This window comes from Triticum aestivum, chromosome 3B (assembly GCF_018294505.1).
Source record: "Triticum aestivum cultivar Chinese Spring chromosome 3B, IWGSC CS RefSeq v2.1, whole genome shotgun sequence".
NCBI lineage: Eukaryota > Viridiplantae > Streptophyta > Magnoliopsida > Poales > Poaceae > Triticum > Triticum aestivum.
The window spans coordinates 805,200,075-805,272,163 of record NC_057801.1 but is presented as its reverse complement, the minus strand read 5'-3'; the positions used below and the strand labels follow the sequence as shown (position 1 = coordinate 805,272,163).

The following is a 72,089-nucleotide window of genomic DNA, read 5'->3' as shown; positions in this document are numbered from 1 at the left end:
TGCATCTACAACCTTCCTCCTTGGTTGTGCATGAAGCGGAAGTTCATTATGATGCCAGTGCTCATCCAAGGTCCGAAGCAACCCGGCAACGACATCGATGTGTACCTAAGGCCATTAGTTGATGAAATTTTACAGCTGTGGGGCAGACCTGGTGTCCGTGTGTGGGATGAGCACAAAAAAGAGGAATTTAACCTACGAGCGTTGCTTTTCGTAACCATCAACGATTGGCCTGCTCTTAGTAACCTTTCGGGACTGTCAAATAAGGGATACAATGCATGCACGCACTGCTTACATGAGACTGAAAGTGTACATTTGCCAAATTGTAAGAAGGACGTGTACCTTGGGCATCGTCGATTTCTTCCGAAAATTCATCCAGTAAGAAAGAAAGGCAAGCATTACAACGGCAAGGCAGATCACCGGCCGAAGCCTGCGGAACGCACTGGTGCTGAGGTATTTGATATGGTCAAGGATTTGAAAGTCATCTTTGGAAAGGGTCCTGGCGGACAATCAGTTCCGAAGGGAGCTGACGGGCACGCAGCCACGTGGAAGAAGAAATCTATATTCTGGGAGCTAGAATATTGGAAAGTCCTAGAAGTCCGCTCTGCAATCGACGTGATGCACGTTACGAAGAATATTTGCGTGAACCTCCTAAGCTTCTTGGGCGTGTATGGGAAGACAAATGATACAAAGGAAGCACGGCAGGACCAGCAACGTTTGAAAGACCCTGATGACCGGCATCCGGAATGGTTTCAAGGTCGTGCCAGCTACGCTCTGACCAAAGAAGAGAAGGTCATCTTTTTTGAATGCCTGAGCAGTATGAAGGTCCCGTCTGGATTCTCGTCCAATTTAAAGGGAATAATAAACATGGCGGAGAAAAAGTTCCAAAACCTGAAGTCTCACGACTGCCATGTGATTATGACGCAATTGCTTCCGATTGCTTTGAGGGGGCTCCTGCCGGAAAATGTTCGAGTAGCCATTGTGAAGCTATGTGCATTCCTCAATGCAATCTCTCAGAAGGTAATCAATCCAGAAGATCTACCACGGTTACAGAACGATGTGATCCAATGTCTTGTCAGTTTCGAGTTGGTGTTCCCGCCATCCTTCTTCAATATTATGACGCACCTCTTGGTTCACCTAGTCGAAGAGATTTTCATTCTCGGTCCTGTATTTCTACACAATATTTTCCCCTTCGAGAGGTTCATGGGAGTATTAAAGAAATATGTTCGTAACCGTGCTAGGCCAGAAGGAAGCATCGCCAAGGGCTATGGAAATGAGGAGGTAATTGAGTTTTGTGTTGACTTTGTTCCTGACCTTAAGCCGATTGGTCTTCCTCGATCGCGGCACGAGGGGAGACTAAGTGGAAAAGGCACGATCGGAAGGAAATCAACAACATGTATGGACGGCCATTCTCTGACTGAAGCACACCACACTGTACTGACCAATTCCAGCTTGGTGGCTCCGTACTTTGAGAAACACAAGAATATTTTACGCTCGGACAACCCGGGGAAGCCTGAATCCTGGATTAGGAAGGCCCACATGGAGACTTTCGGCAGTTGGTTGAGAAAACATTTAATGAATGACAATGATGTTGTAGATCAGCTGTACATGTTGGCCAAGACACCATCTTCGACTATAACGACTTTCCAAGGGTACGAGATAAATGGGAATACATTTTACACAATCGCCCAAGATAAAAAGAGCACCAACCAAAACAGTGGTGTCCGCTTTGATGCAGCAACCGAGAATGGGCAAAAGGTCACATATTATGGTTACATAGAGGAGATATGGGAACTTGACTATGGACCCTCCTTTAAGGTCCCTTTGTTCCGGTGCAAATGGTTCAAGCTAACAGGAGGTGGGGTAAAGGTGGACCAGCAATACGGAATGACAATGGTGGATTTCAACAATCTTGGTTACCTTGACGAACCATTCATCCTAGCGAAAGATGTCGCTCAGGTTTTCTATGTGAAGGACATGAGTAGCAAACCGAGGAAACGGAAAGATAAGAAAACGATCAGTACATCATGCGATGATCCAAAGCGCCACATTGTTCTTTCAGGGAAAAGAAACATCGTGGGAGTGGAGGACAAGACAGACATGTCAGAAGATTATAATATGTTTGCTGAAATTCCGCCCTTCAAAGTGAACACCGACCCAAGCATTAAGTTAAATGATGAGGATGCTCCATGGATACGGCACAATCGTAAGCAAGCAGGGACACAAGGGAAGAAATGATGTGTAATAATTTATTGTACCAAACTTTGTTGAATGGATCATGTGAATTATATTACCCGTGATGTGTTTGGTGTCCATTTTCGAATGATTCGAGATACCACTGATGATACATGAAATTTGGAGTGATTTAGTCATACTCCTGCCTAGGCGTATAAAATTTTGAATTGAATTAGTTTTATTTTTCTGAATTTTTTGATATATTATTTGTATTTTTAACATTTTGAATTGAACTAGTTTTATTTTTCTTAATTTTTTGATATATTATTTGTATTTTTAGAATTTTGAATTGAATTAGTTTTATTTTTCTGAATTTTTTGATATAATATTTGTGTTTTTAACATTTTGAATTGAATTAGTTTTATTTTTCTGAATTTTTTGATATATTATTTGTATTTTTAACATTTTGAATTGAACTAGTTTTATTTTTCTTAATTTTTTGATATATTATTTGTATTTTTAGAATTTTGAATTGAATTAGTTTTATTTTTCTGAATTTTTTGATATAATATTTGTGTTTTTAACATATTGAATTGAATTAGTTTTATTTTTCTGACTTTTTTGATATATTATTTGTGTTTTTAACATATTGAATTGAATTAGTTTTATTTTTTTGAATTTTTTGATATATTATTTGTATTTTTAACATTTTGAATTGAATTAGTTTTATTTTTCTGAATTTTTTGATATAATATTTGTGTTTTTAACATATTGAATTGAATTAGTTTTATTTTTCTGAATTTTTTGATATATTATTTGTGTTTTTAACATATTGAATTGAATTAGTTTTATTTTTCTGAATTTTTTGATATATTATTTGTATTTTTAACATTTTGAATTGAATTAGTTTTGTTTTTCTGAATTTTTTGATACATTTTTTGTGTTTTTAACATTTTGAATTGAATTAGTTTTATTTTTCTGAATTTTTTGATATATTATTTGTGTTTTTAACATATTGAAAAAGAAAAAGTATTTTAAGAATACCTTTAGTCGCGGTTGGCCTGCCCAACCGCGACTAAAGGTCGTTGCGCGCGGGAACAAAAACCCGCCGAAAAAGCCCTTTAGTCGCGGGTCGCCTCACCAACCGCGACTAAAGGTTACCCTTTAGTCGCGGGTCGCCTCTCCAACCGCGACTAAAGGTACCCTTTAGTCGCGGGTCGCCTCCCCAACCGCGACTAAAGGGGGGGGGCTATAAATACGAGGGCCCCGAACCCCTTCTCGTCTTCTCCGAATCAACACCGCCGCCGTCGCCCTCGCCCTCGACGCCGCCCGCCGTCGCCCGCCGCCCCCTCTCGCCCACGTATGGCGCCCGCCGCCCCCTCTCGCCCACGTACGGCGCCCGCCGGCCTCCCTCGCCCACCGCGCCGCCTCTCGCCCGCCCTCAACGCCGCCGGCCGGCCTCGCTGCCCTCAACGCCGCCGGCCGGCCTCGCCGCCCTCAACGCCACCCCCCAATCCACCTCGGGCCGCCGGCCTCGCCGCCCTCAACGCTGTACAGAGAGCGATGATCGAGAGAGAGAGAGAGAGAGAGAGAGAGAGAGAGAGAGAGAGAAAGAGAGAATTTTTTTTTTGTTCTTTTTAATTTTAACTAGTTAATTAGTTTAACAAAAACGGTAAAATAACTTAAAACTTGATAATTAACAAAAAAACCGTAAAATTTGATAATTAACAAAAAAACGTATATACAGAGAGGGGGCGGCGAGGGGGGCGGCGATGCGCGCGGTTATAAATGTGTGTTGTCCTCGCCTCCCTCTCCGTGACGCCGTCGTCTGCCGCCCCGTCTCGCGCTCTACCGCGACACCCTCTCCCACCCCTTCCTCGCCCCCTCCTTTTGCCACCGCCCTTTCGCCACCGCCACCGCCACCGCCCCCCTTCTTCACTTAATTAATTTGTTTTTACTACATGTTTTCAGGACTGACATAATGGCGGACGATAGAGCTGACCCGATTATGGACAACTATGATCCGGACGGTGAAGCACATATGTTCGGCATCATAAACGGCGATATTCTATATGTGCCGACCGGACAAGAAGAAGATGATATCTCTTCTTATCTGAACCTTGACGGTGAAGATGAAGGGCGCCGTCAGCAAGATGATGCCGAACAAACGTCGATAAACGACGATCTTCAAATGGAAGTAGCAACCACCTCCGGCGCCGAGGTATATATATATACATTGAGCCTCTGGTGATACAAACTAACTGATTTGAATAAATATGTGTGGACTAACGCGCGCGACTCTCTTTCTTATTTTAGCCCTCGGCCGGATCGTCGAAACAATCGAGTACGTCGTCAAAGCGTGGCGCAACCAAGACGATGAAACAAGGAGAAACATGCACCATCGAGGTTGTCGACAGTGCAACCGGCAGGCCGCTGGAGCCCCGCAAGAACGCCACCAAGTTTGTCAACCAATGCGGAGCCATTGTTAGAGACAACGTCTCGATCACCGTCCAGGAGTGGAATAAGCCAAAGAAGGCACGAATTGCTGGTTTCACTTTTGTCGATAAGAGAACAAAAAAAGATTGCTTCAAAAAGCTTATGGAACATTTCGTTCTACCTCCGGAATACAACAAATTCGATGAGGAGGGTAACAAGATTGAGGAAAACAAGGAGAGGAGGAGGCTAGTCAAACAGTTCGCTCTTCATAAGATGGCCGACGCATTCCGGAAATTCAAGCAAAATCTAGCCCATGACTTTGTCAAGCAGAACAAGACTCCGGATTTCAAAGGACAATATGAGAAACTGAAACATGATTGGCCAGAATTTGTGAAGCAAAAGAAATCGGAGCAGTTCATTCAAATATCGAAAAAAAATAAGGAAAATGCGGCTAAGAAGGAGTACAATCATATTATGGGGCCAGGAGGGTATCGCCTTTGGGAGCCTAGGTGGGAGCAGATGGAGAACGAGCTGAGGGCGCGAGGAATCCGTCCAGGTACGGAGGGATGGGACCCAAGGGCCAAAAGCTGGTGGTACGGGCATGGGGGAACGCTGAACCCGGAGACAGGGGACTGTGTTTACCGGGGCAAAATAATTAAACCCACCCAAGCCCTTATTGATGCAATGAGGGATGCTCAAGAGGGGAAGATCAAGTTCAACAGAGAGAACGACGCGCTGACAAAAGCCCTCGGGAATCCTGAACACGGAGGACGTGTACGAGGCATGGGGCACATTCCGTGGAAAATAGGGTTCCCCCAGAACGATGACCCGTACGGTTACAGAAGCCGGAAGAGAAAGATGGATCGGGAAGCAGATGTTGTGGCGCGGTTGGCATCGGAAATGGATGTGATGAAGAAAACCGTGAGTGTACTAGTAGCCGAATGAGATGCAGCTCGGGCGCAGCATGAAGATCATCCAGCGGATCTCAGAAGCCAGCAGCGGAGAAGCAGTGTGGCTTCCACGGAGGCCCCACCGGCTGGTGCAGATGCACCGACGATCGAAATTACTGCACCGGAGCCTCTGGTGGTCGAAATTACTGCACCGGAGCCTCTGGTGGTCGAAATTACTGCACCGGAGCCTCCTCGCTACCCCGTGGACGATATAAAGGATATGAAAGAATGTCATCTGTATTATCCTATCGGGAACATGTCCGTGAAGGTAGCCATCGGCAGTGCTTTACCATGTTTACCTGGAGCACTCCACCACAACACCCCCATTCAAGATGGCTATGCTCGTGTCACGATGGAGGACATAGTCCAAGGGTTTGAGGACCTGGAGATTGACATTGCTACACCTGAAGGGGAGAAAAGACTTGGAGATGTCAAGCGCCATTTCATTCTATGGCAAAAGAAGTTTATCAAGTTTCCAGGCGAGGCGCCAAGGACAACAAGTCCACCCCCCTACGGTGGTGGCGGTTCACCTACACCTCCGTCACGTCAGCCGACGCCCCCCAGTCCACAACGTCCGGTGGGTGATCAGACGCCGCCCCCCAGTCCTCGTCCGGCGGGTGATCAGACGCCGCCCCCCAATCCACCTCCGGCAAAGAAGCAGAAGCAGTCCTGGATTATTAACCCGGACCCTTATGTACCTAAGACCACAAAGGTACCAGGGCCATCATTGAAGCCTCTCCCCATAAGGCCTTGGGAACGTAGTGCCGAGGAAACTGCCGCGCCCGCGGCTGCTGATCATGAGAAATGGAAGGCGGACTGCAAGAAGAAAAGAGAGCCCGAGCCCAAGCCAGTATTTTCTGATGAGCAAAAGAAGTGGGCTAAGTCATTTTGAGCACACCGTCCCAAGCCGCGAAGAATCTGCCTGACGACTATGCACGTGAACTTCGTAGGCAGGCACTCATGTTGAAGGAGAAGAAAGAGCGGGCGGAGAACCAGGAGAACAAAGCCTTGGAGGAGGCCGAGAAAACGGAATTAGAAAGTAAAAAAAGCGGGAAACGAGTTGCCCAGCTCGGGGAACAAAGTAAACAATCGATTGCCCCGCTTATAGTGAAAGCCGCCGGTCCGGATGACCCCGATATCATAGCAGCTACGGCAGCACATGGATTGACTGTAACGAGTGCCAGAGAACAAGCGGCCAACTTAGGTATTACTCTTCGTGAACTGTTAGGCCTTGATGATTCGCCAGTGAAGGAGGTAGTAATTACATATGTGAAGAATGGGCCTCTCGTCGAGCCTGCGCAGGAACAGGATCTACCTCCACAAATGAAAGGTCTGCTGAAATGGTACAAGGGTTACATAAAAAATAAAAACGCCAAAGAATATATTTATGCGGAAGTTAGATATGAGCATCACTTCAAACATTACTATGTACAAATTCATCTGAGTGAATTGTTCCAGCTTTTCAATCTGGGCGAGCTCGACAAATCTATCATCAGTTGCTACGTTCTGTAAGTGATTTATTTCTACCCCATCTCGTTCATATTGCCTGCACTATATATATGTCCTAACTATATTGTTGTGTCCGCTATTATACATGCAGAATGAAGATTAAGGAATGCAGAGTAAGGAACATCCATAATGTTGGGTTCATTGACCCACACATCGTTAATGGATATGTGTTGGAGCATCACCCCGCCGACATGGAGGCAGACCCGTGGCAGTTTCTTACAAAGCAGGAACTCAAAAGTGATATTCTATTTCCTTACCATTTTGGGTGAGTGTTTCTGTCTTGAGCACATACTCTTTTGTTTACTCCATGCATGGTATGTGGCCGGCTAATCGATGAGTTATGCATGACGTACTGTGCATGTATCGTGTCCGCAGGTTCCACTGGATTCTGCTAGTAATTAAAGTTGACACCTCAGAATGTCTCGTCCACGACTCTCTGAATAAGGATCCAAAGCTTTGGGTCGACATGAGAAGAATGCTGCAGAAGTAATTATTTTCATTCATTTGCGCTCTATATCGATCGGCCTATTTCGTTCATTTCCTAATATCAAGTAACTAATAACTCTCTTGTTCATTTAATTTTCTTTGCCTCGTAGGGTTTGGAGACGGTTCGTAGATACAAAGGTCGGTGAATTCAAAAAAGAGCTAGAATTCAAAAGGGCAAAGGCTAAGAATGGTGAGGATATTCAGCCAGCGGGGACCAATCTATGTGCATACTATGTCTGTGAGATGATCCGGAGATACACCTCTGAGCGGGTTCCGAGTGATACCAATGCTCAGAGGAATAACCTCCGGATGATGCTTAGTCCAGAAGCTCGCTTCCGACCACTTCAAGAGGAACTAGCTGGATGGTTCAGGAGGGAAGTCCTCCATCCTAAAGGAGAACACCATTACGAGGACGTAGAACTTTATATGCATTAAATTATGTATGGAAACTTGTTCAAAATTGTATATGGTCATCCGATGATATTGAATATATATTGTATATTCCTCTTGAATTCTTTTTGGTTCTAATTTCAAATTTGTTTGAAATTGTACATTCATATGCATGTATGTAGTACCGTAGAATATGTGAAACTCCTTCAAAATTAAAATAAAGCACAAAAGAAATAAAACAATACAAATTAAACAGAAAACAGGTTTAAGGGGGGGGGGCTAAAACCCTAAACCTGCGGCGGCCTTTAGTCGCGGTTGGTCAGAAGAACCGCGACTAAAGGTCCTCCGCCCCGACGGCCACCTGGCGCCCACGTGGACGGGCCTTTAGTCGCGGTTCTTAAGCAACCGCGACTAAAGGGTGGGGCCTTTAGTCGCGCCCGTTCGGTCGCGGTTGCGCAACCGCGACTAATGGCAGTTGCGAACCGCGACCAAAGGCCCTTTTTCCACCAGTGGGTTTGCCCGGCTCCCATGTTTTGGTACCTTACGTTCCGTTGTATCGGCTAAGGTAGCACTGGGAGAACCACTGCGATTGCGCCCCGGTTGAGCTGGGCGAGCGCCTCAGTGGAGAAAGCTAAAACTGACCGTCATGATGTGGCGAGAGCCGGTCGCTGTTCGAGAGGTTTTTTGCGAGTCCCTAAAGACTTATGCCGCTTAGAGCGAGGAGCCGGCTTTGTCCGTCCCAGGCGTGGATAGCGCCCCAAATTCAGCCTTCCGAAGACTAGGGGCTTCACCGAAATTTAAAATTATAGAATTCTATGGCTAAGTGAGAGTGTTCAAGCATTATAAGTCCGGTTGCCTTGTTCGTTGTGTTGAGCGCCTCCCTAGATGGACCCAAAAATGGGAACAAGAGTGCTCATGTTTATCCTGAACACCCAAGCACTCGTGTCATGGGGGCTGAAGCCGACGACTTGCCATCTCTCACATTTGATAAACAGCCGCACAGAAGGTAATAATTTAAATTAACAAGCGTTGCTTAGCGCATATGAACTAAGTTTTCAGCGCACAGGATAACAAAATGCGAGTCTACTCAAATATTACATCTTTGGAGCACTCACCCGCAATAATGCGGGCACCCTTCAGGACACTCTTATAATACATCTTTGGCGTGCGGTGCTCCTTGCCCTGCGGTGGCGCGTCCGTCACAAGCTTCTGGGCATCCATCTTGCCCCAGTGCACCTTTGCGCGGGCAAGGGCCCGACGGGCACCTTCAATACAGGCGGAGTGCTTGACAACTTCTACCAACGGACACGCATCCACCAGCCGCCGCACCAGGACGAAGTAACTCCCAGGCATGGCCTCCTTAGGCCACAGCCGAACTATGAGGCCCTTCATGGCCTGTTCGGCCACCTTGTGGAGCTCGACCAGCTGCTTCAGCTGGTCGCTAAAGGGCACCGGATGTCCGGCCTCAGCATACTGAGATCAGAAGACCTTCTCCGTCGAGCTCCCCTCCTCGGCCCTGTAGAAAGCGGCAGCGTCGGACATGCTGCGGGGCAGATCTGCGAACGCTCCTGGAGAGCTCCGAATTCGGATAAGTGATATGTAATTCACACTCACATGCTTACTTTGCATGAAAAACGCCTTACCCGCCGCTATTTTCTTCACCGCCTCGAATTCCTGGAGGGCCTTATAGGCTTCGGCCTTAGCGGCTTTGGCACTCTCAAGAGCCGTCGCAAGCTCGGACTCTCGAGTCTTCGAGTCACGCTCCAAACTCTCATGTTTTTCTATGAGAGCCTAGAGCTCTTGATGTACCTCCGCCACCCGCGCCTCCTGCTTCTCTCGCTCGGTGCGTTCCGCGGCCGCATTACGTTCGTCCGTGGACACCGCCTCCTTCAGGGTCGCCACCTCGTTAGTGGCCCCTGCAATACCCACATTATCCTTGTCATTCTTCTTGCAACCAAAATCCTTTTCTGTAAGGTACAACTTTAATTAGGTGTTACTCACCTTCCTTGTCCTCGAGCTGCTTCTTGGCACGGCCGAGCTCGTTCTCGGACCGCTCGAGGCTTTGCTTCAAAGTATTGACCTCCGCAGTCAGTGCGGCAGAGGTCAGCAGCGCAGCCTGCAATCCCATATTGACATATTTTTTATGACTCCAGTGTATATCTTTTTAGATCCCCAGTCCGGCTTTTCTTTCCGAACACCGAACCGAGCATCAGGGGCTACTGTCTATGCGGTACTATTTTACATATATCAAAATTCTTACCTCAAAGCCTGTTAGAAGGCTGCTGCAGGCTTCGGTCAGCCCGCTCTTGGCGAGCTGAACCTTGTGAATCACCGCACTCATAACAGTGCGGTGTTCCTCTTTGATGGAGGCGCCATTGAGCGCCTCCAGCAAGCTGTCCGGCGCCTCCGGTTGTACGGAGGCTGCTGGCGTCACGGTCTTGCCCTTCTTACAAAGGGGTCGCCCGCCGGACTCCGGAGCCACTATGGGTTCCGGGGCCGAGTCCGGTGCAAAGTCCGGGAGGTTGTCCTGCGACACCTCCGGGGCCTCCTCCTCCTGGTGGGTCCCTTCCCGGGATCCCACCTCGGCATCGTCCGCATCATGGGGGGTGGAGGCGGTTGGAAGAGAATCCATATCCGACGCACCTAAGGACCCGCTCGACGAAGCAGAAAGATCATCCTTGGGCGGACTGCAGGGTTGTATGTGGCATTAGAAAGACATTATGTGGCGAAAAGAAAAACCATGAAGTTATTCGGGAGTCCGGATACTTACGATCTTGCCAGGGGCTTGGCCCTTGGAGGCCAGTCCTCGTCGTCTTCACTGGCATTGGCAGAGCAGTCCGGGGAAAGAGTTTTTCCCTTCTTGGACCCTTCCGCCTCCCTCGTTGGGGAGGCCTTCCTTTTCCTCCCTCCCCCCCGCTGGGTGAGAGGCTTTCTTCTTCTCCTCCTCACCTTTGTGAGAGGAGTCGGCCTCGGAGTCCTCACCCGATAACACCTGAAAACGGGAACTCTTCTGAGTGCCCGTGGCCTTCTTCTTGGCCTTCTTCTCCGGCACCACATGGGGTGCCGGAGCCAGCAGCCCCGTCAAGCGGGCGTCCGCTGGGTCCTCTGGCAATGGGGCCGGACAGATAGTCTGTTCGGCCTTCTTCAGCCAGTCCTGTCAAAGGAAAGGGAGTTTAGATCCCGCATAGAGTCAAACTATGGAAAACAAGCGTCCCGTAAAGGACAAAATCACTTACCTCGTCAGCTAGACGCTGCGAGCTGAATCCGCGATCTTCGGTAGCGGCGGCGCCCTTGAACAACACCTTCCAGACATCTTCATACGTAGTTTCGAAGAGCCCGCTCAAAGTCTGGTGTTGCGCCGGATCGAACTCCCACATGTTGAAGCCCCGTCGTTGGCACGGGAGAATCTGACGGATGAGCATGACCTGGACTACGTTGACAAGCTTGAGCTTCTTGTCCACTAGCTTTTGGGTGCGGGCTTGGAGTCCGGTCAGCTCCTCCGAATCACCCCATGTCCGACCGCTCTCTTTCCAGGAGGTGAGCCGTGTGGGGATGCCAGATCTGAATTCGGGGGCCGCTGCCCATTCGGGGTCACGCGGCTCGGTGATGTAGAACCACCCCGATTGCCACCCCTTAATGGTTTCCACGAAAGTGCCCTCAAGCCAAGTAACGTGGGACATCCTGCCCACCATGGCGCCTCCGCACTCCGCTTGGCTGCCCTTCACAACCTTCGGCTTGACACTGAAGGTCTTGAGCCACAAGCTGAAGTGGGGCTGGATGCAGAGGAAGGCCTCACACACGACGATAAACGCCGAGATATTGAGGATGAAATTCGGGGCCAGATCATGGAAATCCAGGCCGTAGTAGAACATGAGCCCCCGGACAAAGGGATGGAGTGGGAAGCCCAGTCCGCGGAGGAAATGGGGAAGGAATACTACCCGCTCATGGGGCCTGGGGGTGGGGATGAGCTCTCCCTCGTCGGGGAGCCGGTGCGCGATGTTGCTGGACAAATATCTAGTGCTGCGCAGCTTCTGGATCTGCCCCTCCGTGACGGAGGAGGCCATCCACTTGCCTCCCGCTCCGGACATATTTGGAGAAGGTTGAGGTGAGATGTGCGGACTTGGGCATTGGAGCTCGAGTTCGCAGAGATGGATAAGCCAAGGAGGAAGAACGCGCAGGTAAAAGGGTTGGATCTTTATCCCCTTATATGGGCGGACAAAAACATGTGTCCCCACCGGCCTGATAAAACTCGCTTATCTCCCAAGCGCCGCAATCAATGGCGCAGTTGGGTTACCCACGACCGTATTGATGGGAATCCCGGAATAAGGGGAACACGATCTTTGCTTCGACAAGATGTGCCAAGGAAACCGCTTCGCTAAATGCGCTGAGGTGGTACAATAAAAACGATTCAAGTAAAGGCTTGGTAGTGGTGTGATGTCACGCCACCAAATACGTCAGCAGATTGAACTTATGTAATATTATTCTCTCTACGGTGGTACGTGGAATTTATTTTGCAGAGCCAGACACTATCCTGGTGTTCACAATCTTCTATAAATTATTCGGAGGAGGAACCCGCCTTGCAATGCCGAAGACAATATGCGCGCCGGACTCATCGTCATTGAAGCCTGGTTCAGGGGCTACTGAGGGAGTCCTGGACTAGGGGGTGTCCGGATAGCCGAACTATCATCATCGGCCGGACTCCAAGACTATGAAGATACAAGATTGAAGACTTTGTCCCGTGTCCGGATGGGACTTTCCTTGGCGTGGAAGTCAAGCTTGGCGAAACGGATATGTAGATCTCCTACCATTGTAACCGACTCTGTGTAACCCAAGCCCTCTCCGGTGTCTATATAAACCGGATGGCTTTAGTCCGTAGGACGAACAACAATCATACCATAGGGTAGCTTCTAGGGTTTAGCCTCCTTGATCTCGTGGTAGATCTACTCTTGTAACACACATCATCAATATTAATCAAGCAGGACGTAGGGTTTTACCTCCATCAAGAGGGCCCGAACCTGGGTAAAACATTGTGTCCCTTGTCTCCTGTTACCATCCGCCTAGACGCACAATTAGGGACCCCCTACCCGAGATCCCCCGGTTTTGACACCGACACCCATGGTCAGCCACCACCATCTCTTGCCCTTGGTCAGCCACCACCAGCGCTAGGTCATCCTCAGCCTGATGCCCATCGTCATCATGCAGCTCCTCATCCCCACTCTGCTCCTCTTCTCCCGCACTCCAGTCCGGATCATCCTTCTTGTTATCTAGGCTGCTGCCGGAATCGTTGCTGCTTTCGCTATAGCCAGAATCGTTGCTGCTTTCGCTACAGCCATAGTGGCTGCTGCTTTGGCTGTAGCCAATGTCGCTACTGCTGCTCCCATTACCTGTCCAAATGCAACAATGATCGTTAACAATCGATGTGAGACAAAGCCAAATGTAGAGGAATAAGAAGAGGCAGAATGTACCGGTATCATCATCGTCAGCGTAGCGCATGTGACACATAGTCGCGTTGAACACCTTCACGATGAGCATGGTGGCGTCGTCGTCGTACCTGAAGAGAAGGAAGTACCCCAGCCGCAGGTCGTAGGCACGGTAGAACTTCTCCCACCCACGAGACAAGTACATGTGGCCCTCCTTGATCAACAACTCCACATCCCACTGCCTGCGAAACCCGCTGCCGGCCTATCGCAGCTTCACATTATTTGGCGGATCTTCAGCCATCAGCATGTTCATAAAACTGTCAGGCAGCCTCTGCAGTTTGGGACAATGAGTGATGTAGCAAACAAGAGATATCATAATGAGATGGGTGAAGGGGAGATCTCTCGTTTTATATACCTGCGCCATGGATGATACTGAAGTCTCAAGTATGATAGTGAAGAACTCGGAAGCATCCAACTCGTACTGCGGTGTCACAGAGCGGCGGTGGCTGCTTCCCACCATCTCTGATAAACAGCAGAAAAGACCAATTAGTACCCTTGCAACAGATCATAAAACATGCATGATAATAGGCATTAGTCGCAAGTACCCCATATGTCCTATCTTTAGCAAAGTCATGCTAAAATTCACGGAAAATTTCAGCATGACCTTTGCTGAAAATAGGACATATGGAGTACCCAAATTTGCCGGAACGGAAGTTAATCGACATTCCGGCAAACTCAAGGGCCTCTCAGGGTACCTGCAAAATCATTATCCCAGGTGGACAAGGCAATGTGCTACTTGCTTAAATCTCTGTCCAATATTTACAAGACAACCAACAGGTGGCAAAGCCCAGTGTTAAAAAAAAGCCTCCATCACAACATGGAAAATACGTTGGCCACTGAAGAGGTGAAACAATATATGCATCTCCAGGCAGTATCATTCAACATTTTGGACAAACCACTACAAGCAATACTGGATCAGATACAAGAAGAATGTGAGAAAATGCAGACAAATACTAATAGATTGAGGTGTTTAACTTGTGGTGCTCTCTGTGCTATACAGACATGTATTCTTGACAAACTAGTACAAGCAATGGTGGATTAGATATAGAAGAAATGTGATATAATATAAATAAATGCACCCAATAAAAAAAGTACCCATCAATGAGCCTTGTCAAAATGGATTGTTTGACGCATAAAACCCAACTCAGTGCATAAGCAACCAGTGTCCCTTGCCATCATAGAAAAAAGATAGAACCATACAAAGAATTGAACAGTTTATCATAACAGCGGAACATTGATGGTCTAGTATGGCAAGCATGCAAGCTGTAAAGTGACAACACTATAACTATGAAAAGAGCATAGTCCAGCCATACATATCACACAAATTCCATTGAAATATAACCTAAGCCACACAAAACAAGTAATGAAACCTCCACCAAGAACAGAGCCATACTATAGCAGCAAGACTGTAGTAAGAAAGAACCAATTCCCAAGTCCCAAAATTACTCATGGTACAAAGGCACATGCAAATCCTTATGCGAGAAGTGTAGATTACAAAAGCTAGACACTCGTCACTATAGTAGTCTACAGCAACTGCAGAATCACCAACACTGAAAGTCAAATCTATGGGTACCATGAAAAGAAGTTAACATGGACAGCAAGGAGCTGACACAAAACGAATATAGCCTAATTTAGCTAAGAAAACCCTCAGGTTGTAGTAGCAGATACTGCTCTAAAACATGTGATCCTTTTTGCACGCTCGGTTTAGTTAGTGTTACCTGCCAAGTGCACATGTGACAGTAGTTCTAGCAAGCAATGTTGCTGAAGAGTATAGCATGTAAATTGGATCTTGGGCTATAATTTTAGTGAACTATAGGCTACTGGGCTTCATGGCTATGAATATCTCACAGAGATTTTAATCTCTTCGCTAGCTCTAGAAAGCTGTTAGGTATTTGTCATTTATTTGTTGCATATCTTACATTTGGTAGGAGAGCTCAAGGCTAATGTGACAATTGCCACAACCAACCTCTGTTTCCCTGAAGCTTCTTACAGGGCTGATGCATCAATGTGCCCGGGCATACAAAGATTAGTATATAGTGAAGGACACTGTGCATGCTGGATCTCCCTTTTGTTAAAAAGTTTGGTAAACTAACTATGATCAAGTTAACTGCATATCGAATTAACCAACTTACGATGACAAACTGAAGCAAGCTATAATCTACTACAATTATCACAAGATAGCAGAAGAACTCATCTAGCAATGCTAGTTGCTAGTAACCAAAGAACCTTCAAACGTGACTAGCTCATGGTTTTTTCGTTGTTATTAGATCAAAGCATTTAAAAATTGATGATTTGTCCTAACTACAGGCCTGTACCACTTCTACACATTGCGTAGCTGCACATTCAGAACAAAAAACACAGAAATTGCAACAAAATGTCACCTGTCAGGCTGTCACTTGAATTACAAGAGGCAGGTATGTCCAGGGAAAAGATGTTGAGGATGCAGATCTGCTCGCTGGAGGGGAGGGCCGAGGGTTTGCTGCTTCAGGGGCGTGTGGAGGGGGCAGGCCCGCGACTTGGTGCTCGGTGACGTTTGCGGGGAGGCCTGCTTGAGGAGGAAGCGCGTGAGGATGGTGGCTGCCGGTGGAGTGGATCGGCGACGACGGTGGTGCTTCCTGTCAAACGGTGTGGTGGGCTCGCCAGAGATGGACGGGCCCTGCACAGCGGTCGAGACTCAGAGCAGAGGTTGAGGGCAAGAGGAAGAAGAAGAAGAAGGAAGTGGAGGGAGGAGCTCACCTGCAGTCGAGGGCGTACACGGCGCCGGACGGCCGCCTTGGACCCGGAGGAAGCCGCGGTTGTGCCGGATCCCTAGGGCTCGGGGCCGACACAAGACCACGGCGGATCCCTAGAGGCGGTCGTCGTCTCCTCCTCTTCCTCGTCCTCCTCCTGGTCCTCCTCCTCCAGCTCGGGGCGCGGGGGCGTGGGGGCGGCGGCGCGGGGGAGCTGCAGTGGTGGGGGGCGTGGGGGCGCGGGGGCGGCGACGCGGGGGAGCTGCAGTGGTGGGGGGCGCGGGGGCGCGGGGGCGGCGGGGGTGGATTCCGGCGGGGGTCGGGGCGGCGGCGGCAGGGGACAGAGGGGACGGATGGGGCGTGCAGGCGCGGCGGCGGCGTACGGCAAATTAGGTCGAGTTGGGAGGAAGGGAGGGAGGGGAATAGGTGGAGTGGGGGGAAGCTTACTAATGGCGCACCCCGCAGAGGTGCGCCATTAGAATGTTTTTTTTTATTACAGTTCAAGCACTCAGGTTATATTCCACCTAACCCAATCCACACCAGAACCCGCCCACTAGCCTGACTGGTCAGCACGCAGCACACACACTAGGAGGTCTTGGGTTTGATTCCCAGGCTCCCCAATATTTTTTATGCATTTTAAATGTTGTTTGATATTTATTTGTGTTTAAATATGTTCAAACTTGTTTAAATCATAACAGTAATATTTTTTTTAAAAAAATGTTCAAATTTGTTATTTGAAAATATTTATGAATATGAAAAAGGTGGAGTGCAGGGTGCGGTGTGTCATCGGCGACGGTGGAGTGGAGGAGGGTGCGGACCGGGGGTCGGTGGCGGCGGCCGGTGGAGCGGGGGAGGGTGCGGTTGATCGTCGGCGGCGGTGGAGTGGGGAAGGTGCGGGCTGGGGGTCGGCGACGGCGGCCGGTGGAGCGGGGGAGGGTGCGGTGGGTCATCGGCGACGGTGGAGTGGGGGACCGGATCATTTCTCGATCGTATAAAATGTTGTTTGTGTTTAAATATGTTCAAACTTGTTTAAATCATAACAGTAATATTTTTTATAAAAACAGTAATAATTTTTTTAAAAAATATGTTCAAATTTGTTATTTGAAAATATTTATGAATATGAAAAAGGTGGAGTGGAGGGTGCGGTGGGTCATCGGCGACGGTGGAGTGGGGGAGGGTGCGGGCCGGGGGTCGGCGGCGGCGGCCGGTGGAGCGGGGGAGGGTGCGGTTGATCGTCGGCGACGATGGAGCGGGGGAGGGTACGGTTGATCGTCGGCGGCGAGGGGGACGTCGATGTCCCATGAACACGGTTTTCGAAGACCCGGGATCTCTATCTAGCTGGCGATACGTTGTGTCATCCATGCACCTTACGCATCCAAAAAATCCGTGCACTACCTGCCCCGCGAGATATCCGTAACCGAGATAGTCGTGTAGTAGTGCAAAATATATATATACTAATGGTGCACCGCGTAGTAGTGCGCCATTACTAGTTTAAACTAGTAATGGCGCACTGTGACACGATGCGCCATTAGTAGTTTTGCAAAATAATAAAAAAAAATACAGTACTGGCGCACTCCTTGTCTGGTGCGCCATTACTAGTTAGAACTAGTAGTAATGGCGCACTTCGGTCGGATGCGCCATTAGTATGTATGTAAAAATAAAAAAAATATCACTAGTGGCGCACCTTTTGTCTGGTGCGCCATTAGTGTGTCTTCCACACTAATGGCGCATCACCAACTAGTGCGCCATTAGTATATAGTAGTGGCGCACTACATCCCTGGTGCACCATTAGTGTCAATCCTATCTATAGCCCTTTTCCTAGTAGTGTGACAGAAAAGTAGCATAAGTTAATCTTCTCCATAACAAATCAGAAAAATAATTACTAGATGTGTGAATTAATTTATGAACAACATGGTCTGGCGAAGAAACCTGTATACGGCCATTTATGGAAGCAGATGATACGGTTGAGCAAATTTCTACATCAGTAGAATCAGTTGCTTTCATTTTGAAATACCCCACCGGCTGCTTTGATAAGAAGAAGTTCATAAAACTGAAGGAGAAGGAAATATCGTTGAAGAAAGATTGATAGACAAGTTCTCTAACCTTTCTGATCTTTCCAGCTGAACCTATGGAGCCACCCATGGTCAAAGTGTCAGCTCAATGCAGCAGCAGATATATTTGATGTTTGGATGGAATGCTTCTGCGGATACAAAATTCCACTACCCCCACTGTCTGCTTATATAGGTAGAGAGTTTATCAACTCATCACACGCATTGCTCGAGAGCGTTTGAAATTATTTGAACGTCATAATATTGGCCAAGAGAAAAGGTAGACCAGACACAGTACACTATAAATGCACGCCCAGCCAGTGCATGCAAGAGTTGAAACCGCAAGCTGGCCCTCTGGTTGATCGTCCCGATTAATTTCTTGCCTAAGGTGACGATGGATAGTACGCCTCGCACCAGCTCGAGCTGTCAACTCCGCCGCAGGCCCGTTTTGTGCCAAAACACGCCGGCCACAGAAAAGTCGAGTGCCTGTGTCAGCTCGCATTGCATGAACCAAGAGAAATTTTAAACAAGTACACAGGCGAGCACGATGCATCGAATGCGCCGGAGACACTGACGAGATCTTTGGACGGCGAGTCCTGTCACTATTCATTCGGCACGCACGCCACCGTCTGCTGCAACTCCTCGCAGTGGCAGGCCATCTTCTCGCCCCCCCATCAACCGTAGCAAGTCCGCTCCAGCTTTCACGCGCACCTGTACGTGTGCATGCGCGTCCATTGTGCGGCGTACGAATTTTTTTTATAAAAAACATAAAAATGGTGTTACAAAATCGCTTCAGTGCAATTACAACACTCAATTAAGTTCCTATAGAAAACTCAATTATCTGATGTAGCTACTGAGATTTATTTGATAACAAAAGGTCGTACTTGTTTTTAAATAAAAAAATTGGGCAACTCTTTTTCAGTCAAACCATACAACAAAAAAACTGATAGCATTATTAAAAAAATTGAACGACAGAAGGATAATATTGTTGTCACAAATTACATTACATAATTTTCCAATTTGATTGGTGAACCAAACAAAATCAAACTATCATATGTGCCTTCACGCAGTTGTTCCGTCTGTGCCCCAACACACCACAATTAGAACATTTAGGTTCCTTCCTCGGAGACTTAGGCATATCACCACCATCTGGACAAGTTGTACTCTTGTGCCCCTCTCCTCGGCAAATCTTGCAAAAACGTGTGCGTTTCACTGCATGTTCGTACGGTGCTTTCTCTCTGCTGTTTGTTGGACGCCCTGCCGGACGCTTCCTCTCCGGTGCTTTGCTGAATGTCGACCCTTCATCATTGTTATCAAGCTGTGCCATCACGCTGTCGTTTTCCTCCACCAATGCCCTCGCAGTAGCTTCTTTGTCGGCCACCCCCATCCCATCTCTTGCTATGCAGAGCGGCTGTAGTTTTTCACCAGCTTGATGCAACAGTAACATCGCAGCATTGTATGACTCCACATTTGCATCTCCTAGATGCACAAAAGCCAAAGCAGCATGATACAACTTCGAGTGTCTATACGTGTCTGCTTTAGGACGGCCATTGTCATTTTGGTACCTAACCAATTCATCTGGCAGAATGTCTCTGGCCTCCCGAGTCCACCTTTTCAGTATATGCTTCTTCGGTATCTCCGAAACCCGCATGTCTAGCATCACCTGGTAAACTCAAATTTTTTTAATAACAAGTAATCGTAATTCAATATTTATTTAATACATTGGCAGGACCCTAAATTTAATCACGTTAGTGAAGTAATGCTGACCTTAATAGCGTGAGGGCATAACAATCCCGCATGTTCAAAAAAGCCGCACTCGCACACAAACTGCGTCATGTCGGCATCAACGGTAACTATGAAAACGACTTTGCACCAACCGTTCCTTCTCTCAGCTTCAACATGGCTCACAATATATTTCCTCCGATGCTCCACCTCCTCCGTGACAAAGGAACCAGCCTTGTACAAAGACTCACCAAATTGCTCAAACATGCTTCGTGTATACACCTTGCTTGCATGACGTTCCAACGGCCAATTCCCCTTCAGGACCACACCTGACTATTTATCCAGTAAACAAATTTTATTCAGTGAAAAACAGTTATATAGATAAACATGTGCTTTCTTTGCATGAAAAAAAAACATTATATATACAGAAGTTTCACTTACAATTGCAGTCTGTTTCTCTTGATAGCTTTCTTCCGAATCTCTATCAAACGATATCTTCTCGAATTGTTTAACAAAAAGATGCATAGGACATCCTGGCGGGACATACCCGTTCAACAAATGATTTGCACTTTCACTTCGCTGTGTGCTTGTCATCTTTGCACAAAACACACCCATGAAATAAGGTTTCGCCCACTTATGCCTGACCTCAAAAATTTGAGTTGGGAACGGATGTTTCTGCAAACCGTATTTTGCTAACATTTCTGCCCACCGGTTCTCAAATTCCTCTTTAGTTAAAACATGATGCACCAACATTTGAAAGTCTTTCTTGAACTCTGATTTCTTCCCATAAAGGACACCCAAGCTTTCTTTCGCTTTCTTTGTATTCGGTAGTTCATCAATTATAGCCAACTCCATTGCGCGAGCCTGGTCTGAATCATGTGTATGAAATAAATGATTAAAACTATAGATACTTCTATGAAATAGACCTCGCTTTAAAAAAAATGCTTTCAATAGGTTATACATACCAGTCAACATTGTAACGGGGGGTTTTTCGCCAACCATCTGCACAAACTCCTTGAACACCCATTTGAAACTTTCGACCGTCTCGTCCCTCATTAACACACCACCAAAAATAATGCTTTGAAAATGGTTGTTCACACCAACAAACAAACCAAAAGGCATGTCATACAAGTTAGTTCCATAGGTGGTGTCAAATGTAATTGCATCCCCAAAATATATATACTGGTCTATGCCTCACTACTAGGAAAAGGCCTACTAATGGCGCACCGGTTTTGCCTACTAATGGCGCGCTACCGGTGCACCATTAGTAGCACACCACTAGTATTTTTTACTAATGGCGCACCACTGGTGCGCCATTAGTATACGCCATTAGTATCTGGTATACTAATGGCGCACCACGCAGTGCGCCATTAGTATGTAAGAACATGCGCCATTAGTATGCCTCCCGGGGGGCCATACGTAACCATGTGCTTTGTCATACTAATCGCGCACTCTGAGGTGATGCGCCATTAGTATCCTTTGGCATACTAATGGCGCACCTGGAGGTGATGCGCCATTAGTATGAATATTTGTTATTTTTACTTTTCTGATTTTTGAACTGGTTACAAAATATATTATTGGACAAAATATAGACAGCAACACACAACAACAACAGATTCATCGAATACAATAGAAGATTAGTCTCCGAATACAATTCATCATATTAGTCTCCGAATTCAAAAGACCGAACAAAGATAAAACATTACAAGTCTCAAGACCACGAGTATCGAGTTTGTCTTCACATTACAAGTCGATATCGATCATCTAAACTACCATCACATAGAAGAGAGCTGCGGTCATCACGATGAGCATCATCGCGATCAAACTGGTCTTCATCCGGTTCCTCCAACGCTCCCTCCTCTCTCCCGCTAGATAGCGGGCGTATCTAGATTCGGCCTCCGCCCTAGTGGTGTACCCTTTGTAATTGTTACCGCTGAAACGGTGAACCTGTCTCCGACACTCCTCCAAGTCGTCGTAGACTCCGGGAACCTTACCCTTGTACACGACATACGACGGCATCTCTATGCACAAGCCAAACAACAGACAATACATAAGCAATATATAAGTATGCAACAAAAGGATCGAAAGAGAAAAACAAGACATTAATAGCACGATTCATGGTCCTAGTAATAAATAGCATCGATTACATCTAAGTTGAACGACTGTCCAAACCAAAGAGACATACGAATTCATTAAAGTTTAATTACAACATGAGCCAATCAATGTTTCAGAACTACACATCACTACTTTCGACTCGACTCATCGGACAAGAGCGTGGATGAAGCCGTCGTCTGTCGTGATGGTCATGAAATCGCGGTCGTTGTCACCCTGTATTTGTAGCGTTCCATCTATCTCACTGTTGGACAGTTGATATCTACGGAAGAACTACCCCGAGGTATGAATGACATCTTGATGGATGATGTCCGCAAACTCCGACTGGATGCGAAAGAATTCTTGTCTGAGGTCCGCCTCCTGGGTTGCCAACAACCTCGCGGCCTAATCTTTGAGACTATCTGGTAGCAGAAGGTGATTATGGTCCCTTACAATCGCCCGCATGTGATGGAGGGCGTAGTAGGCATCCTTCTGACCGCCAGGCGGCTGCTTGACGCAGCAGAACTTCGTATTGTGTGAGAAGGTGTGCTTGTCGTACTTACGAACTGCCCTGGTGAAGGTGCCTCCAGATTTGGCGTAGCCGGGGAGAACATCATCAAGAACTTTCTTGACATTTGTGTAGTCTATCTTGGAGTTACGGTTCGGGTCGAAATACGTGGCCATGGAATATTTCGGGCTTAGGAGGATGAGTGTGCAATGTGTGTCACTGCACAGAACACGGAATGTTACGGGGCCGTTAAGGGATGACTTACTCGGGAAAGTAAGCCACAAGGAAGTTATCCTTATCTGGGTTTGCCAGAATGACGCCTTCGAGGTGTGAACTTGCAACTTGGCGGTCCCCAGCGCTGCTCAAGTGCTTGGCACGCATGTAGAAGGGGTCGACTATCACGATGTCCGGGGTCTTGTCTCTAATGATCCGCATCTCCATACTCAGCGAAATCAGCCGAACGAAGGTGTAGTGCAGCGGATGAAGGTTAAACATAGCAAAGATGTCATCAAACCGCTGGACGATCGTACCCCCGATGTCGCCATCCACAAAGCCCTTGCCCTCTAGCACCTTGGCCACGAAAACCGGGTATGCCACATCATTCTCTCTGAGACACCGCTTCTCCAAAGAAAGAACACTGTCGTGCAGACTCCGCATAGCACCGGTTGCAACATTGAGAATATTTGGCGGTAGCATCGCCCTACCCGCCACATGCACCCTCCTCGAGATATCCTTAGGTGAAGGTGGCCCGTCCTGAGCACGGATTGAACTTTGTGCCGGCTGGCTCGCACCGGCGCCCTTGTTAGTCTTTCGTTTCCGTCCTTTCTTCTTGATCTCCTGTAATGGGACCGAGTTCTGCTCACAGACCGGCTTCTTGAGCGTGTTGGGGCTGATAATATTTCGCACCTCAGCTATCTGAGGCTCGGTGAAGGCGGGAGCTGGAGGCGTCTCCTGAGAACTGAACGCCAGACGATGCCTGTTGCAATTGGATTTCTCCGCCGTATCAGCTAGATTGCGGTCGTCTTGGTTGGGTTCTTGAGAAAGAGGCCCGCAGAACTCGTCAGCGTACCCATGTTCGGCAAAGTACTTATCGACATTGGTAAATGTACCGTCGTCGTTGTCGTCGTCGTCCGGATCCTGTGCCATATGGATGTCCGTATCCTGTGACATAGGGATGTCCGGCAGGTCCGGTAGCGTTGCGGCGTTCTTGCCATGGCTTGGCGCCGGCACGACTGGTGGTCTTGTCTGTGGGGTGGTGTCCCCCGCCCCGAAACGAATCTGGCTCTTCGGCCAAAGCAGGGGCCAGTTTACGCAGGCGCTGAGGGTCATCTCATCTTCTTCGTCGGCCCCAGCGGGTCGAATCGGAGGTAACAGCTCGTCGCAGCCTGGCAGCACCCGAACCACTTCAACCCTATACACAGTGGGTGCCATCGGATTACCATGGAACATGCGGTTGCCCAGTTGAACGATTCTGCCCTTGGCGACATCGACCAACTCGCCGCCCACGAAGTGCAGAAGAGTGCAAGGAACATCGACGGCGCCCTGCGAAAACATGTAGGGCGTCAGGGATGCCCAGTCAAAGGCAAGGAGATGAAGTCATCGGCTGAGAGTCTTAGTTACCATGATGCCGTCAAGCTCGGCTAATGTCGAGGCTCCGCCAACGGTGGGCGTGCAACTGATGGAGGGGGCGCTTGCTGGCAAGGTGTCGGCCGGCGTACACCCGGGTGCATTAAGCTCCAATGCTCGTGCCGGCATCGGCGACACGAATACCGCCTCCGCCGGAGACACCAATGGCGCCGCCTGCGTGCTGTGCGAGTTTCTGGCCGTGAAGCTGGGAACCGGGGGAGGCCCCTGTTGGCCACCCGCAATCCACGTCGTCAGCCCATGAATCAACGTAGGCACCATGGCGTTGAGCTTCGTTCCCAGTTGTTATTCCACTTGCTCTTGGACAAGCTCCGGAATCCGTGCCACTTGTGCCTTGAATGCTCCAACCTCACGCGTCTGGCTTTCCGAGCTGGTCTTTTTCTCCTTCCGCACACCAGTGGTATAGTATGACCCCCATTTTGTGGACAAGTATTTGCCGGACACACGACCACCTGACGTCGGCTTAGTGAGCTTATCCTTGTTTTTCATTATGTTCAACGCCCTATTTAAAGGGGTGTCGAAAGGGGAGTTCTGAGACGACCCCGCACTACTGCTTTCAGTTTCCTGTGGAAGGAACGTGAACCATTTAGAAATATTGGGGATTAATTAGAGTGCAACCAAATGGAGCTAATTACGCGGGGGTGTATTCCTTACCAGAACAAGCTCAAGTGCCCTGGTCTTCGGATCCGTGGTAAGCTACTTTGTTATCGGGTCCTCCTTGTACCGCGCCCTGACAAAGTTCATGGTCTGCTTGTCACCGCTGTATTTCTCGAAGCGGGGCGGTAGGCCTTGCTCGGCACGCTCCACGTACTCCTTGTCCCATATAGGCTCCGCCACTCTGTAACCACCGGGACCGAGTTTGTGTTCCCCTAAGTTCAACTCCCGCACTTCTTTCCCCCACTGACTTGATTCGGAGGTTGCACTGCTCTCGCACTTGATCTTGAACTCCTTGTAGTCATCTTCGCTGATCGAAGAATATTTCGCCTTGATCTTCTCATAACTATCACCTTTATCAATCATTCTCTTCACCGCGCTTCTCCAAGTAGACAGGGACGTGCTCATCCTCGTGAGGGCGGCACTGTTCACTTTATTCCCTGAGAGGCGTGTGTTTTCAAAATCGGTGGGGAACTTGTATCATTCGTGCAACTTCATGAAGAGGAGGTTGCGCAAATTCCCTCGGTCCTTATGCCTAAGGTTCTCGGCGTTGTTCGAGACGGTGCTCCGGAGAATGCACCCGAGCTGAAGCGAGTACCCCTTTACTATATGTTTGGGCTCCGTTGGATGCCCGTCGGAGTCCACTTGAGTAAATTCCTCCTTGAGGGTGCTAAGCGCATTCGGGCGCCGGTCCTTCCTTTGCTTCTTCGGTTGGCTACCATCTGTGTGTGAGCCACCATCATCAGTGGTGTCATCCCCGACGCCACTAGGGGTTGTGTAGTCAGGATCGGTGTCTTCCGTGGCATCCTCATAGCGGTGAGGTTGTTCCCCCATCTCCTGGGACAGCTTCCAGAATTGTTTGCTGCCCGAACCGCCAGCCTCATCGTTGTTGGCCATGTTTCGCTCTAAATAGGAAAACAATTTGGTCAAAAAGTTGGTTATTGTCAAGGAACAAGATCATGGTCTCATCATTTAGGGTTTGTCGACACCGAGGCATCCTAAAAGCCAAGCTTTTATCATTTAGTATTTGTCGACGCCGAGGCACCCTAAAAGCCTAAGCGTACATCATTTAGATTCTCATCGACACCGAGGCACCCTAAAAGCCAAGGTTCCATCATTTAGGGTTTGTCGACGCCGAGGCACCCTAAATGCTAAGTTAAGTTTTCATCATTTAGGGTTTATCGATGCCGAGGCACCCTAGGTTGGGCCTAATCACTTGGCACTAATCACTTGGCTCTATTGCCACATATGTTGGGTTTATCATCTAGGGTTTATCGATGCTGAGGAGAATTCTAAGTTGGGCCTAATCACTTGGCTCTATTGCCACCTATGGTTTAATGCAGCAAGAATAAAGGGGCAGTTGATCCTACTTAATTAAGTACTAAGATACCCCGGCCCATGCATTAGTAACAAGTACCCCATATGTCCGATTTTTAGCAAAGTCATGCTAAAATTCACGGAAAATTTCAGCATGACCTTTGCTGAAAATAGGACATATGGAGTACCCGAATTTGCCGGAACGGAAGTTAATCGACATTCCGGCAAACTCAAGGGCCTCTCGGGGTACCTGCAAAATCATCACGACACAATGGTCGGAGACAAAACCCAGCCACAGACCATATGGTCCTCTGCTTTCATATGGACAAAAATCAGCTCAACTTATGTGAGCTTCCATTCCAGATATAATAGGTCACCCAACAAAAAATCATCAATAGTTTAGCAAGTCTGTACAAAAACAGAAAGAATAGAAAGTTTGCTGCCTATTCAAACACAGAAACAAAACACTACTTGAAACTTCTGCTACATTTGGACCATGGCAATTTACTTTCATGGAGCATGACAAATGTATTTTACAGATCATGGCATTGTTTTTACTATATGCACCATGGCAAATTTCTTTTCTTTTTGCAACATGGCAAATTTCTTTTGCACCGGGCCATGGCAAATATAGTCTATGCATCATGAAAATTATAGTGTATGGATCATGGCATTTTTTATTCTACATTTTTATTCTATGGATCATGCCAGGAAATTATAGTCTATGCATTTTTTTTAATCTCTGGATCATGATCCAACAAAATTTCCATCTCCCATGGCAAATATAGCCTATGCATCATGGAATTTATACTGTATGGATCATGGCATTTTTTTAGTCTATAGATCATGATCTATAGAACATTTTAGTCCATGTCATTTTCTGAAACATATTTTTGCCATGGCAATTTTGAATCAATAGACATACTTCTCAAAAGAGGCATGATCAAATTCTGGTGCCCTTGACTTACTAGAATTTATCTCTTATGACTGATGAATGTGCATTGAGTCCAGAAGCAAAGACTCTACAGTGAAATGAAAAAAACCTTGGAAATATATTTATGATAACTCTAAATGGATCAGAAGGTGCATATGCACTTGTAAAAAAAAGGTATGCATTTGCAGCAGCTTTGTTCTGATTATGACACCATTCTGTTAAGAAGGCAAAATAACATTATCATCCCAATTCATAGTTGAAGTTGAAGACCCTAAGCTTTAAAATGCCAAGTCTCACTTACGCATGTTAACTTATTTACCAGTTCAGAACTATCACTAGAAAATAGTAAATCCACATTGACTACATAATATTATTTTGCAACCACTCAGTTTGTCCTTGACTGGGACACTTGAAGCACAAAACAACTAATGCAGAGCTGGGTCTACTTTGGTTCTGACAGATCACATCCTGGTGCATATGTGGGGTTTTTTACTTAGAAAATACAAAACTTCTATTATTGTTTTTATTTTTAACCAGAGCCTAACCACCTCTACAGTTTACAAACTGATTCAGATAATCACTAATCAGGCATGGAAAATTATTTTAGCCATGATCCCTGAGGATTAGAGCCTCCACAAGTCAGAGAAAATTAGTGTCTCCACTTATGTTGTCAATGCTTGTTGTATGTTTGGCTTAAGGGTTTTCCTTTTCAAATTCTGACTCTATTTCTAAACAAAGTAGGCTTCTATCCTGTCTAGAATGCAATGAAGATGTCTTGGATAAGCTGAGTGTTGTAATGAAGATGTCTTGGTGAGACTTGATATATGTCCAAAATTAGAAAAATCACAAGGTACTTTCTCTACCTAATAAACTCCATATGACCACATAAAACACTGTTTAACACACCTGTAAAGAGGAACAACCCCCCTAAGGAGCTAGAAAGCTATATCGCCCACTGCATCGTCGAATGTCTGTCAAGGGAAGAGATAAAGAGCATATAAAACATTACCCACACAAAAAATGAGAGCATGTAAAAAATTTAAAAACGAGAACCATATTGACCAATCTAAACTTGACATTACACTTGGCACGGAGGGAGTACACAATGACATAGTAGTTATCATTTTTCTCCTGTATCAGCTGTAGCAATCCCCTCATACAAGAAAAAACTGAAAGCAAAGCTTTACTCTCCCAACAAGATTCTAAGCATACTACTTGACTAATAATAGAAAGCCCATGACAGTGAGGGTATCTAATACAGTAGTATTTCTAATTCTATAAGCCTGCAAGTTTGTGAAATTGACACAAACCAATTTGGTTAGCAAGTCACGGAAGCACATGACAGTGAGGTAACGGTCCCACAAAGCATGGGTGGGCGTGGCCCGAGCGTAGTGGAGGCGCGGTCGCGGTGCTGTGAGCGCGCCTGGGCGGGGCCAGGGCGCGGCCCGAGCGGAGTGGAGGCGCGATCGCGGTGCAGTGAGCGCGCTTGGGCGGGGCCAGGGCGCGGCCAGGGGCCGAGGGGAGCACGGCCACGGGGGGCGGCAAACAGGAGCTGGGGCGCGGTGGTGCGACAGTCTATGGCGACGAAATCGAAGGGGGGGAGGGGAACCGGTGCAGCTCACCGAGAGGAAGACGATGGCGAGCTCGTGCGGGGTCGGGGTTGACGAGGTGACGCGGATCGACGGTGAGGCCGTGGTGGACGGAGGTGGAATAAGACCTCGATCCGCACGATGCAGACTCGTCGAACTCGAACGGCTGGCCGTAGATGACGTAGAAGAACACTGCAGAGCTCCTGGACTCCTTGGTGGGGTGCGGGGACGACGGTGGTCGTGGGGATGATGTGGTGTCGACGGGTACGACCTAGTCGGGTGAAGCAGCACGAGGGGAGGGGAAGTGGGGAGGTGCTAGGGTGTGGAGCGGTCGCGGGGGTCGTCGGAGCGGGCGCGGGGGAGCCGGAGCGGGTGTGGAGCAGGCGCGGGGGTCGTTGGAGCGGGCCGGGGGTCGTCGGAGCGGGTGTGGTGGGGGAGGGAAGGGGGATCTGGCGAGGGAGAGGGTAGGGGGGATCGGGCGAAGGGGTATCCAGCTATAGCAATGGCACACCACCCTGTGGTGTGCCACTAGTAGTTTTTTTTTCTGATAGCAATGGCGCACCCTCCTCTGGCGAGGGAGAGGGAAGGGGGGTCGTCGGCGGCGGTGGAGTGGGGGAAGGGTGCAGGGGGTGCTCGGCGGCGAGGGGGATCTGGCGAGGGGGATAGCTATCGAGAGGGAGGGGGATCGAGATCGAGTGTCCTCATGAATATTCAATATTTTTTCATATTGAATATGAAAAAATGTCATCAAATTTGAAAAAATATTCATGAATTCAAAAAGTGCCCATGAAATTTAAAAATATTCGTGATATCAAAAAGTGCCCGAGAAATGAAGGCTACAATTTAAATACAATCGATCTTAGCTAGCTATCTGTTCACAATCTTCTTGCCCTTCTTTATCGCAAATGGAGTTCTTCTGTGGAATGGGCGTCCTTTAGGTAGGGTGGTCCTGCTTCTTCTTGTGGTGTGTGCTGCTACTTCTTTGTCGTCGTCATGTTCAATCTTCGGGTCGCCGTACTTGTCGAAGTCTTGCTCATTGGCTACTCCATCCATTCCGATGATCTTCCTTTTGCCTCTCCTCACGACAACACGACTGGGCTTTGGCGGGTCGGTAATGAAGAAGCATTGGTCCACTTGGGAAGCCAGTACCCATGGCTCATTTTTCGCGGAGACGTTTGCGCCCGCGGTCTTGGATTTGGCTTCGGGTATAACCATGGTGGTGAAATACTGGTCTTTTTTTAGGACGCTCTTGGCCCATCTGACACGGAACATCGGGACCTTCTCTCCAGCGTAGCTCAGCTCCCAGATCTCCTCGATCCTTCCGTAGTATCTGTCCTTGTCGTTGCCGGTGTAGGATTCCATCGTTACCCCGGAGTTCTGATAACCATCGCTCTTCATATCCTTGTTCTCGGTGGAGAATGTGTAGCCGTTGATATCGTACGCCTCATAGGTCACCAGGTTGTGCTCGGCGCCCTGTGATAAGGCGAATATGAGTTGTTCTTCCGCGGAAGAATCCTCATGTAAAGGGTACGACAGAAGCTTCTGCTTGAACCAACACATGAAACATGAGTTGTGCTCTTTGATTATATCTCCGTCCGTCCTCTGTTGGCCACGGTCATTGTACGTCTTCTCAATAAAGGTTTTGTGCTCTACCACCCAAGGATCGACCACGTCTATGTGTTGTAGCGCGACTAGGTTTGCTCTTTCAAAGTCGGCGAGTCGACCCTCGAAGTCGACATGCATTTCCCGGCGACCCTCACGGTGACCCCATCCAGCGAGCCTGCCGAGGTGCCTGTTGACGGGCAGACCAACGGGGTTCTCGATGCCTAGATAATTCGTGCAGTAGGAGATGCACTCTTCGGTCCGAAAGCCCCTGGCTATACTTCCCTCTAGACGTGACATGTTGCGAACGTATCCTTTGATGACACCATTCATCCTTTCGAACGGCATCATGCTGTGCAGGAACGTCGGCCCGAGTTGGATGATATCCTCCACGATATGGACCAGCAGATGCACCATAACGTCGAAGAATGCGAGCGGGAAGTAGATCTCAAGCTCGCATAGTATCACCACGATCTCTTCCTGTAGCCTTCTGAGTTGCCTCACACCAATCGACTTCCGAGAGATGACGTCGAAAAAGTTGCATAGGCCAAATAGTGTTTCACGGACGTGCGCGTCCATGATCCCACGGATTGCAACTGGAAGTACCTGCGTCATCAGCACGTGACAGTCATGAGACTTCATCCCGCTGAACTTCTGCTTCGCTGGGTCTAGGTATCTGCTTATCTTCCCCGCGTAACCGTAAGGAAGGTTTACTCCTAGGAGGCAGGTGAAAAACTGCTCGATCTCCACCTGACTTAGAGTGAAGCACGCGGGAGGGTAGTCATTTTCGGTCTTCTTGGCCTTTTTGCCTTTGTGATGACTTTCTGTGTCCTGCTTCGCCTCATCATCATCATCATCATCATCATCATCATCATCATCATTAGCGTGAAGCTCCTGCCTGATGCCCATTGATTTTAAGTCTTCCCTTGCTTTCGGCCCATCTTTGGTCCCCTCTGGCATGTTGAGCAGGGTACCAAGCAGACTCTCGCACACATTCTTCGTGATATGCATGACATCAAAGATGTGAGGCACACGGTGGATCTTCCAGTACGGCAAGTCCCAGAAAACAGACCTCGTTTTCCATACCTTCAGCAGCTGCTCTGGCGCCTTTCACTTCTTTCCCGGCTCTGGCGCCTTTTGCTTCTTTCCCGGCAGTGGGCAGTCTCTCCAATTTTTCAACAGCTCGTCTATTTCCTCGCCGCTCCTCGTACACGGGCGTTTTTGGGGTTCGGTCTCACCATCGAATAGATCCTTGCGTTTCCTCCACGGGTCATCGTCGCGAAGCCACCTTCGATGTCCCATGAACACGGTTTTCGAAGACCCGGGATCTCTATCTAGCTGGCGATACGTTGTGTCATCCATGCACCTTACGCATTTAGAAAATCCGTGGACTACCTGCCCCGCGAGATATCCGTAACTGAGATAGTCGTGCACAGTCGTGAGCAGCGCGACTCTCATAGGGAAATATTGCGGCGTCCCATGTATTGGCTGGTGTTTTCCACAGCGTGTCTAGCTCCTCCTTCAGCAGCCCCAGATACAGATTGATGTCGTTCCCTGGTTGTTTCGGCCCTTCAATTAGCATACTCATGTGAATGTACTTCCTCTTCATGCACAACCAGGGGGAAGGTTGTACATCCACACAAACACAGGCCAGGTGCTATGTGTGCTTCTCTGACTGCCAAACAGATTGACTCCATCGGTGCTCGCGCCCAGCACGATGTTCCTTGGATCCTTCCCAAATTCTGGGTATTCGAAGTTCAACGCTTGCCACTGGCTCGCATCCTTAGGGTGACTCAGCATCTTGTCTTTTTTATTTATCTCCGGATCATTTCCGTCATCTTCCCGCTTCTTCTCCTCCCTATTCGCGTGCCAATGGAGGAGCTTTGCTACCTTAGGGTCTGCGAAATACCGCTGCAGACGAGGAGTGATCGGAAAGTACCACACCGATTTTCGAGGAGCTTTCTTCCTCTTCTTGTATCGAGTGACGCCGCACACCGGACATATGGTAGACTCCGCGTGCTTGTCCCGATAAATGATGCAATTGTTCATGCACACATGGTATTTCACGTGCGGTAAATCCAGAGGACACACGATTTTCTTTGCCTCCTCGAAACTGGTCGGAGCATGACATGTTCTCGTCGAAGCATGCGTCGGTCATTTTGTGTTTTACCTTCATCTCCAGAGCCATGAGCGTTACTTTCAGGCGGGTATCCTCGGGCCTGCATCCTTCATACAATGGAGTAACCGCGTCTATCTCCAGCTCTTGCGTTATCCGTCTGCTTGAGAAGCAACTCTTGAATATGAGGGTCCTGCACCCAGCCTCCATCGTCGTCTGCTCCTGCATCTTCATCTTCATGATCATGCCCTTCGTCTTGATTTTCCTCATCATCATGTACGACATCTTCTACATGATGACTGTGTACAGCATCACCGTCGTGATCATCTCCTGGAGATTCTTCGTCTTCTTGTCCGCCCTCACCGCGATGGTTGTCTTTTTGCCCTTCCTCATTTCTTGCCCGGCCCCCATGGACGACTTCATAGTCATCTTCTTCACCTTGCCACCGATAGCCATCCATGAAACCACGCAAGAGTGGTCCCGCACCTGCCCGGAATCCGGGTCCGCAATAAGGCTCTTCAGCTTGCATCTTCGACACGGACATCTTATCTCCATCTCGTTCTTTTGAAGCATCTCGGCCTTCGCGGAGCTCAAAAACCTATTAACGATGCCTTCGGTCATCGTGCGGACCATGGTCGCCTGCGGGGTAGAGCATAACGATATTTTAAAACCAAAAAAAATTTGGCATGACCTTCCCTAAAAATAGGACCAAAAAGAATGCATAGTGCCAAAATTCTCGCCGAAACGGAAATGAATCAACATTCCGGCAAAATATTGGCAACTATCGCATTTCAAATACCGGTACGTGCAAACACAAACATATATGCAACACCACAAACATATGCAATATCACAAACATACATAGATCTAGCTAGGCCACAAAGAGTGCATGTGCACGTTGTTGGAGCGAGCTAGGGAGAAAAAAAGTAGATCTACAACATGAAGATAGCTTTCCCCTTACTTACCTATCAAAAAAAGGTAATTTCACCACTTAATTTTGATGAATCTATGGTGCAAATGAGGTGAGGAGGAGGAGGCAGCCGAGAGTTTGGAGAAGGAGGTGGAGGGAATGAAGTGGGGAAAGTGAGTGGGTAGGTGTGGCTGTCCAAAATATCTTGTTGGGGTCCCAGGTTACTAATGGCGCACCACCAGCAAATGCGCCATTAGTATGCCTGCTTACTAATGGCGCACCTGCAGGTGGTGCGCCATTAGTAGTTTTGCAAAAAAATAAAAAAAATAAAAATATACTAATGGCGCACTGTCTGTCTAGTGCGTCATTACTAGTTAGAACTAGTAATGGCGCACTTTGATCGGATGCGCCATTAGTATGTATGTAAAAATAAAAAAATTATTACTAGTGGCGCACCGTTTTTCTGGTGCGCCATTAGTGTCTTCCACACTAATGGCGCATCACAAACTAGTGCGCCATTAGTATATAATAGTGGCGCACTACAACCCTGATGCGCCATTAGTGTCAATCCTATCTATAGCCCTTTTCCTAGTAGTGCCTCGTCCATGAACCCACATAAGTGTCTTAACCCTAGACTCTTGGTCCACCTGGACATTGTATATAAAGTCAGGATCAACAACTTTCAAGTCCTGTAGCAGGGTTATTGTTTTGCTTGCATCGTGATCAGATTGGTCTCTGCTAAGCTTACCACATAGGGTCCTCAATGATCTTTTGGTGAAGGGTACATTTTCCAACGTACCGAAGTAGCTTCCAACAATACTGTATACTTTGCTTAGGCTTACATTGTTTTCTCGTAACTGCTTCACCAAGTCTCTAGTGTGTATATCAATGTACCTGTGCGACTTTCAATGCAGCTTCTCCCCGCATGTAATAGACTGGGTGGTTATGCTCGCTGTGGTGCTCACTGATATACCATCCATTGTTAGCAGAACGCAGGAGACGAATCTTTGCATCGCAACCACACCTGGTTGATCTACTATTCTCCTTTGTTGGTACGCCCTACATTAAAACACGGTGCATATTCTTTTTGGCCATCAGATAATAATAATATATATAAAACAGCGAAGCCGCATTTCTTACCGCACAACCGCATATGAGCTACTGCATGCATTTCGCGTGTTTCACATTTAGACGGCTTCTAGCAAAACGTATCCCAAAACCAATCTCCCACGAATATAAATTATAAAATTCGAATGCCTCGTTCAATGAATCGAATGATAACCCAATCTTAGGGTTTATGACAACGCCTTCCTTTCTTTTATGCAAATCCGCGGATTGTCAGCTCCAGTGCACTCTTTCTGTCTGCGCTCCATTCTCTCTCGTTGTCTCCGTCAGATAATCTAACCCTGAATATTTATTGTTGATAATTAGTTCACTCAAAACACAAACCAGTGTAACGTAAACGAATATAAAAAATCGAAACGGGCCTTTTTCACAATTCTGGCATATGACCTAACAAATGGGCCGTTTTTATCTAAGTTCCCACAATGCTGCCATGTAACCCATTCATTTAGCCTCCCATAACACAGGGCCCATGTCCCTCAGCCCTTATGCAGTGTAGAGTTGGCCCACAATGGCCATGGCCCAGCAATTTGCATGCATGTACAAAATATACACGCGCGTCGAACGTGGTTTCACTAATTCAAATATTTTTTAAAATACAACTAGTTAAGTTTTCCTGCAAACTACATTTGCCGACAAATATAAACTAGTGCATTTTCTAAACCATTTGAAGCATTTGGAAAGTTGTTTAATCATGCATTTTTCATGCTGTGAAACCACGAACATTATTTTTTAATAGGCCGAAGGAAATGTTACTTCCGAATAAATTTATCATAGGAAAATTTGGCGATGTCAATTAATATTAGTGAAACTTCCATGTCGTATTTGTTAATATGTAGCACATCATACCGATATAATGCAACGCAATTTTTGTAAATAAATTAAAGCAGAGTTATCAAGCTAACCTTCGTTTCCACTTTGACGTTGCCTCTCCACAAGCATCATTTGCAAGCGGCTCCCAGGAACCAGCTTGTATACTTTGGGCACCAAAAACAGAATCAACCGGTCCCCGGTCGATCGATCTCTCCTGAAGATCTTGCCCGTTAGTTGCCGGATCAGTAGGGAAAACATTCTTTTGCAGGACCCCTCCCTCTTCTCGGACAAGCTCGCCAACCCTAGATGACCCTGAAGAACAGTTCGATTGAGACGGAAGAACAGCACGATCTCTTGACACTGCCCCGGAGAAATCAGGAATCAAACTGTTGGTAGATCTAAAGGTATGGAAAATAATAACAGTTAGAACTAAGTGGAGGAACCAAATTTGCTTAAGATTACAACCAAAATCAACCTTAGTTGCCCATCCATGTCGACGAACTCCATAGCGCAAGGATGCAAAATCGCAGATCTGGAACGATGAGAGAAGACTTGGGAGCTTTAGCCTGGGTGGTCAACTATCACGTCCTGGCTGGCTAATGTTGGCTCGTCATTATGGCTGGCCCTACAGACAACTTGTTGCACTGCACTTGCTCGGGCACAACTTTGTGTGCGTACCCCCCATGGTCATGCAAAGTGGACCTGTTCTGAAATCGCCGAAGCAGAAAGATTTCTAGAACATGTGCTATAGTATTCTGTGAAGTAGCACTCGATATACTGGACCGTAACCGAAGTCAATAGCTACCGCGAGGAAGTAGTATATGTTCCACGTATTGATTTATATTACAGGCTGTAGTTCCTTTGGCCCATCACGAGGCATGCATCTGACGACGTGGATTAAGTGCGCCAATGCCGCCGTGCACTGAAAGTGCGCTCCGAATGTTAGCACGCTATAAGACATGCATGACAGTCTAAATTGGTTGGCCAGTTGGGTGCACAGGCTAGAATTGGGCAGATGCGGCTTGACGACCCGTCTCCAACCGTCGAAAACAGACAAATAGCGGACTAAATTTATGTCCGTTTAGATCGGTGCGTTGGAGTTGGCCTTTGGCATGAATGAGCCGACTTACTATGATTTAAGGAGCCATCAAAGCGAGCAGACATTTCTGATCGTCTGCGATTTAAAATCCGGCAAAATACCAAAGTAGAGTATTACAAGTTCGTGATCTCACCTTATTAAAACAGTTCATATATATATAGAAAATGAGTACATGTAGTATTCATCGTGGTGTCAAACTCTGTATGCCCGAAAAGAAATGACTCTTTATGCCGGCCGTGGTCTCTTATTTGGCCACGTCGTGCTTGTTGTCGTCCTCCTTTCCGTAGGCGGAGACAGGGAAGGTCCTTCCCAGTCCGGTGGGCGTCTTGAAACTGATCTTTGAGTGGTCGTTCTTGTCGATGTACATGTCGCAGACGGTGACCCAGATGAGGAGCTCCTTGCTCTTAACCCCCGTGATGCGCTTCATCTTGCGGTCTTCGACAAAGGCCATCACCTCGGTGGCATACGAGACCAGCCTGCCGATCTGCTTGAAGGTGTGTGTGAGCGCCTTCTTCTGACGCAGCCACACGAAGCCCGTGGAGCGGTTGTAGCCGACCTCCTCGATGTCCGCCAGCGGCAGCAGACCCAGCGGCATGTTGGTCTCGGCCAGCAGCTCCACCGCCTTGTCGGCGCACAGTGCCGCGCCGTGGTACACCTCCGCGTCATTTCTGTTCACCTCGATCACCTGTGACGCCATCGCGATGGAATAAGTTTAAACTCTCGAAGCAAACTCTGGCTCAACTCTGACGCTCGGGAGATGCAGGGGACTTTTGGTCTTGGAGGCTTATTGATTGATGTGGTGGGATACTGGGATTGGGGCGGGGAGGGGCTGATTTATAGGCATTGACACGAACTATCTCAGAAATTCTACTACTGATGTTCACTGGAATGCTTACCTCTGGAGCAAGCGGGTTAGAAAGCAAAGGTCTGAACTTGAGGCATGACACTCCAGCGACCTGTGTCAACGTCGTGTCGTATACGGGGAGCTATCGGGCGGATGGAATCGCGTTGCTGGTAGTTAAATTAATACTCCTGCGAGTGATGCTAGCACGCGTCTGATGGGACACTTGTTGGTCCAGTGCAACCACCCTAGTTAATATACGATTTTCCTTGACCTGGGTGATGCATGGATGCTGCTGGTACTAATAGATCCGTAGCGGCATAACAAATAATTCACAAGATCATCTAATCCACATAGGAAAAGGAAGATTTTTCTAAGTAAAATTTAGTATAGTAGAGGGAAACAAAGGTTTTTGGTTGTAAAATTCACTACACTATAGGGTAAAAGTTTAAAGGTTTTTCTTAGTCATGACTTACTTTTCTCTACCAGCTTTAGGCGGAGGTCCATCTAATTTGACTTTTCCCTGGGCTCTCTGCAGGTGGGCTGAACAACAAGATAATTTTATGCAATTTGGTGGATTAGTTGGACTTGTAAATATTTTTTTCTGATCCCACCACACTTTATATAGAGAAATAGTTTTTCTTCAGACTGTTACTTTTTCTTGTTTCCTTTTGTGCTTATTGCTCTAAATGTTAAATGTTTGTTAGGCTGCCAACATATATTATTAGTATGTTGCGGTTCTTTTCCGTAAATCTTCAGTCTCTTCTTTCTTCGGTCATCTTCAGTGCACATGTTTCTTCACTATTTCAGTAAGTACCTTCTTATTGTTCCGCCTTCATTTCTCAAATCCATGCTTATCAATTATCCCTCTGTAGGCATCAGTAATCAATATTTCTCTTCAGCCTCATTATGTCATCAAGTCCCTACTCTACCCAGACTTCATAGATTAAGTATGCCCCTGCTCATTATGTAATAGACTTTTTTGAGCATTATCATTTCTCATCTTTTTGTTTGACCAGCAAGTTTTATTACTAACTAAAGGAAGCTTCTTCTCTCACTTCTTCAAGGAAGAACAAGGTTCCAACTTCGTTTTAGCACATGTTGTTATAGATGTGTTATGTAATAGTACTACATAGAAGAGTTTTTGCCTCAAGAAGTGTTACGTAATAGTACTATGTATTTTCTGAAAATAATTCATCTTGTGCTGTTTTTTTCACTAGACATTGATGCTATTTGTGCTTCTTTACTAGTGACACCATAGTCAATTTGCATTTTCTGTCTTTTAGCTACACTCAGCCTTTGATCTGTTGGTCCCGTTAGGCTTTAGGGAAATATTACTATATTTAACATGTATTTTTTTTACTTCTTATAAGCTCCTGCTTCTCATTTTTGAAATTTATTTCTTGATGCAGCTTCATTCCGATTTGTGTGAATATAATCGTAAGAGGTCCAAAGGGAATGCAACAAAATAATTCCAGACGTGAGTATCCGGTTCGCATTGCTGCTAGTCACCTCTTGCGATTGCGTACAGAGGGCTTCTGACTAAGTCATGGCCTCATGAGGTTGTTTTTGCATTAACTGTAGTGCATAGTATGGGTTTATGCTCCATGGATGATTCGTACATATCCTCATTACATGTACCCCTGCCTATGGTGGTTCTGAACTCAAATAATATAGTATCATTATATTTGTTCGATGCGCTACTATTATATTCTAATGTTACAGCATATGCCCATATTGATGTACATGAGCGAGACTAAGGAACAAACATGGCAGCTGAATGTGGTGAAACAAGATAAGTGCGGACTGGCCCGCCTCAAGAGGCTCCGCCAGGTGGCGCCGCAGCTTCTAGTAGGTATATATGGCATGCACATTAAAATTCATCAAAGAATTCTAAGGGGTTTCATAAAAAAGCAATAGTAAAATAGTAACCAATTAAAATAATGATCTTCCCGAACACCAATGGCAGAAAAACCGAGCTCGTCTTTGGCAGACCATTTAGCCGCAACAGAACAATCCCCATCACGACACGTCCGTCAAGACAGCCAACGCAACACGACATGCAACGGTTGAACCAAAAAGTAGTGCACCCAGCCTGATGAGGAGAGCGCCATCGGGCCTCGTCTCCGCCCAATCCGGTCGTTCCAAATCCAGCAAGAGACCATGCGCGACTGCCTTTTTTAACCAAAAGACTATATCTATTATAAAGATTCACTGTAAGTACAAAACACCTCCAACATAACAAAAATTATATCGAGGTCCATGGACCAACGAACGATCATTGGTGCCGCAAGAACAAGCCGCCGACACACCGATGTCGTAGCTCCCATACCGGAGGCGGCATGACCTTCTCAATGGCAGCTGGGAAGTCTTCGTGCACGTGCCTCTAAGGACCAACGTCCCGGAGCCGCAATCTTCGCTATTGCTAACCAAAGCCACATCCAGCACAAGCCTCTTGTGGGCCGTCACAAACGCCGTCACCCCACGTAGCCTGCCCGGGCACCGCTAGGGGACAACTAGACCAACTATTAGGCTTTCTTTTCCTAGTTTCTTCCCAGGGCCCTTAAATCATTGAACTCATAGGCATAGGGGCATCATAGGTAGTGGTTTATTAAATGAGAAAGAAACACAGGAGGGAAGGATTCGTCGTCTAGGGCTAATTCATTCTGAAAACATAGGGAAAGGTGCCAAGAGCCTCTGTTGAGCCTGCTCTCAACCACGCCACCAGACCCCACAAGGACCAGAGCTGCCGCCATAAAACGCGCGCTTTTTGCCGGCGGAGTCCTTTGGCGGTGGCCCAGGGGAGGGGTGTGGGGGTGGGGGAGGGGAGAGTGTTGTAGACATAATTAGAGGCCGCCCTTCGTGTCGCCCACAGAGGCGACACGGCGGTCTTGTGCATGCTGGGCACCAGTCACCGATGCATGCTGGGCACCACACTTGTCCACCTCGCCGACACGAGGTTCTACGTGGTTCGGTGAAGATGCAAAAAGAACAAAACTTTGGGCAGGGCCGATCAAATACATATTTGGCGCCCTGGGCAAGACTACAAAATGGGGCATTTGTGGACAATAAAAAAAATCAGAATATATTGTATTTTGAAAGAAATTCAGTACATAGCATATGCTGGTTTTTGAACTAAAAAACGCATGCCACAAATTATTTATTTGTAAAGGTGCAGAGAACTACATCATTATAATATGGAAAAAATATAGTTCTACAAAAGATCGCTCTTCTAAGTGCCACAAAGAGACCATCATCTCGCTCTTCTATGTATGAAAACCTTGTCAATGTCTAACTAACTCGAGAATCTCCATAGCACGCAATGGCACATCAGATTCTGGTAAAGTCATTTGTGGTAGTCATAATTTCGAGAAGAGATCATCTAATTCAGCATAACTGTCAGAAAACGTTTCTACAAATTTAGCACAACATTTGCCTAATTTAATATCATGTAGTAACTACAAGTCTTTTGAGCCAAGTAAGAAGCCAAATATACTTCCGAACACTTCAAGTTCTTCGAAGCACTACCGGTTCTGAAAAATTGTCTATTGAACCTTTCTGGGATCCTACCAGTTCGTCTCTCTATTTTTTTACTTCGTTTTCTCACTGATAAACATTTTTCAGAAGAATGTCAGTAAACAATTGCAGAAGAACAGTCAATACAGGGAACAAAAGCACCTGAATATGGGCATATGGCTTGATGTCGAATTGTCGATGTAGCTTCCCATATCTACAAAGTTGCAACACTCACCCCCCCTCTCATCCCTGGATCCAATGAAGCTTTGAAGAACGGGCCAACAAAAGAGTAGGAACTAGGAAGATAAGAATTGGAGAAATTATAGGCGGAGAGTCGGGCTATTTAACAGCTGACCAAAAGTGTACTTGATTAGGGGACGGAGGAAGACGTACCATCTCTTATGCGGTGATGCCTCAAACATCTACTTGGGGAGCGTCGAGGATGTAAACACAGATGATTGGGGAAGCGGATAGCACCGTTGGTCTCCATAATGGACGCACGGTAGTGGAGCCTCGAATCTGGAAGTGTGCGGGAGCGGCGGTGTTGTTCTCCGGTCCTCCGGGGTGGAGAATTTGGGAACGAGCCAAGGAGGCGAGGAGACTGGAGACGCGCAGCAGATTCGCGAAGCGATTGATTCCTTCATTTTTTTCATCATATAATACGTATACTATTCTACTACCTGGTGTCGGTGTCAAAACCGGTGGATCTCGGGTAGGGGGTCCCGATCTATGCGTCTTAGGCTGATGGTAACAGGAAGCAAGGGACACAATATTTACCCAGGTTCAGGTCCTCTCGATGGAGGTAAAACCCTACTTCCTTCTTGATTAATATTGAAGATATGGGTAGTACAAGAGTAGATCTACCACGAGATCGTAGAGGGTAAACCCTAAGAGCTAGCCTATGATGGTATGATTGTAATTGTGATCGGCCTTCTAAGGACCATGCTCTCTAGTTTATATAGACACCGGATAGCTAGGGTTTACATGGAGTAGGTTACAAGGAAGGAAACATAATATCCGGATCGCCAAGCTTGTCTTCCATGCAAAGGAGAGTCCCATCCGGACATGAGCCGAAGTCTTGAGTCTTGTATCTTGACGCTTCTATAGTCCGGACGATGAATATAGTCCGGCTGTCCGGATACCCCCTTATCCAGGACTCCCTCAGTAGCCCCTGAACCAGGCTTCAATGACGTTGAGTCCGGCACGCAGTCTTGTCTTTGGCATTGCATGGCGGGTTCCTCCTCCGAATACTCCAAGGTAATTATCGAACACGTAGACTGTGTGCGGATCTGCAAAATGATCTTCACATACTATCGTAGAGAGAATGATACTCCAGCTGACAACTTTTAGACGACGTGATATGCCATTAGGGCCAGGTCATTATTCGAACCGTTTTTCACAACCAGCCACAACGCGCATTGCGAGGCGGTTTCCTTGACATGTCTTGTCAAAGCAGAGATCATGTCCCCTTATCGCGGGATTCTCATCAATACGGGTATGGGTAATCCCCCCGTGCCATCAATCGTGGCACTTGGGAAGTAAGCGATTCTCAACAGGCTAGTGTGGAGGCGCACCGCTTTCGCCGCCTCTAAAAAGGGATAAGAGTTCCTCATTTTTACCCACACCTTCTTCCTCCCTCGCATACTCTTGCCCCCTCGAGCTCCAGCGCCCTAGTCCAGGTCTTCTCCGCACAGTTAGTCATGTCCGGAGCAGGAGGCAAGTGGGTGGCTTCCACCGCGACGGAGAAGAAGATCGCGAATCTCCGGGCGGCCGGATACTTGGCCGCAGATATAGCGCACCGGCTACCAGACGAGGGGCAGGTCATTCCAACTCCAGGACCCCATGAGAGGGTCGTGTTCCTCGCCCACTTCTTCCGTGGACTAGGGTTTCCACTTCACCACTTCGTCCACGGGCTCATGTTCTACTACGGGCTAGACTTCCATGATCTAGCTCCGAACTTCGTCCTCAACATATCGACGTTCATCGTCGTGTGTGAGGCTTTCCTCCGCATTAAGACTCATTTCGGCTTGTGGCTGCAAACCTTCTGCGTGAAGCCAAAGATTGTGAGCGGCCAGCAAGCGGAGTGCGGAGGAGCCATGATGGGCAAAATGCCTAATGTCACCTGTCCTGACGGCTCCTTTGCAGAAACCGTGAAGGGGTGGCAATCGGGGTGGTTCTACATCACCGAGCTACGCGACACCAACTGGGCGGCGGCCCCCCGAGTTCCGATCTAGAACCCCTATGCGGCTCACCTCCTCAGAACAGAAGGGCCTATTATGGGGCGAATCTGCAGAGCTGACCGGACTCATCAACTGCATCAAGGGCATGAAGGACAAGAACATCAAGCTCGTCAACGTGATCCAAGTCATGCTCATTCGCCTGATTCTGCCATACCAAAGGCGGGCATTCAATCTATGGGAATTCATCCCGGCCGAACACCGGATGCTCCAGAGGCTCTATGGCATGAAGCACAAGAACGCGTGGAAGACGTTGTTGAAGGCCACCAAATTACATCCTCTCATAACCGAGGACCGTGGGCTCGACACCGCATGGCAACCTACCCAGGTGAGTTCTCAGGCCGCCACCGGGTCCGGTTCTTCCCAATGTATTCATGGAGAATTCCTAAGCGATTGTGTATATTTGTTTAGGAGTATGTGGAGACAGCGGAGTGGGTTGACAGTCCGGCTCCGTTGCCAGAAAGTCCATCCAATGATCTTCTGACGAAGATGCTGGTCCCGGCGCACTATAAGGGGCCGGAGAAGAAGGCTGATAAGAAGGCCCCGGGGACCCGAAAGGGTCTCCGAAGTAAGGTTGCGCAAGCCTCATCCGAAGATGACCAGGCGCACTCCTCCCACAAAGGGGAAGAAGAAGAAGAAGAGGCCGCCCCATCCGGAAAGGATGGGGGGCCTGAAACGGCGAACCAGGGGGCCAGGAGAGGCCCCCAGCGTAAGGCCGTCATACCCTTGTCGTCCAATGACGACGAGGCAGATTCCTCCCGCGGAGGCGGGGAGGAACAAGGAGGAACACCACCTCCCCGTGTCGGGGGAGGGAAGAAGAGGAAGGCTACCCCGGTGGGGGAGACTAGGACGTCCAAGAAGGGAAAGGCATCCCTTCCGGACTACTCCACCACCGCCGCCGATAGCGAGGAAGGGTGGCTGTCCAGGAAGAAGCCCCTTGTGCGATCGTAAGTATCCGCACTCAATCGTTATTTTTGCTTCATAATTTTGTTTATAATGCCGAACTCGTACGCAGTCCGGCCAGGGCCCATCCGGAAGTGCCGTCTTCGGACGGGTCCTTGAGTGAGTCAGCAATGAACTCACTCTCGACGGCCACATCTCCTCGTCCTGCGGACGACACGGAGGTGTTGTCCCGAAGGCTCCCAATGATGGCGGAGGTGGCCCTGGAGGCGCCTCAAGGCAGCGTCCCAGGCGTCAGACTCGCGGGGTTCAAGGTCCCTGCGGATCGTGTCGATGAGGGGCACGGCAAGCCGTGCTCCCAGCCGAACACAGTTCCGGAGCCTTCAGTGGTTCCGGACTTAGGAGGGCAGCCCCTCGTTAGGGAGGGAGGCCCGTTTGTATCAAGGACTTCAGTTGCACCCGAGGCACCGGATTGTCTGCTGGAAGTGCTTCGTGGCACTTCCACAGATGAAGACCACCGTACTCTCATGAGTGCGGTGATTCAAAAGGTTTCGTCCGCCAAGAGCGGATTAACTGAAGCCTGCACCAGCCTACTAACATGCTTTGAGGTAAGTAAGAATGTGTGAAATTACCACCCGATAGGTAGTAGCCCCTGATACTCTGTTTGGTGTTCTGAAGGAAAAACCAAACAGAGGGTCAATTATAATCCGCAGGAGTCTAACAATAAGTTTGAATGTAAATAAATAGGCTGTGCTACTGGCCGCTGCTGCTCGCATGGCCGAAATCACCGGCCTAATGCAGGACTTAGAGCGGGCACAGGGAGAGCTCAGCCTCACGAGGAGGTAGCTCGAAGAGAGTAAAGGTGAATGATTCCCCTCTCTCATATAATGAATAGTATATAAAATTTGATTATGCTAATGATGGAATGTCGTGATATGGTAACAGAGGCCACCATCGAAGTGGCGTCTCTCAAGAAGGCGTTGTCCGAGGCCGAACACAAAGCGGCCTTGGAATTCAAGGAGCGCAAAAAGAAAGAGGCCCGAGTGGGCGAGGTACAAGAAGAGCTCCAGGAGCTCGGCAAGAAGCTCGAATCTACGGAGCGGGAGCTTAAAGCAAAAGAGGCCGAGCTTGCGAAGGCCCTTACAAAAACAAAATACGCCAAAGCCGAAGCCGAGAGGGCTCAGCAAGAGATCCAGGAGGCCAAGAAAATAGCGGCGGGTAAGAAATTTTTTATGCAAAGAAAACATGTGGAGGAGGCGTTTCTTGTACTTACTCGAATCCGGAGCTCTCCAGGGGCATTCGCAGACCTGCCACGCAGCGTGTCAGATGCCGCGGAGTTCTACCGTGCCCAGGAGGGGAGCTCAACGGAGAAGTTGTTCTGGTCCCAGTATGCTGGGGCTGAACATGCAACGCCTCTGAGTGACCAACTGAAGCAGTTGGTCCAACTCCACAAGGCGGCCGAAGTGGCCATGAAAGATCTCGTAGTCCGGATATAGCCTGGAGAGCTTCTACCCACCAGCTACTTCGGCCTGATCAAGCGGACGGTGGATGCCTGTCCGCGACTGGAAGTTTTCAAACGATCCGTTTGCATTGAGGGTGCCCGCCGGGCCCTTGCCCGTACAAAGGTGCATTGGGGCAAGCTGGATGCAGAGAAGCTGGTGAAGGACGGGCCGCCGGAGGGCAAGCTGCATCGTGTCCCCGAGAAGTATTATGATGGCGTGATGAAGGGTGCTTGCCTCGTGGCCGATGAGTGTACTAAAGACATAATTTTTGAATGAATTCACCTCTGTCATGTTTGTAATTGAAAGACGAAGTTACTTGCGCTATCAAGCGCTTTGGTGATTTAAAATATTACCTTCTGTGCGGCTGTTTATCAAATTCTGAAAGTAGGCCAGTCATCGGCTTCCGCCCCCGTGTAACTAGTACTGGGGTGTTCGTGGAAAACCAGGACAATCTTTATCCAAATGTTTGGTCCCTTAAGGAGGTGTCCAGCGCAGCGAACCAGTCAATCGGACTATAAGGCTTTATAACCTTCACTTAGCCATAGAAGTCTATGATTTTAAATTTCGGCGAAGCCCCTCGAATCCGGAAGGCCGAATTGGGGCGCTATACACGCCTATATCGGACAAAGCCGAATTATCGCCTAAAGCGGAAATATCTTTAAGGATTTTAAGACCTCTCAAACAGCGACAAGTCTCTCTCCACATCATGTCGGACAGTTTTGTGCTTTCTCTACTGAGGTGCTCGTCCGGAAGAACCAGGGCACAATCGCAGTAGTTCGCCCTTCGCTACCTTAGCCAAATTAACGGAATGTAAGGTACCAAAACAAGGGAGCCGGGCTATCCCAACTGTAACCCAAGACATGATTCGGAGCTGATGCATATAATGCTATAAGTTCGGGGTGCCGCACTGTTGAAAGTGTTCGGACTTGTCTTGCCGTATTATGGGGCGCTATAAGAAGCCCCTGGCAAACTCAACGTACCAAAGTGTACGGATGCTAAATCAAATAGACATTTATAAAAAACACAAAAATAATAAAAAATAAAAAATAATAATAAGCTGACGATGTATATTGTCTCCCATTGATAAATAATACGTTTATGCGTATGTTTACAATGAATGCATTACACGGAGATAAATAGGATTATTTGACATATCCTATCCAGGAGCAGGCTACGTACAGATAGATAAAGCAGGAACAACGATCGTGAATAGATTCCACCTGGGTATTTCCTGGTGTGCCCGAAGCCTGTTACCTCCTGGGTTTCCTCTCCTTTATAAGTCCGACAATCCGACTCTTCTGGAGAAGCTGCACTAAAGTGATGTCCTTAAGGGTAAAAAGGAAAGGTTACAAAGCAATACCGTACTGTTGACTGAGCCACTGCTATGCCTCCGCCTGTGCCCATGGTATTTTGAGTGCGTAATTGTGTACCCGTGGCACGAATGCTGCTTGGGTGGGACTTGGGCGGAGGCTGGACTGCTAGTCATGCTCTTGACGTGCCTGCTGATCCTGCTGCAGGGTGTTCCGCCCTCGCTTGACGGAGCCTGAGGTTGTCATCGCCGGATTGGTGGTTTACCAGAGGAGGCCGCATTGTACTTCGGCCGCAAGGGCCGCAGTTTGTTCTTCTGTACGGAGAGAGCGGTCCATATTCCCGTTGATTATTATGACCCCGCGCGGGCCTGGCATCTTGAGCATGAGGTATGCATAGTGTGGTACCACATTGAATCTAGCAAATGCGGTTCGCCAGAGCAGTGCGTGGTAACCACTGCGGAAAGGGACGATATCGAAGATTAGCTCTTCGCTTCGGAAGTTATCCGGAGATCCGAAGACCACTTCCAATGTTATAGAGCCCGTACAGCGGGCCTCTACTCCAGGAATGACACCCTTAAAGGTGGTTTTGGTGGGCTTAATCCTTGAAGGATCGATGCCCATTTTGCGCACTGTGTCCTGATAAAGCAGGTTCATGCTGCTGCCTCCGTCCATAAGGACTCTTGTGAGGTGAAATCCGTCTATAATTGGGTCTAAAACCAATGCGGCTGAGCCGCCGTGACGGATGCTAGTAGGATGATCCCTACGATCAAAGGTGATTGGACAAGCTGACCATGGGTTGAATTTGGGGACAACTGGCTCCATCGCATATACGTCCCGCAGTGCTCACTTCCATTCCTGCTTGGGGATGTGGGTGGCATAGATCATGTTGACCGTTTTCATCTGGGGGGGAAATTTCTTCTGCCCCCCCCCCCCATGTTCGGACGCCGGGGCTCATCGTCATCGTTGCTGTGCAACCCCTTGTCCTTGTTTTCGGCATTTATTTTGCCGGCCTTTTTAAATACCCAACAGTCTCTGTTGGTGTGGTTGGCTGGCTTGTCCGGGGTGCCATGAATTTGGCATGAGCGCTCCAGTATACGGTCCAGACTAGACGGTCCTTGATTGTTACGCTTGAATGGCTTCTTCCGCTGACCGGATTTGGAACCGCTGAATCCGGCATTGACCGCTGTATCCTCGTTGTTGTCGCCGTTGTTCCATCGCTTGTGTCTGTTGCGCCGTGGCTTGCCATTATTGTCTCGAACATCTGAAGTTCCAGAATGTGGCGTAGTGCTACTGCGAGCCAACCAGCTGTCCTCGCCCACGCAAAAGCGGGACATTAGTGTCGTAGGAGCTGCCATGGACTTGGGTTTCTCCTGGCCGAGGTGTCTGGCGAGCCACTCATCACGGATATTATGCTTGAAAGCAACCAGGGCTTCGGCGTCCAGAATTTCCTGGCTGATTCTCCAGGCTGTTGAGTAATGTGACTCAAGTCATCGGCATCCAGAGGTCGCACATATGTGCCCTGGAAGTTGTCAAGAAATGCGTGTTCCAGATTTTTCCAACTACCAATGGAATTTGCGGGCAGGCTGTTTAGCCAGTGTCGGGCAGGTCCTTTGAGCTTAAGGGGAAGATACTTGATGGCATGTAGATCATCTCCGCGGGCCATGTGAATGTGGAGAAGGAAATCCTCGATCCATACCGCGAGGTCTGTGGTGCCATCGTATGATTCGATGTTTACGGGTTTAAACCCTTCTGGGAATGCATGATCCATCACTTCATCAGTGAAGCAGAGGGGGTGTGCGGCGCCTCTATGTCGGGCTATGTCACGGCGCAGTCCGGCTGCGTCTGACTGGTTGTATTCGGCCCGGCCGGATTTGTTGTTAGTGTATCCGGTATGACGGTCATCGTCATATGCTTTGGCGCGCCCCCATGATCCGTAGATCGGTCTTGGTTGTCCTGAGGCGTTATCCAGTTTATCTCAGAGGTCCTGAGTATTGCCCCGGGCTGTAGTAAACAGGCGCGGGGGTGCAGGCTGGTATTTCGGCTGATATGCCGTTTTGTCCCGACCTCGAGGCGGTCGGTCATCCGTGGGGCGCTCGAGTCCATATTCCTCGGCTGCCAGGACTTTTGTCCATCTATCTGTGAACAGATCTTGATCAGCTTGGATCTGCTATTGCTTCTTCTTCAGGCTTCTCGCAGTGGCAATAAGCCGGCGCTTGAAGCGCTCCTACTCTGCGGGGTCTTCGAGTACGCCAAACTCGTTGTCGCCGAGGCTAATCTCGTCTTCGGAGAGGGGCATGAAGTTGTCCTCCTCCGGATACCCGTCCGTCGCCTGTTCATCTGGGCTGTCATGCCCGTCTTCCAGTTTGGCCTGCTTGAAGGCGGGCTGTTCGGGGTTGTATTCATCGTCGGCACCATCCGGATTATTATCGTCTCCGGTGCCGGTATTGCCTTGGCGGGGCTTGGTGGTGCGCTGGCGACGCCCATGCTTTGCTTTCCTCTTGGAGGGGTTATCCTCCGTTGCCTCATCGCCATTGGTTTCTTTCGGAGTGTCCACCATATATATATCATATGAAGAGGTGGCTGTCCACCACCCTCTGAGCGGTGGCTCCTGTATGTCTCCTACATCGTCGTCCATACCGTCGATGTCTTCGAAGTCAAAGTCGAGCATGTCGGTTAAATCATCGATCGTGGCGACAAAGTGGGTGGTGGGTGGGCAGCGAATTCCGTCGCCGCCTGCTTCCCACTCAAGCCGGACATAGTTCGGCCCAGAGGCTCCTGACAAAGAGAGAGACTTCAATGAGTTTAGCATGTCGCCAAAGGGCGAGTGCTGAAAGATGTCCGCAGCGGTAAACTCCATTACCGGAGCCCAGTCTGGCTCGGCTGGCTCGAGAGTGAGCGGACAAGGACCATCAGCCGGATATGAGTCCGGGGGCCCAGGGTTACAGGCCTCCACAGAGGTGAGACTCGTGTTCGGCTCCACCGCCGATAAGTGTGCGGCCTACGGGGCGGGGTCCAGCCCTCCGTCCATAGGCAACGCAACCTGCCCTAGATTTAGATCCGGGGCTGCCTCGGGGATGATGTCCCGGGCACTGTTCGACGGCAGGTCTAGGCCGTGCTCGTCGTGGCTGTACGGCGCTCCTGGCGCAGGCTTGAATCCTTCGAAGATCAACTCTCCGCGGATATCTGCCGTGTAGTTCAAGTTTCCGAACCTGATCTGGTGGCCAGGGGCGAAGCAGTCGATCTGCTCAAACTGGCCAAGCGAATTGGCCCGCAGTGCAAAGCCGCCAAACACAAAGATCTGTCCGGGGAGAAAAGTCTCACCCTGGACCATGTTGTTGACGATTGAAGATGTCATCAAGCCTCGAAGCGACGACACAGAGGAACTCTCAATGAAAGCACCAATGTCGGTGTCAAAACCGGCGGATCTCGGGTAGGGGGTCCCGATCTGTGCGTCTTAGGATGATGGTAACAGGAAGCAAGGGACACAATGTTTACCCAGGTTCGGGCCCTCTCGATGGAGGTAAAATCCTACTTCCTGCTTGATTAATATTGAAGATATGGGTAGTACAAGAGTAGATCTACCACGAGATCATAGAGGCTAAACCCTAAGAGCTAGCCTATGATGGTATGATTGTAATTGTGATCGGCCTTCTAAGGACCATGCTCTCCGGTTTATATAGACACCGGAGAGCTAGGGTTTACATGGAGTCGGTTACAAGGAAGGAAACATAATATCCGGATCGCCAAGCTTGTCTTCCACGCAAAGGAGAGTCCCATCCGGACACGAGCCGAAGTCTTGAGTCTTGTATCTTGACGCTTCTATAGTCTGGACGATGAATATAGTCCGGCTGTCCGAATACCCCCTAATCCAGGACTCCCTCACCTGGGCCGGGGCCCCTACCTACCGGGGGCACAGGGCGGTCGGCCCGTTGCCCTGGCCTATGGGCCGACACTGAGTTTGGGTGCAAGGGTAAGGAAGCAAGGGAGTGCGTCCCACCGCCCCGGGTTCGTGCTCTTCATGACCATATTCCACATCAAGTACGATGAGGAGAGGCAGCTGCGGTTCCATTTGCACCTTCAAGCTCACCGGTTAAACAACTTCTTTTCTTCAACTCTTTCCTTGTACAAAGTGAAAGTCTATGTCAATCTGATGTCATGCCAGATTTCAGGAAAGTTTCACGAAAAGGAGTGCTGTCCGAGTCTAGATCGTGTCCACATCGGTGTCCCTGTGCTATGGATTTCCGCTACGACGTTGTTCCGCTGCCGCGTAGTTGTCATGATCGAGGCTCCTTTATGTTCACTAAATAATGTACATATTGTTCAGCCGCACCGTGCGTGCCGCTTGGCCTCGCTAACTGTTGTAATATAAACTCTGCTCCGCTAGCATCAATAAAGCGGTTGTTGTGTGTACCAAGTTGTTGTGTATTGCTAGAAGACAAGGTCTCTGGGCTGGCAATGCATGGTAAACCGGTTTCTCTGAGCCGGGGTGCCACATAGCTGCTTCCAAAAAAATTGGCACTTACAAAAATAGAAAATGTTAATTTTGTCTAGAGAATGTGAAGGCTCCCCTTGGCAACATGTTTGCCATCCAAGATGAACACGTACATGTGCATAATATGGGCTCATTATCCCCTGATATAGTTCATGCAAATTATATTTAAACATGCATATATTAATTACACAACCACAAATATGTATAATCAGATGCTTAGATATGCGCTCCCCGGTGGACGAGGCCGTGAATCCCGCAGCCCAAGCACGGTCATTTCCCGCAGGCGGCGCAGCCCTCCTTGCTGCCAGTGCTCAGATTGCTTCTTGGATGTTGAATGGTGTCAACCGCACGGCTTCGACGGGCGTGCTCGGGTCACTCGCGCAGATAACTTCCTCGCGCATTCACGTCACACCAGTCGCCACCCTGCATCTCAGTGCGCACATACCGGCTCCCGCAGCCGATGTGACCTTCATCACGATGGGCACTTCACTGCGCACTTCACCGGCTGCACGCCCCGCGCACCATCCAGTCCAACGGCATGCAAGTGTTCCACACGCGCCGTTCCACGATTGGCAGTTGGAGTGGCTTGCACGCAGATTATGACACCCGTGACGTATGTGAACACGCTCTAGTTCTGGTACGTATCCATATCCATATGCATGCACGAGATACATGTAATTATTTTCACGAAGTATCTTAATTGCGTACATGTAAAAACATGAACCTGTGCGTGGGATCAACAATGTGAACATGTAACGTTTTGAAAAATCTTCTCCACTCCCGTCGTAATAACCTCAACCTACACCAATCCATCGCTATGATCATTCCCTGAGGCATCTGCCGACTATGTGCTCCCCCAAGTTGTATATAACATCTCCCTTCCCTGCACCGGTCGATTGCATCTTTTCGCAGTTCGCTACTGAAGGAAATATGCCCGAGGCAATAATAAAGTTATTATTTATTTCCTTATATCATGATAAATGTTTATTATTCATGCTAGAATTGTATTAACCGGAAACATAGTACATGTGAGAATATATAGACAAACATAGTGTCACTAGTATGCCTCTACTTGACTAGCTCGTTTATCAAAGATGGTTATGTTTCCTAACCATGGACAAAGAGTTGTCATTTGATTAACGGGGTCACATCATTAGGAGAATGATGTGATTGACTTGACCCATTCCGTTAACTTAGCACTTGATCGTTTAGTATGTTGCTGTTGCTTTCTTCATGACTTATACATGTTCCTGTAACTATGAGATTATGCAACTCCCGTTTACCGGAGGAACACTTTGGGTATTACCAAACGTCACAACGTAACTGGGTGATTATAAAGGAGTACTACAGGTGTCTCCAAAGGTACATGTTGGGTTGGCGTATTTCGAGATTAGGTTTTGTCACTCCGATTGTCGGAGAGGTATCTCTGGGCCCTCTCGGTAATGCACATCACTATAAGCCTTGCAAGCAATGTAGCTAATGAGTTAGTTACGGAACGATGCATTACGTAACGAGTAAAGAGACTTGCCGGTAACGAGATTGAACTAGGTATTGAGATACCGACGATCGAATCTCGGACAAGTAACATACCGATGACAAAGGGAACAACGTATGTTGTTATGCGGTTTGACCGATAAAGATCTTCGTAGAATATGTAGGAGCCAATATGAGCATCCAGGTTCCGCTATTGGTTATTGACCGAAAACGTGTCTCGGTCATGTCTACATAGTTCTCGAACCCGTAGGGTCCGCACGCTTAAGGTTTCGATGACAGTTATATTATGAGTTTATGAGTTTTGATGTACCGAAGGAGTTCGGAGTCCCGGATGAGATCGGGGACAAGACGAGGAGTCTCGAAATGGTCAAAACATAAAGATCGATATATTGGACGACTATATTCAGAGTTCGGAAAGGTTCCGAGTGATTCGCGTATTTTTCGGAGTACCGGAGAGTTACGGGAATTCGCCGGGGAGTATATGGGCCTTATTGGGCCATACGGGAATAGAAGAGAGAGGCCAAAAGGAAGGAGGCCTGCGCCCCCCCTTTGGTCCGAATTGGACAAGGGGCGCAGCCCCCCTTTCCTTCTTCCTCTCCCCCTCTTTCCCCTTCTCCTACTCCAACAAAGGGAGGTGGAATCCTACTAGGACTAGGGAGTCCTAGTAGGACTCCACACTTGGCGCGCCCCCTCCTAGGGTCGGCCTCCTCCCCCCTTGCTCCTTTATATACGGGGGCAGGGGGCAACCCATGACACACAAGTAGATCTTCGTGATCGTTCCTTAGCCGTGTGCGGTGCCCCCCTCCACCATATTCCACCTCGGGCATATCATTGCGGTGCTTAGGCGAAGCACTGCGTCGGTAGAACATCATCATCGTCACCACGCCGTCGTGCTGACGGAACTCATCCCCGACACTTTGCTGGATCGGAGTCCGGGGATCGTCATTGAGTTGAACGTGTGCTGAACTTGGAGGTGTCGTATGTTCGGTACTTGGATCGGTCGGATCGTGAAGACGTACGACTACATCAACCGCGTTGTCATAACACCTCCGCTTACTGTCTACAAGGGTACGTGGACAATACTGTCTCCTCTCGTTGCTATGCCATCACCATGATCTTGCGTGTGCGTAGGAATTTTTTTGAAATTACTACGTTCCCTAACAGCTACATGGGGAAAGATTTGCTTGCATGTGGCACCGGTTCCTCGTTCGAGAAGAAGAGGTTGAGCGCCAGTGGTGATGGTGATGACGAGGATCCCATCTGGGCGACATCTCTGCAATCCTCCGTGGCCTCCTCCCCGATGCACGCAATGTTGGGGAACGTGGTAATTTCAAAAAAAAATCCTACAATCACGCAAGCTCTGTCTAAATGATGCATAGCAACGAGGGGGATAGTGTGTCCACGTACCCTCGTAGACCCAAAACGGGCATTATGTAACGCGGTTGATGTAGTCGAACGTCTTCACGATCCAACCGATCAAGTACCGAACGCACGGCACCTCCGCGATCTGCACACATTCAGCTCGGTGACATCCCTCGAACTCTAGATCCAGTTGAGGCCGATGGAGAGTTCCGACATCACGACGGTGTGGTGACGATGATGATGAAGTTACCGATGCATGGCTTCTCCTAAGCAATACGACGATATGACCGAGGTGGAAACTGTAGAGGGGGGCACCGCACATGGCTAAAGATCAACTTGTGTGTTCTAGGGTGCCCCCTGCCCCCGTATATAAAGGAGGGAGTGGGAGAGGCAACCGGCCATAGGGGGGCGCGCCAAGGTGTGGAGTCCTACTAGGACTCCCTAGTCCTAGTAGGATTGCACCTTCCACACGGAGTAGGAAAGGGGGAAGGGAGAAGGAGAAGTAAAGGGGGGGGGGGGCGCCCCCCTTCTCCTAGTCCTAATCGGCCTCATGCCCAAGGGGGGGGGCACCAGCCCCTTGTGGGCTGGTGTGCTTCCCTCTTATGGCCCATAAGGCCCATTACTTCTCCCGGGGGGGTCCGGCAACCCTCCGGCACTCCGGTTTATCTGAAACTTCTCTGGAACACTTCTGGTGTCCGAATATAGCCGTATAATATATCAATCATTATGTCTCGACCATTTCGAGACACCTCGTCCTGTCCGTGATCCCATCCGGGACTCCGAACAAACTTCGGTCATCAAAAACACATAACTCATAATACATATCGTCATTGAACGTTAAGCGTGCGGACCCTACGGGTTCGATAACTATGTAGACGTGACCGAGACTCATCTCCGGTCAGTAACCAATAGCGGAATCTAGATGCTCATATTGGTTCCTACATATTCTACGAGGATCTTTATCGGTCAAACCGCATAACAACATACGTTGTTCTCTTTGTCATCGGTATGTTACTTGCCCGAGATTCGATCATCGTTATCATCATACCTAGTTCAATTTTGTTACCGGCAATTCTCTTTACTCATTCCGTAATACTTCATCCCGCAACTAACTCATTAGTCTCAATGCTTGCAAGGCTTATAGTGATGAGTATTACCGAGAGGCCCAGAGATACCTCTGTGAAACACCTAGTGACAAACCCTAATCTCGATCTATGCTAACCCAACAAACACCTTCGGAGACACCTGCAGAGCACCTTTATAATCACCCTTTTACGTTGTGATGTTTGGTAGCACACAAAGTGTTCCTCTAGTATTTGGGAGTTGCATAATCTCATAGTCCGTGGAACATGTATAAGTCATGAAGAAAGCAATAGCAATGAAGCTGTAACGATCATAATGCTAAGCTAACAGATGGGTCATGTCCATCACATCATTCTTATAATGATGTGATCCCATTCATGAAATGACAACACATGTATATGGTTAGGAAACATAACCAATTTTGATTAACGAGCTAGTCTAGTAGAGGCATACTAGGGACAATATGTTTTGTCTATGTATTCACACATGTACTAAGTTTCCGGTTTAATACAATTCTAGCACAAATAATAAACATTTATCATGAAATAAGGAAATAAATAATAACTTTATTATTGCCTCTAGGGCATATTTCCTTCAGTCTCCCACTTGCACTAGAGTCAATAATCTAGTTCACATCGCCATGTGATTTAACATCAATAGTTCACATCTGTATGCGATTAACACCCATAGTTCACATAACCATGTGACCAACAACCAAAGGGTTTACTAGAGTAAATAATCTAGTTCACATTGCTATGTGATTATCACCCAAAGAGTACTAAGGTGTGATCATGTTTTGCTTATGAGAGAAGTTTAGTCAACGGGTCTGTCACGTTCAGAGCCGTATGTATTTTGAAAATATTCTATGTCAACAATTCTCTGCATTGAGCTACTCTAGCTAATTGCTCTGACTTTCAATATGTATATAGATTGAGACTTAGAGTCGTCTGGATCGGTGTAAAAGCTTGCATCGATGTAACTCTTTACGACGAACTCTTTATCACCCCCATCACCGAGAAACATTTCCTTAGTCCTCACTAAGGATAATTTTGATCGATGTCCAGTGATCTGCTCTTACATCACTATTGTACCCCCTTGCCAAACTCATGGCAAGGTACACAATAGGTCTGGTACACAACATAACATACTTTATAGAACCTTTGACTATGGCATAGAGAATGACATTCATTCTCTTTCTATCTTCTGTCGTGGTCGGGTTCTGAGTCTTACTCAACTTCACACCTTGTAATACAGGGAAGAACTCCTTCTTTGACTGATTCATTTTGAACTTCTTCAAAACTTTATCAAGGTATTTTCTCATTGAAAAATCTTATCAAGCGTCTTTATCTATCTCTATAGATCTTGATGCCCAATATGTAAGCAGCTTTACCGTGGTCTTTCATTGAAAAACTCTTATTAAAGTATTCCTTAATGCTATCCAGAAATTCTATATCATTTCCAATCAACAATATGTCATCCACATATAATATTAGAAATGCTACAGAGCTCGCACTCACTTTCTTGTAAATACAGGCTTCTCCAAAAGTCTGTATAAAACCATATGCTTTGATCACACTATCAAAGCATTTATTCCAACACCGAGAGGCTGGCACCAGTCCATAAATGGATCGCTGGAGCCTCCACACTTTGTTAGCACCCTTTGGATCGACAAAACCTTCTGGTTGCATCATATACAACTCTTCTTCTAGAAATCCATTCAGGAATGCAGTTTTGACATCCATTTGCCAAATTTCTTAATCATAAAATGCGGCAATTGCTAACATGATTCAGACAGACTTAAGCATCGCAATGGACGAGATAGTCTCATCATAGTCAACTCCTTGAACATGTCGAAAATCTTTCGCAACAAGTCGAGCTTTGTAGACAGTAACATTACCATCTGCGTCGGTCTTCTTCTTGAAGATCCATTTATTTTCTATGGTTTTCCGATCATCGGGCAAGTCCACCAAAGTCCATACTTTGTTTTCATACACATCTCACATTTCATGGCCTCAAGCAATTTCGTGGAATCTAGGCTCATCATCGCTTCCTCATAGTTCATAGGTTCACCATGGTCTAGTAACATGACTTCTAGAACATGATTACCGTACCACTCTGGTGCGGATCTCACTCTGGAAGACCTACGAGGTTCAGTAGTAACTTGATCTGAATCTTCATGATCATCATCATTAGCTTCCTCACTAATGTGTGTAGGAATCACTAGAACTGATTTTTGTGATGAACTACTTTCCAATAAGCGAGAAGGTACAATTAACCCATCAACTTCTACTTTCCTCCCACTCACTTCTTTCGAGAGAAAACTCCTTCTCTAGAAAGGATCACTTAGCAACGAATATCTTGCCTTCGGAACTGTGATAGAAGGTGTACCCAACAGTTTCTTTTGGGTATCCTATGAAGATACATTTCTCTGATTTTGGTTCGAACTTATCATGTTGAAGCTTTTCACATAAGCATCGCAGCCCCAAACTTTAAGAAATGACAACTTTGGTTTCTTGCCAAACCACAATTCATAAGGCATCGTCACAACGGATTTTGATGGTGCCCTGTTTAACGTGAATGCAGCTGTCTCTAATGCATAACCCCAAAACGATAGTGGTAAATCAGTAAGAGACATCAAAGATCGCACCATATCCAATAAAGTGTGGTTACGATGTTCGGACACACCATTACGCTATGGTGTTCCAGGTGGTGTGAGCTGTGAAACTATTCCACATTGTTTTAAATGAAGGCCAAACTCGTAACTCAAATATTCTCCTCCATCATCAGATCATAGAAACTTTATTTTCTTGTTACGATGATTCTCCACTTCACTCTGAAATTCTTTGAACTTTTCAAAAGTTTCAGATTTGTGTTTCATTAAGTAGATATACCCATATCTACTGAAATCATCTGTGAAAGTCAAAACATAACGATACCCGCCACGAGCATCAACACTCATTGGACCGCACACAGTGGTATATATTATTTCCAATAAGTCACTAACTCGTTCCATTGTTCCAGAGAACGGAGTTTTAGTCATCTTGCCCATAAGGCATGGTTCGCAAGCATCAAATCATTCATAATCAAGTGATTCCAAAAGTCCATCTTTATGTAGTTTCTTTATGCGCTTTACACCGATATGACCCAAACGACAGTGCCACAAATAAGTTGCACTATCATTATCAACTTTGCATCTTTTGGCATCAATACTATGAATATGTGTATTAATACGATCGAGATTCAAAAAACCATCAACATTGGGTGTTTGACCATAGAAGGTTTATTCATGTAAACAGAATAACAATTATTCTTTGTCTTAAATGAATAACCATATTGCAATTAACATGATCTAATCATATTCATGCTCAACGCAAACACCAAATATCATTTATTTAGGTTCAACACTAATACCGAAAGTATAGGGAGTGCGCGATGATGATCATATCAATCTTGGAACCACTTCCAACACACATCGTCACATCATACTCAACTAGTCTCTATTTATTCTGCAACTCCTATTTTGTGTTACTAATCTTAGCAGCCAAACAAGTATGAAATACGCAGGGATTACTACGAGCACTAGTAAGGTACACATCAATAATATGTATATCAAATATACCTTTGTTCACTTTGCCATCCTTCTTATCCGCAAAATATTTGGGGCAGTTCCACTTCTAGTGACCATTTCCTTTGCAGTAGAAACACCCGGTTTCAGGCTTAGGTCCAGCTTTGGGCTTCTTCACGAGAGTGACAGATTGCTTGCCATTCTTCTTTAAGTTCTCTTTATTTCCCTTTGCATTTTTCTTGAAGTTAGTGGTCATCAACACTTGATGCTCTTTCTTGATTTGCATCACGAAGAGCTCGAGAATCGTTCTCGTCATCCCTTGCATACTATAGTTCATCATGAAGTTCCAGTAACTTGGTGATGGTGACTAGAGAACTCTGCAAATCACTATCTTATCTGGAAGATTAACTCCCACTTGATTCAAGTGATTGTAGTACCCAGACATTCTGAGCACATGCTCACGAGTTGAGAAATTTTCCTCCATCTTTTAGGCAAACTACTTGTCAGAGGTCTGATACCTCGTGAGACGGACATGAGTCTGAAATACCAATTTCAGCTCTTGGAACATCTCATATGCTCCGTGACGTTTCAAAAATGTTTTTGAAGTCCCGGTTCTAAGCCGTAAAACATGGTGCACTAAACTATCAAGTAGTCATCATATTGAGCTAGCCAAACATTCATAATGTCTGCATCTGCTCCTGCAATAGGTTTGTCACCTAGCTGTGCATCAAGGACATAATTCTTCTGTGCAGCAATGAGGATACGCCTCAAATCACGGACCCAGTCCGCATCATTGCTACTATCATATTTCAACTTAGTTTTCTCTAGGAACATATAAAAACATAGGGAAGCTATAACGCGATCTTTTGATCTACAACCTAATTTGTAAAATATTATCAGGACTAAGTTCATGATAAATGGAAGTTCAATTAATCATATTATTTAAGGACTCCCACTTAGATAGACATCCCTCCAGTCATCTAAATAATCATGTGATCCATATCAACTAAACCATGTCCGATCATCACATGAGATGGAGTAGTTTTCAATGGTGAACATCACTATGTTGATCATATCTACTATATGATTCACGCTCGACCTTTCAGTCTCCAGTGTTCCGAGGCCATATCTGCATATGCTAGGCTCGTCAAGTTTAACCCGAGTATTCTGCATATGCAAAACTGGCTTGCACCCATTGTATGTGAACGTAGAGCTTATTACACCCGATCATCACGTGGTGTCTTAGCACGAAGAACTGTCGCAATGGTGCATACTCAAGGAGAAAACTTATACCTTGAAATTTTAGCAACGGATCATCTTATAATGCTACCGCCGTACTAAGCAAAATAAGATGCATAGAAGATAAACATCACATGCATTACATGGCCATCATCATCTTGTGCTCATGATCTCCATCACCGAAGCATCGTCATGATCTCCATCGTCACGGAGCGACACCTTGATCTCCATTGTAGCATCGTTGTCGTCTCGCCAACTATTGTTACTACGACTATCTCTACTGCTTAGTGCTAAAGTAAAACAATTAGATGGCGGTTGCATTGCATACAATAAAGAGACAACCATATATGGCTCCTGCCAATTGCCGATAACTTTGTTATAAAACATGATCATCTCATACAACAATGTATATCACATCATGCCATGACTATATCACATCACAACAAGCCCTGCAAAAACAAGTTAGACGGCCTCTACTTTGTAGTTGCAAGTTTTACATGGATGCTACAGGCTTCTAGCAAGAACCATTCTTACCTACGCATCAAAACCACAACGATTTTTCGTCAAGTGTGTTGTGTTAACCTTCAACAAGGACCGGCCGTAGTCAATCTCGATTCAACTAAAGTTGGAGAGACTAACACTCGCCAGCCACCTGTGTGCAAAAGCTCGTAGGTAGAACCAGTCTCATGAACGCGGTCATGTAATGTCGGTCTGGGCTGCTTTATCCAACAATACCACCGAATGAAAGTAGGACATTAGTGGTAAGCAGTATGACTTATTATCGCCCACAACTCTTTGTGTTCTACTCATGCATATAACATCTACGCATAGACCTGGCTCGGATACCACTGTTGGGGAACGTGGTAATTTAAAAAAAAATCCTACGATCACGCAGGATCTATCTAGGTGATGCATAGCAATGAGGGGGAGAATGTGTCCACGTAACCTCATAGACCGAAAGAGGAAGCGTTACGTAATGCGGTTGATATAGTCGAACGTCTTTGCGATCCAACCTATAAGTACCGAACACATGACACCTCCGCGATATGCACACGTTCAGCTCGGTGAGGTCCCTCAAAATCTAGATCTAGCTAAGGCCGAGGGAGAGTTTCGACAACACGACTGTGTGGTGACGGTGATGATGAAGTTACCGATGCAGGTCTTCGCCTAAGCACAACGACGATATGGACGAGGTGGAAAATTATGGAGGGGGGCACTGCACACGGCTAAAGATCAACTTGTGTGTTCTAGGTTGCCCCCTGCCCCCGTATATAAAGGAGGGAGAGGGAGAGGCAACCGGCCATAGGGGGCACACCGAGGTGTGGAGTCCTACTAGGACTCCCTAGTCCTAGTAGGATTCCACCTCCCACACGGAGTACGAAATGGGGAAGGGAGAAGGAGAAGGTAAGGGGGGGCCTTCTCCTAGTCCTAATCGGCCTCCTGCATGGGGTTTTATCCGGAACTTCTCCGGAACACTTCTGGTGTCCGAATATAGCCGTCCAATATATCAATGTTTATGTCTCGACCATTTTGAGACTCCTCATCATGTCCGTGATCTCATTCGAGACTCCGAACAAACTTCGGTCATCAAAAACACATAGCTCGTAATACATATCGTCATCGAACGTTAAGCGTGCAGACCCTATGGGCTCGAGAACTATGTAGACATGATTGAGACTCATCTATGGTCAATAACCTATAGCGGAACCTGGATGCTCATATTGGTTCCTACATATTGTACGCAGATCTTTATCGGTCAAACTGCATAACAACATACATTGTTCCCTTTGTCATCGGTATGTTACTTGCCCGAGATTTGATCGTCGATAACATCATACCTAGTTCAATCTCGTTTACGACAAGTCTCTTTAATCGTTCCGTAATACTTCGTCCCGCAACTAACTCATTAGTCACAATGCTTGGAAGGCTGTAGTGATGAGTATTACCGAGAGGGCCCAGAGATACCTCTCCGAAACACGGAGTGACAAATCCTAATCTCGATCTATGCCAACCTAACAAACACCTTTGGAGACACCTATAGAGCACCTTTATAATGACCTTTTTACATTGTGATGTTTGGTAGTACAAAAAGTGTTCCTCTAGTATTCGGGGGTTGCATAATCTCATAGTTTGAGGAACATGTATAAGTCATGAAGAAAGCAGTAGCAATGAAACTGTAACAATCATAATGCTAAGCTAACGGATGGGTCATATCCATCACATCATTCTCCTAAAGATGTGATTCCGCTCATCAAATGACAACACATGTCTATGGTTAGGAAACACAACCATCTTTGATTAATGAGCTAGTCTAGTAGAGGCATATTAGGGACAATATGTTTTGTCTATGTATTCACACATGTACTTAGTTTCCGGTTTAATACAATTCTAGCATGAATAATAAAAATTTATCATGAAATAAGGAAATAAATAATAACTTTATTATTGCCTCTAGGGCATATTTCCTTCACGAAATTGGGTCGAACCCGGTAGGAACAGACAAAGTCGTCAAAGAGCTATGGTTACCAAGCTGCTAGTTCAGCTCAGAATTGCCAGGTCTGTCGTTCAAGTTGGGCTCCTCCAATTCCTATTCTTCCTAGACAGTGCCTTCGTGTCGCCGCAATGTCTCATCCTTGCAAAGAAAATAAAAGCTGCTCTCTTTTGGTGGTTTTTGTCGGTGGTGAGTGATCCACTCTTCTATTCCTCCGCACTCCACGCGCCCTGGCTTGCGCGGCCAGCAGAGAGAACCTGACCAGCATTCAAAACCCCAGCTGTCATGGCTCCACTACCTCCCAAACAAATAAAAAATCGACCCAAAGGAAGAGCTGTAGTGACCCCACTGATACGTCCATTTTGCATCATGCTTTTATATCAATATTTATTGCATTATGGACTGTTATTACACGTTATATCACAATATTTATGGCTATTCTCTCTTATTTTACAAGGTTTACATGAAGAGGGAGAATGCCGGCAGCTGGGATTCTGGGCTGGAAAAGGAGCAAATATTAGAGACCTATTTTGCACAACTCCAAAAGTCCCGAAACTCCGTGAAAGTCATTTCTAGAATTAATAAAAAACACTAGCGAAGGAATCAACATCAGGGGGCCCACACCCTTGTAACGAGGGTGGGGGCGCGCCCACCCCCCTAGGGCGTGCCCCCCGCCTTGTGGGCCCCCTGACAGGCCTCCGGTGCCCATCTTCTGCTATATGAGGTCTTTTACCCTGGAAAAAATTATAAGCAAGGTTTCGGGAAGAAACTCCACCGCCACGAGGCGAAACCTTGGCGAAACCAATCTAGGGCTCTGGCGGAGCTGTTCTGCCGAGGAAACTTCCCTCCGGGAGGGGGAAATCATCACCATCATCATCACCAACGATCCTCTCATGGGGAGGGGGTCAATCTCCATCAACATCTTCACCAGCACCATCTCCTTTCAAACCCTAGTTCATCTCTCTTATCTAATCTTTGTACCAAAACCTCAGATTGGTACATGTGGGTTGCTAGTAGTGTTGATTACTCCTTGTTGTTGATTTATTTGGTGGAAGATCATATGTTCAGATCCTTAATGCATATCAATACCCCTCTGATTAAGAACATGAATATTATTTGTGAGTAGTACATTTGTTCCTGAGGACATGGGAGAAGTCTTTCTATAAGTAGTCATGTGAATTTGGTATTCGTTCGATATTTTGATAAGATGTATGTTGTCTATCCTCTAGTTGTGTTATGTGAACGTCGACTACATGACACTTCACCATTTTTTGGGCCTAGAGGAAGGAATTGGGAAGTAATAAGTTGATTATGGGTTGCTAGAGTGACAGAAGCTTAAACCCTAGTTTATGTGTTGCTTCGTAAGGGGATGAGTTGGATCCACACGTTTCATGCTATGGTTAGGTTTACCTTAATACTTCTTTTGTAGTTTCGGATGCTTGCTATAGGGGTTACATAAGTGGGATGCTTGTCCAAGAAAGGGCATTACCCAAGCACCGGTCCACCCACATATCAAATTATCAAAGTAACAAACGCGAATCATATGAGCATGATGAAAACTAGCTTGACGATAATTCCCATGTGTCCTCGGGAGCTCTTTTCTCATATAAGAACTTGTCCATTTCCTTTGCTACTAAAAGAATTGGGACACCCTACTGCACCTTATTCACTTTCATTGCTTGTTACCCGTTACAAATTATCTTATCACAAAACTATCTGTTACCTACAATTTCAGTGCTTGCAGAGAATACCTTACTGAAAACCGCTTGTCATTTCCTTCTGCTCCTTGTTGGGTTCGACAGTCTCACTTATCAAAAGGACTACACATACCCTACACTTTTGGGTCATCAACACTCTTTTCTGGCGCCGTTGCCGGGGAGTGTAGCACCTTTGGTAAGTGGAACTTGGTAAGGAAAAATTTATATAGTGTGCTGAAATTTACTGTCACTTGTTACTATGGAAACTAATCCTTTGAGGGGCTTGTTCGGGGTATCTTCACCTTGACCAGTAGAGAAAAGAGTTGCTCCTCATCCTACTATACCTACTGAAAATGTTTACTTTGAAATTCCTTCGGGTATGGTAGAGAAACTACTAGGTAATCCTTTTACACGAGATGGAACATTACATCATGACTTGCACCTAATCTATGTAGATGAAGTTTGTGGATTATTTAAACTTACAGGTATGCCTGAGGATGTTATAAAGAAGAAGGTTTTCCCTTTATCTTTGAAGGGAGACACATTGACATGGTATAGGCTATGTGATGATATGGGATACTGGAACTATAAACGATTGAAGTTGGAATTTCACCAGAAGTTCTATCCTATGCATCTTGTTCATCGTGATCGTAATTACATATATAATTTTTGGCCTCGTGAAGGAGAAAGCATCGCTCAAGCTTGGGTGAGGCATAAGTCAATGTTATATTCATGCCCCAATCATGAGCTCTCAAGAGAAATGATTATTCAAAAAATTTATGATTGGCTTTCTCTCAACAATCGCACCATGCTTGATACTTTTTGTGCTGGATCTTTTATGATGAAGACTATTGAATTCAAGTGAGATCTATTGGAAAGAATTAAACGCAACACTAAAGATTGGGATTCCGACGATGGTAAGGAGTCAGGTATGACACCTAAGTTTGATTGTGTTAAATCTTTTATGGATATCGATTTTTTCGTGGATTTAGCACTAAATATGGACTTGACTTTGAGATAGTAGCTTCTTTCTGTGAATCATTTGCTACTCATGTTGATCTCCCTAAGGAGAAGTGGTTTAAATATAATCCTCCCACTGAAGTAAAAGTAGTTGCACCTATTAAAGTTTAAGAAAATACTATCACTTATAATGATCCTATTGTCCCTACTAATTCTATTGAGAAACCTCCTTTCCTTGTGAAGATGAAGGATCATGCTAAAAATTCAACTGTGGTCAACAAAAGTAATATTAAGACATATAAACCCCGTGAGAAAATTCAAGTTGAACCTAATGTTGCTGTGGTTAAAGATCTCTTGGCTGATAATATTGATGTGCATGTTATCTATTTCTGTAATGAAGCTGCTAGAATTGCTAAACATGATGCTAAGAAACATAGACCCGTTGTAGGCATGCCTGTTATTTCTGTTAAAATAGGAGATCATTGTTATCATGGCTTATGATATATGGGTGCTAGTGCTAGTGCAATACCTATCTCCTTATATCAAGAAATTATGCATGATATTGCACCTGCTGAGATAGAAGATATTGATGTTACAATTAAGCTTGCCAATAGAGATACTATTTCACCAATTGGGATTGTTAGAGATGTTGAAGTCTTGTGTGGGAAAGCTAAATATCCTGCTGATTTTCTCGTTCTTGGTTACCCACAAGATAACTTTTGTGCCATTATATTTGGTAGACCCTTCTTAAATACTGTTAATGCTCGAATTGATTGCAAAAAAGATGTTGTCATGATTGGCTTGAATGATATGACTCATGAGTTTAATTTTGCTAAATTTCATAGACAACCACCTGATAAAGAACTGTCTAGTAAGGATGAAATTATTGGTCTTGCTTCTATTGTTGTGCCTCCTACTGATCCTTTAGAACAATATTTGCTAGATCATGAAAATCATATGTTCATGAATGAAAGAAGGGAAATAGTGTTGGGGAACGTTGCAGAAAACAAAAATTTTCCTACTCGTTTCACCAAGATCATCTAGGAGATCATCTAGCAACGAGTTATTAGATGCATCTACATACCTTTGTAGATCGCGCACGGAAGCGTTCAAAAGAACGGTGATGATGTAGTCGTACTCGACGTGATCCAAATCACCGATGACCAGCGCCGAACGGACGGCACCTCCGCGTTCAACACACGTACGGGACGGGAGACGTCTCCTCCTTCTTGATCCAGCAAGGGGGAAGGAGAGGTTGATGAAGATCCAGTAGCACGACGGCGTGGTGGTGGATGCAGGGCGTCACAGCAGCAGGGCTTCGCCGAGACTACGAGGGAGAGACGTAACGGGGGGAGGTGGAGGCGCCAGGGGCTGGTGTATGAAGTCCCTCCTCTCCCCCACTATATATAGGGGTGCCAAGGGGGGTGGTGCGCAGCCTAGGAGATCCAATCTCCTAGGGCCGGCGGCCAAGGGGAGGTTTCCCTCCCCCCCAAGGCACCTAGGGGTGCCTTCCACCACTAGGACTCCTCCTAGGGGGAAACCCTAGGCGCATGGGCCTATAGGGGCTGGTGCCCTTGGCCCATCTAGGCCAAGGCGCACCCCCTACAGCCCATGTGGCCCCCCGGGACAGGTGGCCCCACCCGGTGGACCCCCGGGACCCTTCCGGTGGTCCCGGTACAATACCGATAACCCCGAAACTTGTCCCGATGCCCGAAATAGCACTTCCTATATATAATTCTTTACCTCCGGACCATTCCGGAACTCCTCGTGACGTCCGGGATCTCATCCGGGACTCCGAACAACATTCGGGTTTCTGCATATACATATCTTCATAACCCTAGCGTCACCGAACCTTAAGTGTGTAGACCCTACGGGTTCGGGAGACAAGCAGACATGACCGAGACGACTCTCCGGTCAATAACCAACAGCGGGATCTGGATACCCATGTTGGCTCCCACATGCTCCACGATGATCTCATCGGATGAACCACGATGTCGAGGATTTAATCAATCCCGTACGCTATTCCCTTTGTCTATCGATATGTTACTTGCCCGAGATTCGATCGTCGGTATCCCAATACCTCGTTCAATCTCGTTACCGGCAAGTCACTTTACTCGTACCGTAATGCATGATCCCGTGACCAGACACTTGGTCACTCTGAGCTCATTATGATGATGCATTACCGAGTGGGCCCAGTGATACCTCTCCGTCATACGGAGTGACAAATCCCAGTCTTGATCCATGTCACCCAACAGACACTTTCGGAGATACCCGTAGTCTACCTTTATAGTCACCCAGTTACGTTGTGACGTTTGGCATACCCAAAGCACTCCTACGGTATCCGGGAGTTACACGATCTCATGGTCTAAGGAAAAGATACTTGACATTGGAAAACTCTAGCAAACGAACTATACGATCTTGTGCTATGTTTAGGATTGGGTCTTGTCCATCACATCATTCTCCCAATGATGTGATCTCGTTATCAATGACATCCAGTGTCCATAGTCAGGAAACCATGACTATCTGTTGATCAACGAGCTAGTCAACTAGAGGCTCACTAGGGACATGTTGGTGTCTGTTATTCACACATGTATTACGATTTCCGGATAACACAATTATAGCATGAATAAAGACAATTATCATGAACAAGGAAATATAATAATAATGCTTTTATTATTGCCTCTAGGGCATATTTCCAACAGTCTCCCACTTGCACTAGAGTCAATAATCTAGTTACATTGTGATGAATCGAACACCCATGGAATTCTGGTGTTGATCATGTTTTGCTCTAGGGAGAGGTTTAGTCAACGGATCTGCTACATTCAGGTCCGTATGTACTTTACAAATCTCTATGTCTCCATCTTGAACATTTTCACGAATGGAGTTGAAGCGACGCTTGATGTGCCTTGTCTTCTTGTGAAACCTGGGCTCCTTGGCAAGTGCAATAGCTCCAGTGTTGTCACAGAAGAGCTTGATCGGCCCCGACGCATTGGGTATGACTCCTAGGTCGGTGATGAACTCCTTCACCCATATTGCTTCATGTGCTGCCTCCGAGGCTGCCATGTACTCCGCTTCACATGTAGATCCCGCCACGACGCTTTGCTTGCAACTGCACCAGCTTACTGCCCCACCATTCAAAATATACACGTATCCGGTTTGTGACTTAGAGTCATCCAGATCTGTGTCGAAGCTAGCGTCGACGTAACCCTTTACGACGAGCTCTTCGTCACCTCCATAAACGAGAAACATTTCCTTAGTCCTTTTCAGGTACTTCAGGATATTCTTGACCGCTGTCCAGTGTTCCTTGCCGGGATTACTTTGGTACCTTCCTACCAAACTTACGGCAAGGTTAACATCAGGTCTGGTACACAGCATGGCATACATAATAGAACCTATGGCTGAGGCATAGGGGATGACGCTCATCTCTTCTATATCTTCTGCCGTGGTCGGACATTGAGCTGAGCTCAATTTCATACCTTGTAACACAGGCAAGAACCCCTTCTTGGATTGATCCATATTGAACTTCTTCAATATCTTATCAAGGTATGTGCTTTGTGAAAGACCTATGAGGCGTCTCGATCTATCTCTATAGATTTTGATGCCTAATATATAAGCAGCTTCTCCAAGGTCCTTCATTGAAAAACTTTTATTCAAGTAGGCCTTGATGCTGTCCAAGAGTTCTATATCATTTCCCATCAAAAGTATGTCATCTACATATAATATGAGAAATGCTACAGAGCTCCCACTCACTTTCTTGTAAACGCAGGCTTCTCCATAAGTCTGTGTAAACCCAAACGCTTTGATCATCTCATCAAAGCGAATGTTCCAACTCCGAGATGCTTGCACCAGCCCATAAATCGAGCGTTGGAGCTTGCACACTTTGTCAGCATTCTTAGGATCGACAAAACCTTCCGGCTGCATCATATACAATTCTTCCTTAAGGAAACCATTAAGGAATGCCGTTTTGACGTCCATTTGCCATATTTCGTAATCATAGAATGCGGCAATTGCTAACATGATTCGGACGGACTTCAGCTTCGCTACCGGTGAGAAAGTCTCATCGTAGTCAACCCCTTGAACTTGTCGATAACCCTTAGCGACAAGCCGAGCTTTATAGATGGTCACATTACCATCCGCGTCTGTCTTCCTCTTAAAGATCCATTTATTTTCTATGGCTCGCCGCTCAACGGGCAAGTCAGTCAAAGTCCATACTTTGTTTTCATACATGGATCCTATCTCGGATTTCATGGCTTCTAGCCATTTGTCGGAATCCGGGCCCGCCATCGCTTCTTCATAGTTCGAAGGTTCACCGTTGTCTAACAGCATGATTTCCAAGACAGGGTTGCCGTACCACTCTGGTGCGGAACGTGTCCTTGTGGACCTTCGAATTTCAGTAGGGGCTTGATCAGAAGTATCTTGATCATTTCATTAACTTCCTCTCTAGTCGGTGCAGGCACCTCAGGAACATTTTCTTGAGTTGCGCCATTTTCCGGTTCAAGAGGTAATACTTCATCAAGCTCTACTTTCCTCCCACTTACTTCTTTCGAGAGAAACTCTTTCTCCAGAAAGGACCCATTCTTGGCAACAAAGATCTTGCCTTCGGATCTGAGGTAGAAGGTGTACCCAATAGTTTCTTTTGGGTATCCTATGAAGACGCATTTTTCCGACTTGGGTTCGAGCTTTTCAGGTTGAAGTTTCTTGACATAAGCATCGCATCCCCAAACTTTTAGAAACGACAGCTTAGGTTTCTTCCCAAACCATAATTCATACGGTGTCGTCTCAACGGATTTCGACGGAGCCCTATTTAAAGTGAATGCGGCAGTCTCTAAAGCATAGCCCCAAAAAGAAAGCGGTAAATCGGTAAGAGACATCATAGATCGCACCATATCTAACAGAGTGCGATTACGACGTTCGGACACACCATTACGCTGAGGTGTTCCAGGCGGCGTGAGTTGTGAAACTATTCCACATTTTCTTAAGTGTGCCCCAAACTCGTGACTCAAGTATTCTCCTCCACGATCTGATCGTAGAAACTTGATTTTCCTGTCACGTTGATTTTCAACCTCACTCTGAAATTCCTTGAACTTTTCAAAGGTTTCAGACTTGTGTTTCATTAAGTAGATATACCCATACCTACTTAAATCATCAGTGAGGGTGAGAACATAACGATAGCCACCGCGAGCCTCAACACTCATCGGACCGCACACATCAGTATGTATGATTTCCAATAAGTCGGTTGCTCGCTCCATTGTTCCTGAGAACGGAGTCTTGGTCATTTTACCCATAAGGCATGGTTCGCACGTGTCAAATGATTCATAATCAAGAGACTCTAAAAGTCCATCAGCATGGAGCTTCTTCATGCGTTTGACACCTATGTGACCAAGGCGGCAGTGCCACAAGTATGTGGGACTATCATTATCAACCTTACTTCTTTTGGTACTCACATTATGAACATGTGTAGCATCACGTTCGAGATTCATAAAGAATAAACCATTCACCATAGGAGCATGACCATAAAACATATCTCTCATAAAAATGGAACAACCATTATTCTCAGATTTAAAAGAGTAGCCATCTCGAATTAAACGAGATCCCGATACAATGTTCATGCTCAAAGCTGGCACTAAATAACAATTATTAAGGTTTAAAACTAATCCCGAAGGGAGATGCAGAGGTAGCGTGCCGACGGCGATCACATTGACCTTGGAACCATTCCCGACGCGCATCGTCACCTCGTCCTTTGCCAGTTTCCGCTTATTCCGCAGCCCCTGCTTTGAGTTACAAATGTGAGCAACTGCACCGGTATCAAATACCCAGGAGCCACTACGGGCACTAGTAAGGTACACATCAATTACATGTATATCACATATACCTTTTGTTTTGCCGGCCTTCTTATCCGCTAAGTACTTAGGGCAGTTCCGCTTCCAGTGACCGCTTCCCTTGCAATAAAAGCACTCAGTCTCGGGCTTGGGTCCATTCTTTGGCTTCTTCCCGGCAGCTTGCTTGCCGGGCGCGGCAACCTCCTTGCCGTCCTTCTTGAAGTTCTTTTTACCCTTGCCTTTCTTGAACTTAGTGGTTTTATTGACCATCAACACTTGATGTTCCTTCCTGACTTCTACCTCTGCTGATTTCAGCATAGCAAATACTTCAGGAATGGTCTTTTCCATCCCCTGCATATTGAAGTTCATCACAAAGCTCTTGTAGCTTGGTGGAAGCGACTGGAGGATTCTGTCAATGACCGCATCATCCGGGAGATTAACTCCCAGCTGAGTCAAGCGGTTATGCAACCCAGACATAGTGAGTATGTGCTCACTGACAGAACTGTTTTCCTCCATCTTACAGCTGAAGAATTTGTCGGAGACTTCATATCTCTCGACCCGGGCATGAGCTTGGAAAACCATTTTCAGCTCTTCGAACATCTCATATGCTCCATGTCTCTCAAAACGCTTTTGGAGCCCCGGCTCTAGGCTGTAAAGCATGCCGCACTGAACGAGGGAGTAGTCATCGAAACGTGCCTGCCAAGCGTTCATAACATCTTGTTCTGCAGGGAGAACGGGTGCGTCACCAAGCGGTGCTTGTAGGACATAATCTTTCTTGGCAGCTATGAGGATGATCCTCAGGTTCCGGACCCAGTCCGTATAGTTGCTGCCATCGTCTTTCAGCTTAGTTTTCTCTAGGAACGCGTTGAAGTTGAGGACTACGTTGGCCATTTGATCTACAAGACATATTGCAAAGATTTTAGACTAAGTTCATGATAATTAAGTTCAACTAATCAAATTATTAGTGAACTCCCACTTAGATTAGACATCCCTCTAGTCATCTAAGTATTACATGATCCGAGTTAAACTAGACCGTGTCCGATCATCACGTGAGACGGACTAGTCAACATCGGTGAACATCTTCATGTTGATCGTATCTTCTATACGACTCATGCTCGACCTTTCGGTCTTCTGTGTTCCGAGGCCATGTCTGTACATGCTAGGCTCGTCAAGTCAACCTAAGTGTTTGCATGTGTAAATCTGTCTTACACCCGTTGTATGTGAACGTCTGAATAAAACACCCGATCATCACGTGGTGTT

At 47.0% G+C, this 72,089-nt stretch overlaps 1 protein-coding gene across 1 annotated transcript; it reads right to left on the bottom strand.

Annotated features, from left to right (window-relative positions):
- Positions 1-36,419: 36,419 nt before the first annotated feature.
- Positions 36,420-37,120, bottom strand: LOC123066729 (uncharacterized). The gene has a single exon (XM_044489764.1). It carries the CDS (start codon positions 37,016-37,018, stop codon positions 36,566-36,568), a length of 453 nt encoding a protein of 150 aa, XP_044345699.1. The 5' UTR covers positions 37,019-37,120; the 3' UTR covers positions 36,420-36,565.
- Between the last annotated feature and the right edge of the window lie 34,969 nt (positions 37,121-72,089).

Excerpts from the sequence above, each read along its gene's own strand:
- LOC123066729 (XM_044489764.1), bottom strand. The coding sequence starts at position 37,018 with ATGGCGTCACAGGTGATCGAGGTGAACAGAAATGACGCGGAGGTGTAC.